This window comes from Cryptomeria japonica, chromosome 4, assembly GCF_030272615.1.
Source record: "Cryptomeria japonica chromosome 4, Sugi_1.0, whole genome shotgun sequence".
In the NCBI taxonomy this organism is placed as follows: domain Eukaryota; kingdom Viridiplantae; phylum Streptophyta; class Pinopsida; order Cupressales; family Cupressaceae; genus Cryptomeria; species Cryptomeria japonica.
In genome coordinates this window covers 350,507,337-350,579,425 of record NC_081408.1, presented here as the reverse complement: position 1 = coordinate 350,579,425, position 72,089 = coordinate 350,507,337, and positions in this window count along the sequence as shown.

Below are 72,089 nucleotides of genomic sequence, written 5' to 3'. Positions count from 1 at the left end.
GTGGATCAGGAGCATACAAGTTATCTACCCTTGAAGGTGATTGGTTTGATGAACCTATCAATTCTATCCACCTCAATAAATTCTATGCTTGAGATATAAACTCCTAAAAATCAATCGATAAAAAACATATAAAGTGCTGAAGAAATCAGTAAAAATCAGAAAAAATAGAAAACCCCCGAAAAAGCATAAAACAATTAAAAGAGAGAAAAGGAAAGAAAAACAAGAGAGGGAAATTCAATAAATTTAGATGGAGAAAACTTGGTAAACAGGCGCTATCTACAAAGTAAGTTCCTCCATCTATGAGATCACTTTGTGCACCTATCCACTCCATCCTATCGCATCTATCACTTCCATCAATCTTAGCTGATCCATTCCATCTTTCACATCTATTGCTTTCAACCATTTCGCAGGAAATATGCAGCTTACCAACAGTTAACAATCTTTGACATACTTGTCATAGTCACTATCTTAGATTTTATCAGAATCAATCAATCTGCATTTGTATCCCTCCATGGTTTGGATCTTGATCAATTCATACATCCATAATAAATTTTTGTTTCCATTGGGGGAAAAATCCTAATTCCTTTTGCTAATGTGATCTTCCGAAATCTTTGAAAAATCCAAAACATTTTAAAAAATTAGAAAAACCAAAAACACCTAGGATTTTGAAACGGATAACGAGCAACAAAGAAACAAAAATCAAGGGATTTCATCAACAACTGAATCATGAAACTCAGAAATTGAAGAATCGATCAACAAGTAATAAAGGATTATCAAAGATCATTCATCAAGATGATTATATCGGTTAATGACCATAAGAACATGTGAATGTCATGCAAGATTCAGTGTTTATATCTTGATTTTATTGCTAATCATGTACTCTATGCGACTCAGGGATGTCCACGACTAGAGAAGCTATGATGGGGCATGATTATTTTTCTTTGATTGTTGTTTGTGGTTTATCTCTTACTATGGTATGAACTTGTCTCAGGATATGATCAACAAAAGATCAAGGAGGACATTCCAAGTCATGCATGAAAGGAGATACTCCTTGTCTGTTCTGCAAGCAATACTCAGGTCAACTTGATCCATTATATCAAGTTGCTTGTATTAACTTGCTATATCAAAATCCATGTAAGAAATACTTAGGTCATCTTGAATCATTATGTCAAGTTGCTTGTATTTTCTTACAACATTTTAAAGCTCAATGATGAAATCAAGCACTGTTACAAGATAGCATATGAAGAATGGCAGTACAATTTTTAGTTAGATGATTTTGGATTAGCTCATTATTCATCTGCATTATAAGCATTCATGGTCAGTTACATTATAAGCATTTCATTTCATTAATAGATCAACGGTCATAAATAAAGATTGAGTATACTTGGACAAACAAAAACAATTTGCATTTATCATTATAGGTGCATTCATTTTTTTAAAGAAACATTTTAATCATCATCCATTTCATTTAGTTGCATTTTATCATTGCATTAATTTGCATTCAATTAAGTGCATTTCATTCATCATGTAGTGCATCATCATTATTATTTGCATTATCATTCCATTAACTATCATTTAGTTGCATCTTTGCACTTTAGATTCATAATCATTATAAACATTACATATAAAAATAAAAAATATTTCATGTAGATCATTTGTATTTACATCATCATAAGCATTAAAGCAATCGTTCATTTACATTTCCATATAGATAATTGCATTTGCATCATTTACATATCATTTGACTTAGTAATCATTTTTCATTTTGCATCCAAGATCATCAAAATAAAAAATCAACAAAAGCATTTATCATTGCATCATCATATAAAGCATCATCATCAAATAGAATAACATGCATAAATATCACTACATCCATATAATCGAAGTATAAAGCATCATCATCATATAAAGATCATCATCATATAGAGTCCATGTCTGCATATAGAGTCATCATAAAACAATAAAAAGTCCAAGTATACAATGATATCAAATAAACAATACAAGTGCCTCCAAATCAAATCATGATTGTTCTGTACCACTACCACCTGACTTTGTCCATCTCTATGGCTATGGATGGGAAGATCCTCCAGATGCCTATCTCCCATGATCATCACTCCTCTGAGGAGGTCCCATGACCCCACCACTGCTAGTATCCATCAACACAGTGGTATGATAACTACCTGCTCTCTGGCTCTCTGCAACTACCTCCTCATATCATCATCACCAGTGGGAAGTCTCCTTCTTGACCCAAACTAATTCTCTAACAGTGTCGGTTGACAAAGTACCTGATCCAACTTGCTGAATATGATCAAGAAGGCCCCGAGTATCCTGTTGTCTCGTAATAGCTCTATCCCTCTTAGCCATAAGAGTCTGCACCTATGCTCAAAGCTGATCAATTTGTACTCTAAGACTATCAATGGTCTCCTGCTTTGGCATATCATGCTTTGGTGCATCCTGCTCTGGCATACCATGCTCTAGTGCATCCTGCTCTGGGAAATCATGATGTGGTGTATGAACCCCAATCCCCTCCTCACCACCACTCTTTCTAACTACTAGAATCTCCATCTGAGTAGCTCTCACAATCCATCATATAATAAGGGGAACATGATCCTCTGGATCCTCATCATCTCCACCATGAGCTGCAATAACCCTAGGGTCTAGCTGAATCTGACCAAAATCAATGCCTCTCCTGCAACCCCCATCCAGTCCAGTCACCCTGCCTCCTCTTGTCAATGGAAACCCTCTCAATGATCTCATACATGCCCTACCATGCTCCCTCCCAATCCATCCAGCATCCCTCCCACCCATAGGATGTGGTCTCCCAATCTTGCCAACCAGTCCAAACGGTCATCCACAGACTCTCAATCAACCTCCCCTCCATCCAGGTCTCCTACCACCACCACCTCCATCCCCACCCTCATCTACACCTCCCCTAGCCTCCTGAGCAGCTCTAAGCTCTCATCTCCTTCTACCTCTCCTCACACTTGGATCATTTGAATCATCATCCTCATCTCCTGAGCTAGGAGGATGATCTGTTGGATCAATAATACGAGGAAATGGATGAGCTAGTATATACTGAGCATAATTTGTAGTAACCCTAGGATCAAGAATGTGCAATCTCATATCATAACCCACTCTCAGAGTAGCAAGAAACTCTGCATGATCAATCTCAAATGACAAAGGTCCCCAATCTCATCTATCTTTGTATCACCGAGCATATATCATCAATAGGTTAGATGATACCAAACTGTCTATGAATGCGACTAATCAACTGTCGCTCAACAATATAAGGAGTCTAACCAATGAGATATCTACTCTACATGATAAATGGTAATGTCCATGCATCATCCATCCATGGCTCACAATCAACATATGGTCTCCAAGTAATGCTATCCAATGAATCAAGCACCCAACGCCAATACTCCATCTTACCCAGCTTATGCTGAGTAAGGATACCTGCATAAAAATGCACATATGGCTGCCTCTCTCCACAAACTCTGTGATGGATAGGTCAAGTAATAGCAATGTGCTCCTAGCACCAGATCTGCAATAAAGTGCATCCTCTAGACAAACTAGCACTCTCATCATACACCACGTGATGAAGATCATGGTATAAATGTGTAAGCATTCAAACACCCCAAGCATATCGAGTACGATGCTACATCATACTCAAGTGAATCTCACCCCATCCAACAACAAAACCTCATGATTGCCTATCAGGACAAATAAATCCTCCAATCAAACTAGCAAGAATCATAGGGAGACTCTCGGAATACATCACCATATCCTCCCATCGGATCTCTCCTCTAGCGATGCTATCATCAGCAAACACGACTCTACAAGCCTTTGTCCCAACACGATCTTGAAAATCATATTGCACTAACTCACCAGTCATGGGGATGTGGAGAATCCTATAGACATCCTCAAGCGTCACACTAATCTCACTCGTGGGAAAGTGGAAAGTGTTATGCTCACTATGCCATCTCTCGGCTAACGCCATCAACAATCCTCTATTATGCATAATCTCAGGCATATACAACAGATGGCATAAACCATAAGCATCTATATGTCTAACCTCAACCTGCATCAGCTCTGGCACTAAATGATGTACTGCCGGTAATTTCTCCCGACACTAGAGAACATCAAGTTTCTCCTATTTATTAAAAGAATTCTATCAATCATCAACTATATATCTATCAAATAAAACTAAAGCAACCTATGCTATCTATCTATCAAATCAAACTGAAGCAACCTACGGTATTTATCTATCAAATCAAATTGAAGCAAATTAAGCTATCAAATCATTTTTAAAACCTATCAATCATGGTTTTCTATCAATCACTAAGTTCCATCAAAACTGCTAAGCTCTTGCATCAGAAACTAAATTGGTTTCTTAGAGCTACTCAATCAAATCAATCAAATCAATCAAATCAAACAACTTAATCAAATCAATCAATCAAATCAATCAATCAATCAATCAAGTCCCTATTCATCATACATGCACATCAAACACGTTAAATCTAATCATCAAAGTGATTTTTAACATTTTGCACTTATCAAAATCATCAATTTTGAGCATATGCGCTATCCTATTGAGCATATGTGCTATCCTATGCAAAAGCATTATCATCCTTAGCATATGCAATAACCCTAAGAACATATGCGCAAAACAAAGCAAACACGTTAACCTATGCAAAAGCACTAACATCACTGGCATATGTGCTACCAAAAAGAGCATAAGCGCTAATCTATGCATATGCGCTAAACCTAATTTCATATGCGCTAAATCAAAGCACAAAAGCGCTAACCTAATACCGAAAATCATAAAAAAAATTCAAAAAATGTACCTAAAACATGAAAAGTTGCATCACAAGTTGAAAACAAAGCTCGGGATAAGATACATACCAGATACCCATACTCGGGAGGTCGCTGATATCATCGCACACGTTCAAATTGATGGTTCTCCATAGGAATCACCATTTCACCACCTCACCAAGAAAATTTCTTCACAAAGCTGACAAGGATAACAATGAAGTTAAAATTAGCCTTGGTTAATTTTATATTTACTATTTGAAGAGTAATTCATGCTATTCAATGGGACAATTTAAATTTTTTTTATAAATGAATTTAATTGATGAAACCTTTTATCAATTATCATGAGATCAATCATTCCAACCAAAGTTTTCAACAATTTCATGACTAATCTCCTGAGGGGGCACACAATCAGGATTTTTAATCTTCGCCGGGAGCATTATCAAGATAGGATTTAATCTTTGAAATAATGTTGTCTCGACATCATTTCAAAGGGGCAAAATGTATACACATAAAAATGGCTATGAGCAATTAAATAAATATTTTATATTTATTTAATAATTATTCTTCTATTAAATAGTTAATTTGAAAAGATTAATTTATTTAATTCATTTTCGTGTCTTTCTATTAATTAATATTTTATTAATTAATTCATGTATCATATTCTTCTAATTAATTAAATATCTAATATTTAATTATTCCTCTAACCAAGTTAATTGAATATCTAAATATTTAATTATCTCCTCCAATTAATTAAATATCCAATATTTAGTAGTTATTCTCCTATCCTATAGTCTCAAATATTAAATAATTTCCTAAATTATTTAATCTTTCTTTTCCAACTCACCCTCCATCTCCACTTCATCTTCCCTTTGCCAACTCATCCAACATGTGGCTAAAGAAATTAATATTTCTTAAATATTAATTCATCATTTATCTTTGACTTCCAAACTTAATGAATATTGTGTACGTACACATATTTCATAACCATCTCCTATATTTTCTCCAACACCCCTACATCTTAGGAAGGACTTGAGTCCACTTGTCCTATCATGCCTAAATATTCTCCAACCATCCCTAGATTCTCTCAGTCAGCAACCCAATCAAGGTGAGATGAATGACACGTGTCTTCTCCTTCCCCCTTTCTGTCAACCTTCACCTTTGCTCACAGCCATCCAAATCTACAGATCTGATCATGACCGTTGATCTAAGCCACATCATCTCATCCTCTCAAGGTCTATAAAATCAAGAGCTTTAGTTGAGAGATTTAATTTTCAAGAATCTTCAAGTTAGACTTCAAGAGACTTCAAGTGCATTTTCAAGCAAATCATTTGTAAAAACTTATGCCTCCGTGAGTTTTAATCTTGAAGCAAAATAGCATTATCATTCAGCATAATTATTTTAGCATAATTATGTAGTATTGCATATCATAGCATTTGTTAACTATCAATTATCAATCCATTCTTCATATGCCATCTTGGAAGCTATCAGTACATTGTCTGAGAGCACACCATCTACAACTAGGAACAATGGAGTTAAGACACAATGAGACATAAACCATGAAGGTAATATTGATGTTTTTATTTCAAATGTATTTCATGTAGTTTCATTGGTTGAGTTTAGATTTCCTGTAGCATTTCTATTGGTATTTTGTGAAACTAACTTGTTACAGGTAGCATTCTGAGGATGAAATTCAAGTCGACATAGTAACCATATGCATTATTTCATTTCATTGTTGTGAGTTCTTCCAACATCAAACCATTTGATTCCCTAGTGTCTTTGTGTTTTTGCTGATGTTGTAGGTATCATGTGTCATCTGTTGTAAGGTGGTATTCTATGGAAACATCTTGTTATTCTCAGAGTGGCACAACATCTCTTCTCCTTAGAATGACATTTTTTTTCATTTGTATCATGCATACCATTCTAAGGGTCTTATCATGTCTATATTTTTGTATATTTGCATTCATATTTATCTCACTATCTATCTCATGATATTTTATTGTACATATTATGTTGGCCATTTGGTGGAATTGATTAAGTGTTGCATTGATGTTTTGTCATTGATGCCAACACTAGTTGTTTGGATGTTTTACCGACACCCTTTTGGTCCTGGTAGGTTAAGTGGTTTCTGGTTAACTTGGATCCGGCATGATCCGTTAGGCTCTCATATAGTTTGGTGATGGAATTGGCTTGTTCATGATACTTATACTCATAATTGGTCAGTTGGTTTTGGTCTAGTGATTAGGTACTATCCTACTTGCTTAGAAGATTGGTTTTTTGGATTTGGCGAGGGTTTCACCGACAGAGCTTTTGGTGAAGATCTTTCATGAATTGCATAAGTGGTGTTGCTGCAGCTTCTGGTGGCATTTCGGGATGTTGTTGGTGATCATGTTTGAGAGTTGGCAGATGGAGATCATTGTTGTGGCATGTGGACCTATGCTTGGTCCGAGTTGATCTAGGTTATGGACTAGCTTTAATGTAACATGTGGATAGGACCTATTAATCTATTTTTGGGATGTCTTATATGTTGATATTATTTTTTTGGTCTAAGGCTGACATGGTTTGTAATTATGTAATCGGTTTATTGTCTGGTGGCCGAAGTAATTGTTTATGATTGAGGGTTTTTATATATAGATGTAAGATCTCATTGTAGATCATCATGGTTATTGTTAGTGTTAGGATTCCCAAAGATACTGAGAGGGGGGAGGGGTGAATCAGTATCTAACCGGTTTATTTATTTACTTGAATTAAAACATGTAAAGCATGTCAATACAGTGCACTGATAAATCAAAAGTAATGCAGTAAATAAGAAAAACAATAACCACAAAAAGAGCACACCATAACACAGTAGTTTAATGAGGAAAACCGGTGTGGGAAAAACCTCGGTGGGATTTGTGACCCACAATATTCACTTACTGGCCAATAAGGGAATATTATTGCTACAATAGGGGCTTGCACATGCAGGAAGGCCAAGTGCCTAGAGCTCATTGCTCAATTACAAAAGGAAGTCACACTGACTTACAAAAATGGATTATAATAATCCAATGTCTTGTTCTGCTTCAAAATAGCATCTGCTATGCCAGATGCAGTACTGGTTTTAGCTCTGCTGCATACATAAACCCTTAACCTAAAATTTGCATATTAGGTTTGCATTATTTCACCTATACTTCATTACCAAATGTTCTATAATGATCTCATACATATATGAGCCATCTTACAACTCGCCATGTCAGCTTACAATGATTTTACAATTGATTACAAAATATATTACAAATAAAATTCATGTCAGCCTGGGTGTCGGTATCCTTTCTTTCACTATCGGTGTTCTGTGTGCCAGTGTAGAGTTTGTCGTTGCTAGTGCCGATATAATTGTCTTCCTGGTATCATATGATTGGAAGGTTGCCATCAATGACAAAAACTTCAATCACCTACAATTTCTCATTGGAGTGTGCATTTTCCAACAATCTCCCCCCATGGCATTGATGGCAACACTCATGAGAAAAATCCAAAAAGTATCATCCAAAAAGAATCTACCAAAATTGTCTTACCAAAAACTGTGTGCCAAACATATGTGCTCCCCCTGAGCTGATGGTGTCTTCTGCTAATCATTTTTCTCATTACCACTACTCCCCCTTTGGCATCAATGACAAAGGTTGTCAAAGTGTCAACTGAGTGTGGTTTCTAGCTTCATCCCTATAACCAGTAAGATTTTCTTGAAGTGCTTCAATAATGTTCTGAGCAGCCTTCAGATCATCTTCAAGTTTGATATTCTTCAACTTTTCTGCATCATAGTCTAAAAGAGATATTTCCAATTGTTTCTTCAAGTTTTCCATCTCTACCGGTGTCAAGATCTTCCTCAAGCTGTTAGACTTCTGAAAATAGAGGACCAAGCTCTGATACCAACTGTTAGGATTCCCAAACATACTAAGAGGGGGGCGTGGTGAATCAGTATCTAACTGGTTTCTTTATTTACTTGAATTAAAACATGTAAAGCATGTCAATACAGTGTACTAGTAAATCAAAAGTAATGCAATAAATAAGAAAAACAATAACTACAAGAAGAGCACACCATAACACAGTAGTTTAATGAGAAAACCCAATGTGGGAAAAACCTCAATGGGATTTGTGACCCACAATATTCACTTATTGGCCAATAAGGGAATATTACTACTACAATAGGGGCCTGCACATGCAGGAAGGCCAAGTGCCTAGAGCTCACTGCTCAATTACAAAAGGAAGTCACACCGACTTACAAAAATGGATTATAATAATCCAATGTCTTGTACTGATTCAAAATAGCATCTGCTATGCCAGATCCAGTACCGGTTTTAGCTCTGCTGCATACATAAACCCTTAACCTAAAATTTGCATATTAGGTCTACATTATTTTGCCTATACTTGATTACCAAATGTTCTATAATGATCTCATACATATATGAGTTGTCTTACAACTCACCATGTCGGCTTACAATGATTTTACAATTAATTACAAAATATATTGCAAATAAATTTCATGTCGGCCTGGGTGCCGGTATCCTTTCTTTCACTGTCGGTGTTCTGTGTGCTTGTGTAGAGTTTGTTGTTGCTAGTGCCAATATAATTGTCTTCCCGGTATCATATGATTGTAAGGTTGCCATCAATGACAAAAACTTCAATCACCTACAATTTCTCATTGGAGTGTGCATTTTCCAACAATCTCCCCCTTTGGCATTGATGGCAACACTCATGAGAAAAATCCAAAAAGTGTCATCCAAAAAGAATTTGCCAAAATTGTCTTACCAAAACCAGTCTTACCAAAAACTATGTGCCAAATCATATGTGCTCCCCTTGAGCTAATGGTGTCTTCTGCTAGTCATTTTTCTCTGCTAATCATTTTTCTCATTACCACTACTCCCCCTTTGGCATCAATGACAAAGGTTGTCAAAGTGTCAACTGAGTGTGGTTTCCAGCTTCATCCTTGTAACTGGTTGGTTACAATCTGAAAAAGGTCTACCAATACCAGAATCAGGCTCTCAGTGAACCATTCACTGTCCTTTAATGTGGCCTATGTCCTCTGAATTGTACCGGTGAGTTTTTGCATTTGATGCTCTGGTGTCTTCTATCCTTGAACCAATGCCTCAGATATATCTTTTCACAATGAGGCGAGGTAGTCCAATTTTGGACTAAGTCTCCATTTTAGATCTTTTACCTTTCCTTTTATTGTTTCCTTCTCTGTTTCAAATTTCTGAAGTTCCTCCTCAAAACGTGTTATTTTCTGCTCAAAAACTGATAATGGTTCAGATGAATTAATGAAATTGTCAACTAATTTATTTATTTCTTCCTGTACCATACTGATCTTCTTGTCTATATCTACTGTCAAAAAGTTTGTTTTACATGTATCTTTGTACAACTTTTTAAATTCTTTTAGTGTTTTACATAGTGCCGGTAAAAGAGTGTCAAATTGTCTCATGCACTTCTTTATTTCCTCTTCAAAGAATTTATGTTTTTCTTTCTCAATTTTCTCTTTGAATGCTTCCTCATTTATTTGTTCAACTGTCACAATGTTGTTAATGAAATACTTAGACAATGGGTCAAGTTGATTTAAAGAATCTTTATTATCCACATTACACTTAGGTGCTATCATTTTCAAAATTCGGATTGTATCATCAATAGTTTTGTATGCTTGTGCACTGCACTCTGTTATTTTCTTGATTGAATCCAATAGAACTTCTATCACATTTGTTGGTCTGAATTCTGCAATGGAAAAACCAACAATCTGTATCCTGCCAGTGTGAGTAACTTCTTTGCTTGTAGTGACCTCTTGTAGGTCAGTTTGTGTTTGCATTTCTCTAAGAAAAGGTTTGGGTTTCTTGGCTACTGTCGGTGGCACTGTCTCTGCCTGAACCTATTCCTATGAGGGAGCCTGTTGCTTTGCCTGTTTCTCAGTGTTTTCCATTGCCAATTTTTCTTCTATACTGCCTGTTGCCGGTAGCTCAGTAGATGGATCATTATGTACATCTGTGGTCTTTGTCTTTCCAATGTCTGTGGTCACTGTAATATTTTCTACCTGTGGCTCTATTGCCACATCTGATTTCCCAGTTGATTCTTTATCCACCATATTGTTGACTTTCTGAGGGTCAATTTTCATTGTATATAACACCTTAGAATTAGGATTTGTATCCTCATGTGGTGTGTCCATACTCTTAGTAGCCAGTTGATTGTCAGTAGTAACTATCAGTGGAGTATCTAGAGGCGGTGGGGATAAGTTGTTTGTTATTTTTATACTGGGTGGTCCACCAACCTTACCTTTTCCCTTATCCTTTTGATATACCTTGAAGGTTTTAGGTTTTTGATACTCTTCCTGGTTCTCTTTTTCTACCAAGAATATGTCCCATGCATCTTTTGTTTCATCTGTTACCTCATTCAATCTACCTACCATTAGTGCTACATGTCGGTGAGCAGTTGAAAATACTAATCGGTTAGCCTCAGAGATCAATTGATATATCTCATCAGGTGAGTTGACAGGATGTACAACAAGTAGTTTTTCAATCTTTATTTTCTTATCAAGCTCAACAATAGCTAGCCTTCTAGCTTCTAGTCTATTATACAAATCTTCCGGTATTTGATCAACAACTTGCATCAAAAATTTCTTGTAAATATCTAAGTGTAAGATTACATTGTTCTCTACTTTCTCCTTGTCATCAGCTGATAGTGTGTCATATAATTTGTTAATGTTTTTTAGCTTTCCATACTCTGTTATTTCATTGAGAATTTTATCAATGGGAGCAATAGTTTGTTGAGTCTTCTTCTTAGGGGCCATCTTCTTTTTCTTTGGAGTCAGTTTCTTTGCTGGGGGCCTCACTACTTATTGCTTATGTCTTGTTTTTCTAGGAGAAGGTGAGGGTACTGGTGAAGTTTTTTTCTTTCTTTCAACTCTTTTGAATTTAGCTGGTATGCCACTCTCAGAGGAAGTTGCAACTGGTGACAGATGAACTTTCAATTGAAGTTCTTCCAGTTCACTCTCCTTAATACCAGTTTGTCTTAATACATCTTCCTTGATAGCTTTTGCCTACCGGGTTCCTTTTCTAACAGTTGCCTCAACCTTCTTAACCCTTTTTCTTGATTGAATTTGGCTTTCTATTGTTTCAGCACTACCAAAAACTTTTTCTTTAGGTTCCTTTGGAGCTTCTAGGAGGGCTTTTGCATAAGTTTCTATTATATTGTCATCAGTTTCATACCCCATTTTAGTTACCCAGATGGTTCTAGGAATAACTGCCTCCATCCAAATTTCATCCTTATATTTCTCCACAATTGCTAGTGACAATCTAACTCTAGTTTTCATTCGGGCCTTCAATGCCTAAAAATACTCATTTATGTTCTTTTCCCTATTCTCTCCCATGTTGTTCAATAAATCTAACAATTGTTTGCCTACTGGTATATCAAAACCAAAATTTCTAATACCAATACAGGGTACTTGTTTGGTTATGTACAACATCAGACAAACAAGTAGGTTTCCAAATCTGAATGTTCCCTTTTTGTCTTTCTTTATCTTTCCCAAATTATCAATCAGTTCATCTTTAAGCCATTCACACACATCTATTATTGCATTATCTTTTACCATATCATAGACACTTTTAATGCATAGGCTAGATACTGAGTTTAACCTATTTGCATGTGTAGTTTTGTAGCCTAAGATCATACTGATAAATTTGACATTGATATCCATTACATCATTTACCCTTAGTGATCTCTTGTCAATTGTTGCACTAGTTAGGTCTATCACTGTGTCATTTGAGACTCTCTTGGTTTTCTCAGGTCTGTTACTAGTGGAAGGTAACCCCATTACAGCTTTGACAACTTCCTTAGTAATCTTGTGAATAGAGTCCAACCAAAAGAATTCACCATGAACCCTGCTTAGCACAATTCTTATGATATCCTTGGGAAAATCTGGGATACTAAGAATTTATGTAAAACCTAGGGTTTCTATTATCTTGTGTTCAGTTTTGACATTTCCAGATTCATCACAAATTATAGATTTATACATGTTTTTTATTTCATCATCACCCAATTCCTCTATATGACAATGTATATACATTCTAGGGTCTTCAACATAAACTACTCCTTTAGGGATTTGGGAAAATGCACCTATGTCATCATCTTTCTTAGCAATTTTGGGAACCAATTTGAAGATGGGTCTAGGGTGCTTAACTACCTTAACAATAGTAGGGTTTGCAATGAATTTAGGAGTAGATGAAGAAGCCATGGTTATAAATACCTTTATCTACCTTAAGGAATGATTGCTTGATGAATTGCTTTGCTAAGGGTCCCTTCACTCGGAAATTTTTGCACTCTTGAAAGTTTGAATGCTCAGTGAATGAAAATGAAGCCAAAACACTTGCTTTATAATGTAATTATCTCCAACTACCACATTTAATGCTTGCCAGTTAAGTAATGACTTAACTTATCTGTCGATATAGAAGTAATTTCAACTTCTTACCATCAACTGAGGGAATAATAGCATGTTTCTCATTTAGTTGCTAAACCCTCAAAGGATTTTCCTTCAGTTAGATGAAGAATCTCCTGATGGTGGAGTGTTACTTAGTTCTGCTAGTGGAGGAGTATTCACATCAACATTCTGATCTGACTTTCTAATCCATTGTTTTGAGAATTCTTGCTTTACCTCTTCAACCTTTTTTTTACCTTTCAAACTAGGACATTTGTTATTTGCCGATGAGGTCTTGGTTCTACAAAATTTAGCAATGTGTCCAATCTTGTTACAGGCATAACAAGTCACATTGTTTTTCTGAATAACTTTCCCATATCCTACGTCGGTATGTGTTCTGTATTGATTAGATAAATGTCCAAATCTTCCACAAACATAACATCTTACATTCATTCAGCAATTTTTTGAATTATGACCAACTTTGTTGCATTTAGAACATTGACCGGTGGGTGTATTAGTGTTCTGATAATTTCTAGATCTACACTGATTTTCTCTATGACCATACTTGTTACAGTTAAAGCATTTGCCATTAAATTTGTAAGCAGTAGGTTGTCTTACTAGTTTTCTATGATCATGATTGTTTGCAGTACCGGAGATTTCACAAACTTCAAAGCCAAGCCCATTTGTATCACCATTAGGTTTCTGATTCTTCAGCATGTCACCAAGTTCTTCTGAACTTTTCTTGAAATTTTCTTTGTGATGATTTGCAGCAGTTAGTTCACTTTCCAAGATTCCTTTTTGTCTTATGAGTTCAGTTCTGTCATTTTGTGTGTGCATTGAATCTATCTTCAACATATCATTTTCATGACTAAGTCTTGTGTTCTCATTTCTAGCATCATTTAGTCTTCTGGCCAAGTCTTCTTCATTCTTCTTCCTATCTTCAATTTCTTTACAAAATCTCATAGTCATATCCTGCATCTCATTCTGTGTTGTACTGATCTATTGTCTTAGCTTGTTTACCAGATCATTAAGATTTTCCCTTTCATCATTCTCATTCTGCATCTTTTCACAAAGTTCTCTTCTCTTATTTCTTGCAATGGTAAGATTTTCTTGAAGCGCTTGAATAATGTCTTGAGTAGCCTTTAGATCATCTTCAAGTTTGATATTCTTCAACTTTTCTACATCATAGTCTGAAAGAGCCATTTCCAATTGTTTCTTCAAGGTTTCCATCTCTACCAGTGTCAAGATATTTCTCAAGCTATTAGACTTCTGAAAATAGAGGACCAAGCTCTGATACCAATTGTTAGGATTCCCAAAGATACTGAGAGGGGGGGGGGGGTGAATCAGTATCTAATTAGTTTCTTTATTTACTTGAATTAAAACATGTAAAGCATGTCAATAAAGTGTACCGGTAAATCAAAAGTAATGCAGTAAACAAGAAAAACGATAACCACAAGAAAAGCACACCATAACACAGTAGTTTAACAAGGAAACCCAGTGTGGGAAAAACCTCGATGGGATTTGTGACCCACAATATTCACTTACCAGCCAATAAGGGAATATTACTGCTACAATAGGGGCCTGCACATGCAGGAAGGCCAAGTGCCTAGAGCTCACTACTCAATTACAAAAGGAAGTCACACTGACTTACAAAAATGGATTATAATAATCCAATGTCTTGTATTGCTTCAAAATAACATTTGCTATGCCAGATCCAGTACCGGTTTTATCTCTACTGCGTACATAAACCCTCAACCTAAAATTCGCATATTAGGTCTACATTATTTTGCCTATAATTCATTAGCAAATGTTCTATAATGATCTCATACATATATGAGTCATCTTACAACTCACCATGTCGGCTTACAATGATTTTACAATTAATTACAAAATATATTACAAATAAAACTCTTGTCGGCCTGGGTGCCGGTATCCTTTCTTTCACTGTCGGTGTTCTGTGTGCCGGTGTAGAGTTTGTCATTGCCAGTGCTAGTATAATTGTCTTTCCGGTATCATATGATTGCAAGGTTGCCATCAATGAAAAAACCTTCAATCACATACAATTTCTCATTGGAGTGTGCATTTGCCAACAGTTAGAGGTCGTGGTCAAGGAATGTAATGTGCGAATAATATAAGATCATTCAAGCAGAGGAGTTGGTCAATCATTGGAGATCAAATTGGGTTTATGTAAGAGGATTTAGTCCTCTGTTATTAAACTTAACCGAACTATACTCAGGCATAGGAGATGTTATCTTTTGCAGTTCAACACTTCTTTGGATTGTAGTCTGGATTTATATGTAGTCAGCAAGGCTCCTTTTGTGATGAGCAGTACGCTCTAGGCTATTGGTCATCCTGCTATTAGGAACCGGAAGGACAACTGAGAGGGGTTGTGAATTAGTTGTGAACCAATTATATATAAATTGTAATCCAAATACAAATTATTCCAACTTAAACTTAATGTTGGTAAACAAAAATTAAGTGCCGGTAAAATAGATTAACAGTTATAGCAGTACCAGTTTAATTTAATGCATAAAAAAAAAAGAGAAACAACATCCACAACACATGACATAGAGATTTTTTACGTGGAAACTCGGTAAGGGAAAAACCATGGTGGGAAACCTTACCCACAATCAAATGATACTATTGCAAATAGTATGTGTATACAAATGGGGTCTACACATGCAGAAAGGCCAACCACTTAGATCTCACTGCTCAATCACAAAATAGGAGTCACAGTGACTACACAATTGGATGGTTAAATCCAATGATAATGTACTACACAAAATAGCTTCTGCAATGTTGGATTCAGTACCCATTTAAGCTCTGAACATCTTCATAACCTTTCCTTTAACCTTTAAATAATGTCTACGTGATTTTCATAAGGATCTTCTTATATTCCCTCTTCAATATTTGCTCATACCATTTCCATACCCATGTACATATCTGATCTTCAATAAGATCTTACATTTATACAAAACCTAAGACCAAATGTATAGGTTAGCTCACTAAAGATATTATAATTAAAATCAATTACAAGCAAGTCTTGATGCGATACAACATGTTAGCTCAATACATTTACCATATTATCCAATCAATAAACAATCTCCATAACGTGTCGTGCTGATTTGGAATATGCAACATGTACCGGTCCATAACCTAGACCTATCTACCGGTAAAGGCAAATCTATCAACCCGATTAGACCAATAAGCAAAACACCAAATCCAAGCTTCCAATCAATATCCTCAACATAACCAAATGATCTCTAGATGATAACAAGTCATCATCATTGCTACTGGTAAATAATATAACTTGTCGGTGAACACATATACTGGTGACTGTGCATAAGCCACTAACCATAATATGTCGGTTCAAGAATAAACCAATATGACCATAGTGCCAAATCAACAATGTAGAACTCCAAGAAGATAAGTGTTGACATTAATGACAAAACCAATGCAACACATGATGAAGTCATCCATAATACCAACAATCTCCCCCTTTGGCATTGATCGCAACACTAGATAGAAAAACATATAAGTGTAAAAAAATAGAATGCCAAAAATAAATAGATCAACAATCTCCCAAGGGTAGATCAATACAAAGTTCTGTAATAGAAATAGAAACCAAAATCCAAAATACATCTCTCCCAAAGTACAATGTTTTTCCATAGATATCTCTCCCCCTTTGACATCAAATGCCAGAGCAGTTTAAGTTTCCAAAAACATAACATTCATCCAACTACTCCCCCTGAGAAGTGGCTCTCCTCCATCAAAGCTGGAAAAAGATTTTTCTATTAGTCCATGCTGGTTTGATGCCAATCTTCATCATCTAAGTCTTTGTTGGTGGGTAAATTACTACAAGCTTCTCTCTAAGATATTCAAATGTTTCCTTAGGCAAAGGTTTTGTAAAGATATCTGCAATTTTCTCTTTAGTATTCATATAAACCAATTTTACTTCATTTGCTTCAACATTCACTTTAAGAAAATTATACTTAATAGAAACATGCTTTGACTTAGAGTAAAATACCGGATTCATTGATATATCAATTGTTATTGAATTATCACAATAGATAATTATTGGTTCTTTACATTTTATCTTTATATCCTTCAACATTTACTTGATCCATAATACCTGAGTACAATTAGTTGTTGCTGCAACATATTCTCATTCTGCTATAGATAATGATGTACAAGTCTACTTTTTTCTTATCCATGAAATTAACCTTTTGCCAAGAAAGAATGCACTGCTAGTGGTACTCTTTATGTCATATACATCACCTACCCAATTTGCATCAGTGTGCACATAAATCAAAATTTGCATCCTTAGGATACCATAAACCAAGATTTGTTGTGCCTTGTAAGTACTAGAAAATCCTTTTAATTGTTGATTCATAATATTCTTTAGGATTGCTTTGAAATCTAGATATAATACATACTGCATTGATTAGATCGAGACTTGTTTGAGTTAAATACAGTAATCCTCCAATCATAGATTTGTACCTTGTCAGATTAATAGGAGTTGAATCATCCTTCAATGTCAATTTATCAGTTGTAGTCATAGGAGTGCTTATCAGTTCCAAATTTCTTCAAGAGGTCCTTCAAGTACTTTGTATGACATATGAATATACCTTTATTTGTTTGTGAAATCTACAAGCCAAGAAAAAAAATTATCTCTCCAATCATAGACATTTCAAATTCTTCCTGCATCTTGTTAGCAAAGTCCTTACATAACCCATCTTCACCTCCAAAAATGATATCATCTACAAATACTTCAATAACCAAAATATCATCATTGGTAACTTTTTAATACAAATTGATGTTAGCATTACCTTTTGTGTAACCAAGCTTCAAAAGATATTTATCCAATCTAGTACTAAGCTCTGGGAGCTTGCTTCAAACCATATAAAGCTTTCCTTAACCTGCAAAGCATATCCTTGTTATCTGTCAAAGAAAATCCATCAAGTTGTTCAATGTAAACTTCCTCCTCAAGATCTCCATTCAAAAATGCATATTTTGCATCCATTTGATAAACTTTATAGTTCTTATAAGCTGCAAATGCTAGAACTAGTCTAACTACCTCAATTCTGGCTACCTCTGCAAAGGTTTCATTATAATCAATTCCTTCATTTTTATGAATAACCTTTACAAACTAATCTTGCTTTGTTTCTTATTACTTCACCATCTTCATTAAGTTTATTCCTATATACCCATTTAGTTCCAATTACATTTTTGTCTTTGGGTTGGGGAACCAATGTCCAAGTGTTATTCTTTTCAATTTATTCTAATTCATCTTCCATTGCTTTTATCCAATGTTCATCCTGACATGCTTCAATAGTAGATGCTTGTTCAACTTGAGAAATTAAACATACCTCTTCATTTTCCAGTCTTCCTCTAGTCATAACACCTTGATTCTTGTTTTCAATTATCTGATTCTCTGAATGATTCAATCTTACATACCTGGGTTTGTTCTGATTTCCACTTACATGTTGTTCTTCAGTCACAGTTGATTTTTCTGATGATGCCGGTGTGATTGGATCTACATTTTGTACCAGTGCAATTTGTGTCGGTTCATTTATAATCATTTCAATTGTCAGTTCTACAGATCTTGAATCTCCTCTAAAATTTTCATCTATCTTCACATTAGTACTCTCAATGATTTTCTGTAACCTTTTATTATAACATCTATATGCCTTGCTTTTAGATGAATAACCAAGAAATATTTCTTCATCACTTCTAGGATCAAATTTGTCAATATACTCATCTCTTCTAATATAACATTTGCTTCCAAATATTTTGAAATACTTAAGAGTAGGAATATGACCAAACCATAGTTCATATGGGGTCTTACCAGTTTCACTTTTGATGTGAACTTTGTTAAAAGTATAAACCGATGTATTCACTACTTCTCTCCAGTACAAATGAGGTAGATTTGCTTCCATTAACATGGTTCTTGCTGCATCCAGAATAGTTATCTTCTTCCTTTCCAGAACTCCATTCTGTTGGGGTGTCTGGGGTGCTGATAGTTGTCTTTTGATTCCATTCACTTCACAGAATGCATTAAATTCTCTAGATGTAAATTCTCCTCCTTGATCTAATCTTAAACATTTAATTTTCTTGTCGGTTTCATTCTCTACCATTGCCTTGTATATCTTAAATCTTCCAAAAGCTTCTAATTTTTTCTTGAGAAAATTAACCCAGCACATTCTAGAATAATCATCAATTATTAGCATAAAGTATCTATCTCCCTATAGACTTCTTGTTCTTGCTGGACGACATAAATTAGTATGAATTAAATTAGGAATATTATTGGATTTCTCAGTAATTCTCTTAAATATTGTTCTAACTTGCTTTCCCATTTGACATTCCTTACATACCGGATTATGAGGTTTCACAATCTTAGGTAAATCCCTTATTGCCTTAGTTGAACTGATCTTTACTATGAAATCAAAATTTACATGACAAAGTCTCTTATGCCATAACCAACTTTCATCAATGTGTGCAATCAAACATGTCTTATTACTAGTATTCAAGTGAAAGATATTACCTTTAGTCTGATTATCAGTTGCAATATCCAATCCAGTTCTGTTTGTGATTTTGCATTTCCCATTCTTTAATTGTAATTGAAATCCTTTTTCAACTAACTAACCAACACTCAAAATATTATGCTTTAAACCTTCTACATAGTAAACATTGTCAGCATTATGCTTACCATCCAAAGATATAGTGCCTTTTCCTTTGATCAAACAAGATTTATCATCTTCAAACCTTACTTGACCTCCATGAATTTCCTAAAAAGATAATAATTTGCTTTTATCACAAGTCATATGATGTGAGCAACCAAAATCTATTATCCATTCATCCTTTTCTTCAATTTTTGCTGCCAGTGCCTGCTCTACTGGTTTGACAATAAGTGCTAGATGATCTTCTTTTATTGCAACAAAAACCCATCCACTATCTACTGGATCTTCATCTGAATCATCTATAACACCTTAATCTACATAGTAACATGAATTATCTCTATTTTTCTTAAATTTGTATCTCAGATAATCAGGGTTAGGCTTATATGATCTTTTTGCTTCTTCCCTTAGTCTAGCATGTCTATCGGGACATCTAGAAGCTATATGACCAACTTTATTGGAATTAAAATATTTGAAAGGTGATTTTCCTTCATAGTTACTTCCTATTGGACCTTTAGGCATTTTCCTTGCAAATAGTCCTTCAAGTTTGTTCAAGTTCTTCATTTTCTCTCCTCATATCTTCAAGTTCTCTTGCATAAAGTGCTTTCCAATCAGTTTTGTCTGATGATGATGATGATGCTTTAAAAGCTAAATCAGTCTTTACAATAGCAATAGGACCAAACTCTTCAAGTTCAAATGTTGAAAGTTTTCCAACCAAAGTATCTCTAGAAACTGAAGTATTAGGCATGGTTCTCAATTTATTAATAGCAGTCACTTTCATTTTGTATGCCGGTGGCAATGCTCTTAAAACTTTAGACACAATTTCATCTTCACTTAAGAATCCTCCACAACATTGTATTCCTAAAACAATTTCATTAACTCTTTCCATAAAAGCAAAAATTCTTTCATCTTCTTCCATTTTTAGATTTTCATACCTGACCCAATAACATTCCAATTTTGCAATTCTGACAGTGGTATCTCCTTCATTCAGTATTTCTAGTCTATCCCAAATAGCTTTAGCAGTAGATCAGCCTGATAATCTCATGATTTGCTGATCTGATAATGCGCTCAAAAGTGCTTCTCTTGCTTTGCAATCATTTTCCAAGTCCTTAGACAATGTTGGTGGATGAGGCTGATTTGGAATAGGAGCAACATAGCCATTCTTTGTAACTTCCCATATATCTCTTCCAATGCAGTTCAGATGTGTTTCCATTCTCATCTTCCATATACCATAGTTAGTTCCATAAAGTTTCAGACTATCCTTCCTGAAAATATTTGTTGTCATGGGATCTCTTTTGTTAAGCTTCTGCAAAAAGAGGACTTAGCTCTTATACCAATTGTTAGGAACTAGAAGGACAACTAAGACGGGGAGGTGAATCAGTTGTGAACCAGTTATATATAAATTGTAATCCAAATACAAATCATTCCAAGTTAAACTTAATGCCAGTAAACCAAACTTAAGTATCGGTAAAATAGATTAATAGTTATAGCAGTACCAATTTAACTTAATGCATAAAACAGAATGAGAAACGACATCCACAACACATGACATAGAGATCTTTGACATGGAAACCTGGTAATGAAAAAACCATGGTGGGAAACCTTACCCATAATCAGATGATACTACTATAGATAGTACGTGTATACAAATGGGGTCTGCACACGGAGAAAGGCCAACTGCTTAGAGCTCACTGCTCAATCACATAATAGGAGTCACACTAACTACACAATTGGATAGCTAAATCCAATGATAATGTACTATACAAAATAGCATCTGCAATGCTGGATTTAGTACTAGTTTAACCTCTGAACATCTTCATAACCTTTCCTTTAACCTTCAAATAATGTCTGCATGATTTGCACAAGGATCTTCTTATATTCACTCTTCAATATTCGCTCATACCATTTCCATATCCATGTACATATCCAATCTTCAATAAGATCTTACATTTATAAAACACCTAAGACCAAATGTATAGGTCAAATCACTAAAGATATTATAATTAAAATCAATTACTAACAAGTCTTGATGCGATACAACATATCATCTCATTGCATTTACCATATTATCCAATCAATAAACAATCTCCATAACATGTCGTACTGATCTAGAATATGCAACATGTACCGGTCCATAACCTAGACCTATCTGCCAGTAAAGGCAAATCTGTCAACCCAATTAGACCAATAAGCAAAACACCAAATCCAAGCTTCCAATAAATATCTTTGACATATCCAAATGATCTCCAGATAATAACAAGCCATCATCACTGCTGCCAGTGAACAATATAACTAGCCGGTGAACACATATACCAGTGACTGTGCATAAACCACTAACCATAATATGTCAGTTCAACAATAAACCAATATGACCATAGTGCCAAATCAACAATGTAGAACTCCAAGAAAACAAGTGTTGACATTAATGACAAAACCAATGCAACACATGATGAAGTCATCCATAATACCAACACCTGCAAGTGCAGGCCCCTCAATTGTAATTCACATACTTACTACAGAAGTATTATTTGACTGTGGGTAGGATTCCCACCATGGTTTTTCCCTTTACCGGGTTTTCAATGTACAAATATTGGTGTTATGTGGATGGTATTTATTTTGTGATTATTGTTTATGCTTAAATGGATTAACTTCTATTCCGGTATTAATGTTTTGGATTCCAGTATTAAAGTTTAAATTGCTAATTATTCTGATAATCTACAACAATTGATTCACCCCCGTCTCAGTTGTCTTATGGTTATTTGAACTGTCTAACAATTGGTATTAGAGCTTTGGTCCTCTATAGAAAGATTTACTATTTGAGGAAGATCCTATGGTGACTAACAGTTCAAGTTCATCCAGTTCTTCTAGAGCTATCTTTTGAAGGGATATTCTAAGGATTGATGGAACAAATTACACAGTATGGAAGATTCAAATGGAGACTCGTCTGAGATGTCTTGGCAAGGAGATTTGGGAGATCACACAGAATGGTGTCACACCCTATAATCTAGGATCTGACAATCCTCCTCTGACAAACATGGACAAGGAGATTGAGAATGATTGTAGAGCAAGAGAAGCCCTCTTGTGTGCACTATATGATCAGCAAATAATGGGATTAATAGACAAATCATCTGGAAAAGGCTATATGGGATAATTTGGAGACTCTTAATGAAGGTGACCCTACAGTGAAGATTACTAAACTTGATTGTTACTGGGTTAGATATGAAAACCTGAAGATGGAAGAAGATGAAAGAATTACTACATTCATGGAAAGAGTAAATGAGATAGTTATGGGAATTCAATGTTATGGTAGAAATCTGAGCGAAGATGAAATTGTTTCTAAAGTCCTGAGAGCCCTACCACTGGCTTACAAAATGAAGGCTACTGGTATTAATGAGCTTAGAACAATGGTGAATACATCTATTGGCATAGATACTTTGGTTGGGAAACTATCTGCCTTTGAGATTGAGGAATTTGGAGCTTCTGGAGCTGTGAAGACTGAACCTTCTTTTCATGCATCTACATCTACAACCAATAAGCAAGACTGGAAAGCTTTATATGCAAAGGATTTGGAAGATATGAAAAGAGAAGATGATGAGTTTGAGAAACTTGAAGCACTATTTGCTAGAAGAGTACCGAAAGGACCAGTAGGAAGTATGAAGGAAAACTACATTTTAAATGTTTTGCATGTAATAAGATTGGTCATTTTGCATCTAGATGTCCTGAAAAGAATTCAAGATTTGAAGAAAGAGTTAGAAGATCATTTAAGCCTAACCCTAGATATCAGAACAAGTATAAATACAAAAAAAATAGAGACAAATCATGTTACATAGCAGATGAGGAAGGCATTACTGATTCAGATGATGAACCAGAATAAGACTCTACTAGTGGATCCAACAACGAGAAGGAATGGGTGTTGCTAGCTATCAAAGAAGATGATCTGGCATTGGAAGAGAATGTACCTGAAGAGAAGGCACTTTCTGCAAAAATTGAAGACAAGGATGAATGGGTAATTGATAGTGGTTGTTCACATCATATGACTAGAAATAAAGGGAAGTTTATGATAACTCAATGATGAAAGAATAGTACCAAATAGATACTGAGAGGGGGGGGTGAATCGGTATAGACAAAAATACACTCTTAAACCAGTTTGTCAGCAGACACTATGCATTGACAGACAAACAGTAACACCGGTCCTAAAACAGAGTACAACCAGTAAAAAACCCATAATAGCTAAGACAAGCATAAATCGGTTAATACCTATCTTCTCATATACTCTAACACTTCATTTCCATTTCACCCTAATACATGAACAAGTAATCTACCATCAAAGATATACATATGAGAAACTAGATCAACATGATTCACTGCTTAATAGAAAACAACAAAGCATCACATGAAGAAGACATCACACATGACACACATATTTTTCACGTGGAAACCCAATAGGGAAAAACCACGGTGGGGATGAATACCCACAAGCTTGTTTTTGAACTCTTTAGAAGTCCGCTCTGTTAGGAGCCTTGTCTGATTAAAGACTGATACAACAAGTTCTGTTAGGAACCGATCCTGTTAGGGATCACCTATTTAAGGGATGGCAAGAATACCCGGTTAAGGGTTAAACCCTGTTAAAGGTTACCTTGTTAGAGGATTTCAAGAACTCAATTGTTTTGAGTCAACCTGTTAAAGGATTTATAGCAAGCCGGTTAAAGCTACCCTGTTAAGGGATTTTCCAACTATTGAGGTGGTTAGAGATCAACAAGTATTACAATGATCTGGTAACAACACTCAATGCCAATGCAGATCCGCTTAAGCTCCTCTTCACCTTCTGCACTTACACTCTATAGGTATCACTTCTCTCCTTTTGGTCTGGCAAGAATCACATAGCCCTTCTCTTGGATACACACACACAAATTTTGCCAACAACCTCAGAAAGAGACACAACATCAACCTTATAGGAAAACAGATAGGTCAATAGCATAAACCCTAAACCTGTTAGGTTAAGGAATTCAAACAGTTCAATCCTGACCATTGAGCACACAGCATTAAATGCAATAGTTCTTGATCCAATCTCAAGGCATTCTCCATCGTCCATTTCCATCGATTTCATGGTGGCTGATAAGCCATCACACATTATCACCATTTTACAGACTTCGCACATTCCCGAGGTAGATAGGAACAATATCCTTCATGCAAGATCCTTCACGCGCACAAGGCTTACGTGGCAACATAATCTGTTCTTCATTACCATGCTAACTCATCACACAAAGTCATCGGTTGAGCCACACAGGCTTGAAGCACTTCAACCGGAAACCCTGAAGTTGAGACTACCAACCGGTAGTCATACAATGCTTCCATGTGCTAGTTCTCATAACCATATGCCAGTTCGCCTTGAACAAACATACCACTTCACTTTGGCACAAATACTGGTTCACAGTGTTATACCGGTTCTCACATATGTCGGTTCTCACATATGCCAGTTCTCACCTCTTCAACATATTGACATCAATGACAATCATACAATGTTATTATGTCCTCATACTTGTTCACATAATGCCAATAATCTCGCCCTTTGGCATTGATGGCAATATACAAAGATATCTCTTCGCTTCACATCTTCTTCCCCTTTGACAACAATGCCAAAATGGAGGCACAAGTTGCCCTATTCCATTATGCTGCCCCCCCTAAGGAGTAGCATCCTTCAACACATCAATCCTGAAGAAAAATTTGACTATGCAATACTTGACTGATGTGGAGCATATACCTTTAGTTTACCTCCGGAAGGGGCAACACCCCTAATTCACCTCTTAAGTACATAAATGTAGCCTTTGGGAGAGGCTTGGTGAATATGTCTGCTAATTGCTCCTGACTGGAAACATGTTCCAATGCAATCTCTTTGTTCTGAACCTTTTCCCTCAAGAAATGATACTTAAGCTCAAAGTGCTTGGTTCTAGAATGTAAAACCAGATTCTTGGAGATATTAATTGCACTAGTATTGTCACAAAGTATACTTACCGGTTCAAATACAAGAACATTGAAGCCATTTAATACATGCTTCATCCAAATTGTCTGAGTGCAGTTCATGAAAGATGCAACATACTCTGCTTTCACTGTAGACTGAGAGATACAACTCTGCTTCTTACTCATCCATGAGACTAGTCTACCACCAAGAAAGAATGCACTACCGGTTGTGCTTTTCTGGTCATCTATATTGCCTACCCAATCAGCATCTGTGTATACTTTCAAGTTGAAATCCTTGCTATATGGATACCACAATCAATAGTCAATAGTTCCCTTCAGATACCTAAGAATCTGCTTGACTGCAACCAAGTGGGATTCTCTTGGGATTTTTTGGAATCTTGCAGTAATGCCAACTACATGTGCAACATCCGGTCTGCTATACACTACATAATGCAACTTACCAATCATTGATCAGTATTCCTTCTCATCGACTAATGCTGAGTCATCTTCTTTGGATAGTTTACAACCGGTCACCATCGGAGTACCAACTGGTTTGCTATCTTCCATGCCAAAGGTCTTCAACACCTCTTTGATATACTTGGGTTGAGTGATAAAGATTTCATCTTTCATCTGCTGGCTCTGCAATCCAATGAAGAATTTAATCTCCCCTATGAGTGACATCTCAAACTCTTTCTTCATCTCATTAGCAAACTCATGACTCATCTTGTCATCTCCACCAAAGATAATGTCATCAACAAATACCTCACAAATCAGGATCTGATCTCCTTCAGACTTCAAGTAGATATAGCTATCTTCACTTGTTCTCTCAAATCCAATCTTCACAAGATGGGAATGCAGACACTCATAGCATGCTCTAGGTTCCTGCTTTAGACCATATAAGGCTTTATGTAGCCTACATACCATGTCACTATCTTCAGATAGGGTAAACCCATCTAGTTTCTCAATATACACCTCCTCTTCAAGTACACCATTTAGGAATGCAGATTTTACATCCTTTTGATATACTTTGAAACCTTTAAAAGCTGCATATGCAAGAAGCATATAGACTCCTTCCAATCTAGCTAAAGGAGCAAAGGTTTCTCCATAGTTTTCTCCTTCTTCTTGAGCATATCCTTTGCACACCAAAATAGCTTTGTTCCTAATCACTATGCCATCCTCATTCAGCTTATTTCTGAAAACCCATTTGGTACCAATGACATTTTTATGCTTCGGTCTGGGTACCAAAGACCATGTACCATTTTTCTCTATCTAGTCAAGTTCTTCTTCCATTGCCTTGATCCAGTCTTCATCTTTATGAGCCTCTTTGAATGATTTAGGCTCAAATTCAGAGATCATACATGATTTTTCTTTGACCTTTCTTCTTGTAAGGATTCTTGCATCCTTATCTCCTATGATCTGCTTAGGATCATGATTCAACTTGACATACTGAGGAATGGTCTTAATGGATTCCTCTTGTTTTAATTCTTCATCCTCATCTCCATCAGTATCAGCATCTACATCTACCGGTGTAGAAACACTATTACTGGTACTTGGTTGACTGACAACCGGTTCATTTACCACTTGCTCACTATCAATTTCCTCAGTTTTCTTAGAGGTTTCATCAACTCTTACATTGATGCTTTCCTTAATTCTTTGAGTCCTATTGTTGAAACACTTGAGAGCATTGCTCTTGGTGGAATATCCTAGGAATATTCCCTCATCACATTTCACATCAAATTTTCTCTAGTGTTCACTCCTCTTGATGTAACATTTGCTACCAAACACTCTAAAGTAGCTAACCATAGGTGTCTTACCGGTCTAATACTCATAAGGAGTTTTATCCTTACCTTTCTTGATGAGTACCTGGTTCATTGTGTAGACTGCAGTGCTTAGCACTTCTCTCCAAAAGGTGTGAGCTACCTTTCCTTGAATTAACATGGTTCTAGTTGCTTCAACCACAGTCCAATTATTCCTTTCTGCTAGGCCATTTTTCTATGGAGTCCGGGGGGCAGACAGTTGCCATGTTCTTCACAGTACTTATTGAATTCACCAGAAGTGAATTCCCCTCCTTTATCAGTTCTCAGGCACTTGATCCTTTTACCTCTTTCCTTCTCCACTAATGCTTTGAAAGCTTTGAACTTTACAAAGGCTTTAGACTTGTCTTTCAAGAATGTGACCCACATCATTCTTGAGTAGTCATCAGTGAGAATCATGAAGTACCTATCACCCTACACACTTCTAGTTTTCATAGGACCATACAAATCAGTATGCACAAGATCAAGCAAGTTGTCAGCAATGAAAGATTTACCTTTAAAGGTTGAGGAAGACATTTTCCTCAATTGACACTCTTTGCACAAGGAATTATCCGGTTTGCTTAGCACCAGCAACCCTCTAACTTCCTTGATCTTACTAGCCTTCACAATGTTATCAAAGTTTACATGGAAGAGTCTCCTATGCCATATCCAGCTATCGTCAAATTTAGCCATAAGACATGTACTTATATTTGCATTTAGTTGAAATAGGTCACCTTTGGTCTGCATGCCGGTGGCCACCAATTCACCATTCTTTCCTTTGATTCTGCAAACTCCATTCTTGAATTCTAGAATGAGGCCACTGTCATTCAACTGGGCAACACTCAGAAGGTCATGTCTGAGACTATCAACCCAATACACATTGTCAGCACTACTCTTTCCATTCAGAGAGATGGACCCTCTGCCTTTGACCATGCATGGTGCATCATTTCCAAAGTGAACCACACCACCAGCATACTCTTCCAAGGATAGAAACTTGCTCCGGTCACCAGTCATATGGTGAGAACGGCCATTGTCAATGATCCACTCATTGGAATTATCAAACCGGGAGACACATCTTCCTTGACAGCAACAAACACAATATCTTCATTTTCTTCATCCTCTAATTCCTCATCTGTGACACCTTCATCAACTGCCACAAAATAGTTTCTCTAGTTTCCTCCTTTGAATTTCTTGAACCTTTCCGGTTTGTCTTTGTTGTCGCCATTAGGATAGTTTATAGCAATATGTCCTATCCAGTTGCAAGAAAAGCATTTCAAAGGTAGCTTACCTCTGTATTTGTCGGTTCCTTTAGGAAGTTTCCTGGCAAGGAGAGCTTCAAATGCCATCAGAATCTCCTCATCATCCATTTCTCTTCTCTATCTTGGTTCACCACTAGTGCTAGTTTCTTTTCCTTTTCTGGATGGTACAATAGAAGCTTTAAAAGCTGATTCCATCTTTTGAACACTGCCATCAAAACTATTTAGCTCATAGGTTGTCAACTTTGCAATGATGGAGTCTAGGGATACCTTAGTCTTATCTATTGATCTCAGCTCCTGAATAGTAGCAACCCTTATTGCATAGACCGGCAATAGGGATCTCAGGACTTTGCTTACCATAGTGGAATCTTCTATTTTACCACCTGCACTCTTGATATCTCCAACAAAGGTTTTGATTCTTATTCCATACTATTGAATGGTCTCACCTTCAACCATCCACATATCTTCAAACTTCCCTCTAAGGCTTTCTTCCTTAGCCTGTTTTACTTCTTTGGGATTTTCCTTATCTTGGACATCAATAAACTCAATGTTAGATAAACTACTAATTAGGGCTTCCATGACTTGCCCATTCTCCTGTATCTCTCTCTTTTGGTCATCGGTGAGAGTACTAATAGGGGCAACATAGGCATTCTCAACATAGCTCCAGTGTTGAGCACCCATGCTTCTAATGTATATCTTCATTCTGTCTTTCCATTTACTAAAATTTTCTCTATTAAACTTTGAACCTTCCCTTAGACTGGGATCTTTACCTCGAGCAGTTAAGCTTATAACATAGAGGAACTAGAGGATACTCTGATACCAATTGGTAACTCAATGATGAAAAAATAGTACCAAACAGGTACTGAGAGAGGGGGGGGTGAATCAATACAAACAAAAATACACTCTTAAACTAGTTTGTCAGCAGACACTGTGCATTGACAGACAAACAGTAACACCGGTCCTAAAACAGAGTACAACCGGTAAAAAACCCATAATAGCTAAGACAAGCATAAATTGGTTAATACCTATCTTCTCATATACTCTAACACTTCATTTCCATTTCACCCTAATACATGAACAAGTAATCTACCATCAAAGATATACATATGAGCAACTAGATCAACATGATTCACCGCTTGACAAAAAACAACAAAGCATCACATGAAGAAGACATCACACATGACACACATATTTTTCACATGGAAACCCAATAGGGAAAAACCACGGTGGGGATGAATACCCACAAGCTTGTTTTTGAACTCTTTAGAAGTCTGCTCTATTAGGAGCCTTGTTTGGTTAAAGACTGATACAATAGGTTATGTTAGGAACTGATCCTGTTAGGGATCACCCGGTTAAGGGATGGCAAGAATACCTGGTTAAGGGTTAAACCCTGTTAAAGGTTACCTTGTTAGAGGATTTCAAGAACTCAATTGTTTTGAGTCATGCTATTAAAGGATTTCCAGCAAGCTAGTTAAAGCTACCCTGTTAAGGGATTTTCCAACTGTTGATGTGGTTAGAGATCAACAGGTATTACAATGATCTGGTAACAACACTCAATACCAATGCAGATCCGCTTAAGCTCCTCTTCACCTTCTGAACTTACACTCTGCAGGCATCACTTCTCTCCTTTTGGTCTGGCAAGAATCACGTATCCCTTCTCTTGGATACACACACACAACTTTTGCCAATAACCTTAGAAAGAGACACAACATTGACCTTATAGGAAAATAGATAGGTCGGTAGCATAAACCCTAAACCCTAAACCTGTTAGGTTAAGGAATTCAAACGGTTCAATCTTGACCATTGAGCACATTGCATTAAATGCAATAGTTATTGATCCAATCTCAAGGCATTCTCCATCGTCCATTTCTACCGATTTCATGGCGGCTGATAACCCATCACACATTATCACCATTTTACAAACTTCGCACATTCCCGAGGTAGATAGGAACAATCTCCTTCATGCAAGATCCTTCACGCGTATAAGGCTTATGTAGCAACACAATTTGTTCTTCGTTACCATGCTAACTCATCACACAAAGTCACTGGTTGAGCCACATAGACTTGAAGCACTTCAACTGGAAACCTTGAAGTTGAGACTACCAACTGATAGTCATACAATGCTTCCATGTGCCAATTCCCATAACCATATGCCAGTTCACCTTGAACAAACATACCGCTTCACTTTGGCACAAATGCTGGTTCATAGTGTTATACCAATTCTCACATATGTCGGTTCTCACCTCTTTAGCATATTGACATCAATGAAAATCATACAATGTTATTATGTCCTCATACCGGTTCACATAATGCCAACAGTTTATGTCTTTGCAAGAATTTGATGGTGGTCTAGTTAGATTTGGAGATGACAAGGCATGTATGATCAAAGGAAAAGGAACTATATGATTGGATGGTAATTAGAACAATACTAACAATGTTTATTATGTTAAAGGTTTGAGGCATAATCTTTTGAGTGTAGGAAAATTAGTAGACAAGGGATTTCAATTATAGATCAAGGATGGAAAATGCAAAATCATTAATAGATCTAGCTTGGAGATTGCAACTGGTACACAAACAAAAGGTAATATATTTCATTTGAACTTTGGTGAGATGACATGTTTGATTACACAGATTGATGATAGTTGGCTATGGCATAAAAGGTTGTCATGTGAATTTTGATTGCACTGTGAAGATCAGTTCAACTAAGGTAGTTAGGGGTATACCTAAGATTATGAAGCCCTATAATCTGGTATGTAAAGACTGTCAAATGGGTAAACAGGTTAGAATCTCTTTTAAAAGTATTCAAGATAAATCAAATGATTTTATTGATCTTATTCGTACTGATTTGTGTGGCCCTGCTAGAGTTAAAAGTTTTCAAGGTGATAGATATTTCATGCTAATAATTGATGATTATTCTAGAATGACGTGGGTTACTTTTCTGAGAGAAAAATTTGAAGCATTTGAAAATTTCAAAATCTTTAAGGCTAAAGTGGAAACTAAGATATGATTGAAGATTAAATGTTTGAGATCAGATCATGGTGGAGAATTCACGTCTGCTAAGTTTAATAACTTTTGTGACAAGCATGGTATAAGAAGACAATTTTCTACTCCCTGGACACCTCAGCAGAATGGAATTGTAGAAAGGAAGAACATAACTATCCTGGATGTTGCTAGAACAATGATGATAGAAGCTACTCTACCTTATATCTATTGGAGTGAAGTAGTGAGTACAACAGTTTATACATTCAACAAAGTACATATCAAAGGAGAAACCAGTAAGACACCTTATGAATTGTGGTTTGGAAATACACCTACAGTTAAGTATTTCAGAATTTTTGGTAGTAAATGTTATATCAGGAGAGATGATATTAATGGGAAATTTGATCCTAGATGTGATGAAGGCATATTTCTTGGTTATTCTAATGAAATCAAAGCATATAGATGTTATAACAAGAGATTGCAGAGAATTGGGGAGAGTGCTAATGTCAAAGTAGAGGAGTTGAACAGAAGTCAAATTAGAGTTTATGAGAAGGAACCGGCAGTGGAAATTATTATATCTGAACTGGTAGCACCTTTACCAGAACAGAGAGTTGAACTAGTTACTTCGGCAACATCAAAGAATTCTACAGTAACTGAAGAACAAGGAAGAGGAATAGAAAGTCAGAAGACTCCTAGGCATGTGAGATTGAATCATTCTGAAGATCAAATCATTGGGGATCAGAGAAATGGATTGATGACAAGAAGAAGACTGGCAACTAATGAGGTATGTTTAATTTTACAAGTTGAACCGATATCAGTAATTGAGGCATGTAAAGATGAACATTGGTTGAAAGCTATGGGAGAAGAATTAGATCAGACTGAGAAAAATAACACATAGACCTTGGTTCCCGGCCTAAAAATAAAAATGTTATTGGAACTAAATGTGTTTTTAGGAATAAATTGAGTGAGGATGGTCAAGTTATAATGAATAAGGCTAGATTGGTTTCTAAAGGATATTCTCAAAAGGAAGGAATTGATTATGGAGAGACTTTTTCACTTGTAGCTAGGATTGAAGCTATAAGATTATTTCTTGCCTATATTGCTTATAAAAACTACAAGGTTTATCAGATGGATGTTAAATGTGCATTTTGAATGGGGATCTTGATGAGGAATTTTATATTGAGCAACCTGATGGTTTTTCACTATTAGAAGATACAGATGTGGTTTGCAAGTTAAGGAAACCTTTATATGGATTGAAACAAGAACCTAGAGCTTGGTATGCAAGGTTGGATAAATATATTTTGAAGCTTGGTTTTACTAAGGGAAGTGTTGATAGTAATTTATATTATAAGATCACTAATGATGATATAATTATTATTGAAGTATTTGTTGATGATATTATTTTTGGAGGTAAAGATAAGTTATGCATAGAATTTTCTAAGAATATGGAGAAATAATTTTAGATGTCTATGATTGGCTAGATGAAATTATTCTTAGGTTTGCAGATTACTCAGACTGACAAAGCTATTTTTATCTATCAAACTAAATATGCTAAGGAATTGTTGAAGAAATTTGGTATAGGAGATTCTAAACCGGTAAGCACTCCTATGGTTACAAGTGAGAAATTGATAAGAAAAGATATTTTTGCACCGATAAATCCTACAAGATACAAATCTATGATTGGAGGTCTGCTTTATTTGACTCAGACTAGGCCTGACATTATGAATTTTGTTTGTATTGTTTCAAGATTTTAGAGTGATCCTATAGAAAATCATGAGATGGCGGTGAAAAGGATTTTAGATACTTGCAAGGTACATCAGAATATGGCTTGCAGTACCCTAAGGATGATAACTTTACTTTATGTACATATACACATGTTGATTGGGCTGTAGATGTTGATGACTGGAAAAGTACTTTTGGTGGAGCTTTCTTTCTAGAAAGAAGTTGGTTTCATGGATCAACAAGAAATAGTCATGTACTTCTTTATCTACTATTGAAGCTGAGTATGTTATTGCTGCTACTAAATGTACACAAGTTTTATGGATGAAGCAAATGTTGAAGGATATAAAGGTGGATTGTGATGCACCAGCAGTTACTCACTGTGATAACTCTACTGCTATTGATATATCAAAGAATCCAGCATTTAATTCTAAAACAAAGCACATATTTGTCAAGTATAAATTTTTGAAGGAGAAGGTGGAATCAAGTGAAGTTGGATTGGTTTATGTGAAAACTAAAGAGCATATTACAGATATTTTCACTAAACCTTTGTCCAAAGGATCATTTGAGCACCTGAGAGATAGATTGGGAGTCTCTGCCCCTTTGTTAGAGACTTGATTGATACGGTTTGGCATCAATCCAACATGCATTATTAGAGATACTATTCATTCTAACACTGATGTGGGATGCTACTGCTCAGGGGGAGTAGTCAACTTTATGATTCAAAGGATTATGTTTTTGCTTTGATATTTCTGTCAGATTTGTAGCATTGAAGTCAAAGGGAGAGTGATATTGATGTGAAAAAGAAAAAGAAAGGGGGAGAGATTTTGATAAGGAAAAGAAATTTAGAGCTTTACAAAGATATTATTCTCAAGGGGAGATATTGATATTCAGAGCTATTTGTGGGAGTTTGTTAGTTGTCTTCCATTAGGGGAGACTTGTTTGGCATTTCATGGTACATGGATTTTTTTCACATCTAGTGTTGCCATCAATGCCAAAGGGGGAGATGGTTGGCCGTTTGGTGGAATTAATTATGTGTTGCATTGATTTTTTGTCATTGATTCCAATACTAGCTATTTGGATGCTTTACCGACACCCTTCTGGTCCTGGTAGGTTAAGTAGTTTCTGGTTAACTTGGATCCAGCATGATCCAGTAGACTTCGATATAGTCTGGTGATGGAATTGGCTATCCTGCTTGCTTAGAAGATTGGTTTTTTGGTTTTGGCGAGGGTTTCATCGGTAGAGATTTTGGTGGAGATCTTTCATGAATTGCATAAGTGGTGTTGGTACAGCTTCTGGTGGAGTTTCAGGATGTTGTTGGTGATCATGTTAGAGACTTGGTAGATGGAGACCATTGTTGTGGCATGTGGACATATACTTGGTCCCGATTGATCTAGGTTATGGAGCGACTTTAATGTAACATGTGGATAGGACCTATTGATGTATTTTTGGGATGTCTTATGCATTGATATTATTTGTTTGGTCTAAGGCTGACATGGTTTGTAATTATGTAATCAGTTTATTGTCTAGTGGCCGACCTAATTGTTTATGGTTGAGGGTTTGTATATATAGATGCAAGATCTCATTGTAGATGATCATGGTTATTGTTAGAGGTCATGGTCAAGGAATTTAATGTGTGAATAATGTAATATCATTCAGGTAGAGCAGTTGATTGATCATTGGAGATTGAATTGGGTTTATGTAAAAGGATTTAGTCCTTCGGTATTGAGATTAACCAGAATTGTACTCAGGCATATGAGAACTGTCTAACATATTATCTTATTGTCTATGTGGTTTATTTGAACTATCTAACATATTATCTTGTTGTCTATGTGGGGGTCAAATCACTATCTCAAATGATCTTTATTATCCTATTCCCTTTGTGGGGTAAAACCACTATCTAATTAATCATCCATCACCCTATTATATGGATATCTAGCATAACACAAATTGCTACCCATACCAATGCAATATTTTTATCTCAATGTTCACTATCTTGTTATATCCATGTTTGATCATATTATTTTTATATTGGTAGCATTGTAAATTGTCATAGGGCCAGTTTATACGTCATGTTGGTGCCCCTACTTTAATGTGTCTTATCCTCATCATCTATCTAGGTTTTTTTGGTGTCCATTCTCTCGTTCTGATGCCATTAACACCCTTTAATGGATTCACTAGTGAGGTACTCTTTCCCCTAAGGATTCATTTTTGTCCCATCTACAAAAGGACCATGGTGCTTAGTGCTCTGGTCCCTCTCAATGGGGCCCAAATTTGAAATAGGGCAAGGGTCGTACTCTTTGTTGGGAATTCATCACCATGCCTCTGCATGATCATTTGAGGTTGGCCTAATCAATAATTTACCTAGAGACCCCTACATAAAGGAATTTGATCAGCCTAATTTCATCTAAGCATTTAAAGACTCCAAGAAATCAATTCCAAGCATTTTTGCATCCATGAAGCATTCATTATCGAGCATTTTTCAGAGATATTCAAGACTGCATATTCTTCATTCAATCATTGTGGAGAAAAATTACGTCATTCTTATGAAAGCATGTGTGTGTGATTAGTTTTTTTTCATGTTCATGCCATTTCATACAACATATGTGATTACATTCAGAGAATAAAGCATCATCACCAGCAATAGTAGATCTGAGGTATATCTTTCCAATATTTTTTTCAGTATTTGCATTTATTCATTAAAGTTTAATTCCTAAATTGAAGTTTGACTTAGGTAAACCTCCATTCCCAAAAAAATTTCTCATTTTCACTATGTGCAAGAAGAAGTACGGGGTTGTGTTTTAAAGGAATGACAAGATTCACATAGATGAATAGGTTCCCTTTTGGATAGTGAAAAGTTAGGAGGACCAAAGAGACAATTTAGACCAAATTTTGGGGAGAATATCTAAATCATATTACTTTGCTCAAATCTAGCTTTTTGGCTCCATACAGTGACTATAGCTCATTGTTTATGCTCGATCTCTTCAAAATCTACACATTTACCCCAATTTTAACATTTTCAACAATTCAATCTAAGGAGGAAAGATCCCTATTAGAAGAGCCTAGAATCAAATCAGAATTTTGGTCTTGCAAGGATAGATCTATTAGATTTCTCTCCTCTTTAATGTAATGGTTAATTAAGCAAAATTAGTGGTTTCATTACATCTTATGGTGAAACCCTATTTTTCACCATTACATTCTGGTGACCCTGACTTCTTACACCTTAATTTCAGATTTGTGATTTCAAATCTAATTGTTTATGCATTTTAAAATTCAAATTTAAATTTGCAAGTTTAATTTTCAATTGAATTACATAAATTTAGAGGTTAAATTCACACAAACCCTAATTTATAATTCTAAAATTGAACTTGTGGGTAACCTAATTTGGATTAATTGTCTCAGAACTTATTTGTGAGCATTTTAATTGTCAATTTTGCATCCATAGATCTTGTTTTAATCAAATTACATAAATTTAGAGGTTAAATTCATAAAAACTCTAATTTATTTGGGTTAATTTGGTGTGTGGGTTGCATAGTTTTTAACTTTTATTCTCAAATATGATTTTACATGTTCATAATGGCACTTAATAGGTCTGATCTATTTGTCATTTCACATATGATTACATTATTTTTAACTTATATTTATCATAATCATTTTTTGGATGATGATTTCTTTCACTTCACATTGCTTCTTTTCATTCATAGCATTTTTCCACACTGTATCAAATTACTTCCTATCAATCAATTATATCTCAAAGCATTTATCCATAATATATGTTGTTTTATGGTGAGATTTTTAGGAAAATACATTACATATATAGATCACACAAAAGATTTCATACATATTAATTCTAGAGATGCTCATTACTTGTACCTCTCCTAGGGTATGTAAGGAAAGCATAGTGTGGAAAAATGCTTCCCTAATGTCAACTTATAGGGGAAATAAGACTAGTATGTTTTAAAACTATAGAATACTAAGACTGGCATATATGAAACAAAAACAATATTAGAATTCAAACACACACAGAGATAAACACCATGAATTTACGTGGGAAACCCTTTCAGGAAAAAACCCACCACCGACAACAAGAGAACTTTATTCACAACAAAGAAAATTTTTCAATAAAGTGTTATCATAGCACAAAAGTTCACTCTGATCACTTGGGTTACACACCACAGTATATGGCTTATCAACAGAACAACTTTGTATTCGAGTTTTCTCTTGGCTTCATATACATTTTCCATGTCGACCGTTCAACTATCAGTTTGCACCAATCAGTTAGACATCTAACTGTCTGCGTCGGTCTGCATTCGTGAGAAAACAATTATCCCACATGCACCCAGGAATCACACCGATTCGTATTCAAATACATTGGCAGGAACTTCTAATGTGACCATGAGTTCATCTTTTGGACTTTGGTTCGAAGCGAGTATCTGCGGTCGGTCGCACCTTATCAGTCATCGAAAGACCCTCAACGAGGTTACCCCGATCCCCGATGAACAAGTATGTAGTTCCTAAACACATGACTCAAGACAAGTCGACTCCATCGAGTATTGGCGTAACTCCAAAACCACATCTTTGATGGCCGATGATAGACCTGATCGCCAAAGGCGAATCCATTGGATATCGGTGTAGATTCTCACAGACTCCTCCGATAGCCGATAGCACTTGAATGACCCAAGGAGGATCCATCGGAACTCGGCGTAGCTTCCATCATGTTCCTCTCAATAGCCAATGTCAACCTAAGGCAACTCCATCGGGTATTAGTGTAATGCCAAACAGGTCCACCCAATAGCCAATGCTACCCCGATGACCGAAGATTACTTCGTCGGGTCATCAGGATGACTTCAAACCTGCTTTTTTGAGCTCCATTACACTTCAAGACATAGGAAGACAAACTCATTGGGTATCAATATAGCAGACTGAGACCACTCCTGATGACTGATACATACTCTGATATGTTGAGTTCATCGACAAAGGTTATATCGATAGAGCTCAGATTTTATTCACATTATTTAATCGGCTAGAGTTAACCCGGTCAGTATGAACAAAGGTCAAGTGAATTAGAGGCACATTTCCAACAAACTCCCACTTGATGAGGAATTTCACTAGACTACTTGAGCTCTTTCCAAACATTATAGAGAGGGATGGGTACTGAGACCCATCGAGTTAGAACACCACTTGAACTTGTGAGTGCTCACTAGTTTTGTTAATGCGTTCGCAACATTTTTTTGAGTGTCTACCTTGTTCAGAGTAACGTTTCCATCTTCTACCATGTCATGCACAAAATGGAACTACACATCTATGTGTTTATTCCTGGCATGGAATGTAGGATTCTTCACTAAACATATAGCACTCTGACTGTCACATTGTACTTCAATCTGCCTTGCATCAAAACCAACATCTGTACTCAAACGTCTGAGCCAAACAACTTCTTTACAACCATGTGTGGTTGCCATGTATTCTGCCTCTATAGTGGACAAAATGACTACAGACTGTCACTTGCACATCCAACTTATTGCTCCACCATTCAGAACAAAAATATATCCACTGGTGGATCTTCTGTTGTCAATGTCCCCTGCCCAATTAGAGTCCACATAACCACAAATGCTGAGAGTTCTCTTTGAATCATTCAGATTACCATGATAACACAATGCAAAGTCTGAAGTACCCTTCAGATATCTGAAAACTCTCTTTACAACATCCCAATGCGGTCTTCCTAGATTTGACATAAATCTTCTTAATACTCCCACTGTTTGGCCAATGTCTGGCCTTGTACAAACCATTGCATACATCAAACTACCAATAGAACTTGCATAAGGTATACTCTTGATGTCATCTATCTCTTTTGGAGATTTCAGACTGTCATGCATAGATAATTTGGTTCCCTACAAAATAGGAACAACCTATTGTTTACAGTCAGACATATTAAACTTATCAAGAACACTGGTGATGTATTTTCTCTGGCTGAGCCAAAGTTTTATCTTAGATCTGTCCCTCTTGATTTCCATTCCCAAAATGTAGTTTGCTGACCCTAAATCTTTCATTTCAAACTTCAAGGATGATTGGGACTTCAATTCTGAGATCATGCCTTTGTTATTTCCAAATAACAACATGTTGTCAACATACAAAGCAATAATAAGTATCTTATCATCTTCAACCTTGTAGTACACATGATGATCAACTTTTGATCTCACAAATCCCAAAGACAATAAAAACGTATCATATTTTTGATACCACATTCTGGGAGACTGTTTCAAACCATAAAGAGACTTCTTTAGTTTGCATACCAAATGTTCTTTACCTTTTTTCACAAAATGCTCAGGCTGGGACATATAGATTTCTTCTTCAAGGTCCCCATGAAGAAATATTGTTTTCACATCCATTTGCTCAATTTTCCAATCATGTGTAGCTGCAAGTGACAAAAGAAATCTAATAGATGTCACTTAGCTATAGGACAGAAGATTTATCCATAGTCAATACCTTCCTCTTGAGAATACCCCTTCGCAACCAATCTGGCCTTGTACTTGTCAATAATGCCATCTGGACCATACTTCCTTTTGAAAACCCATTTACAACCCACAGGCTTTCTGCCTTTAGGCAAGGATACCAGATCCCAAGTTCCATTCTTGTCCAATGATTTCATTTCATGATTCATGGCTTCCAACCAAGAATCTGGAACATACACATCCATGGCTTCTTTTAAAGTCCTAGGCTCATCAGTATCAGCTAGTAAAGCACAGGCACAATTTAAATTCAACATTGAAAAAGTATACCTTTGTGGAGTAAACCTATCAGGTTGTCGCCTCTCTTGTATGGATCTTCTTAACACTTGGAATGCAGCTTCATTTTGTTCTTCTTCAGAACTTTCAGAGCTACTTGAAATCTCTTCATTCTCATCTTTAGGTACATCTATAGTTTTCATTTCTTCTCCTAGTGGAATTTCAAACACATCCTTCTCTTTTTCCTTCTCTTTTGGTTTATCTATAGACATAGGTTTCAGCTCACAGAAGATGACACTTCTGTTGTACACAACCTTTCTAGTCTCAGGATTCCAAAGCTTGTATCCTTTAACTCCAACTCCATAGCCAATGAAAATACATTTGACTGCTTTGTTATCCAATTTAGATCTTTTAACATTAGGCACATGTGCATATGCCACTGAACCAAAAACACGAATGTGTCTTAGAGAAGGTTTCTTACCAGACCATGCTTCCATAGGTGTCTTATCTACTAATGTTGTGGTGGGAGACCAGTTCATTAGATAACATGTTGTAGCAACTGCTTCTACCCAAAACTTTTGTTCCAGCCCAACACTACTCAACATGATTCTTGCTTTTTCCATCAGAGACCGATTCAACCTTTCAATAACTCCATTTTACTATGGAGTATAAGGTGTAGTCCTATGCCTTTTGATTCCATGGTCTACATAGTACTTGTCAAAATCTGTATTTCAGTACTCACCACCATTATCAATTCTTAAACATTTAATTCTTCTTCCAGTCTGATTTTCAACCAAGTTTTTAAATTTCTTAAACCGATTGACCACTTCTGACTTACTATTCATAAAATAAACAAATGTCCTTCTCGAATAATCATCAACAAAGGATACATAGTACTTTGATTTAGCCAAAGAAGGCACATCCATTGGACCAAACGCATCAGAATGCACATAGTCTGGAATGTTAGATGATTTATGAGAACTTGAATAAAATTGAACATGGTTTTGTTTTCCATATATGCAATGTTCACCGAAATCAAACTCAAGGTTACAATCAATAAGTCCATCTACCAGATTTTTCCTCTTTAAAGTTTTCAAACCTTTTTCACCAATGTGACCAAGCCTATAATCCCAGAGCATTGTCTTTTCTGTAGGAAGTTTAGCTTCCATAGAATTTACATCATATGTCAACTCAGTAGTTCTATCAAATTTATTAGTGACTATATTACAACACATAGGTTCAGCATCTAACTTGTACAATGTACCAATACACTCACCCTTAGCCAAAATAATAGACTCTCTAGTCATCTTACAACCACCAGACACAAATGTTACCTGGACTCTAGCATCATTCAGCTTACTTACAGAAAGTAGATTTCTAGCCAAACTTGGTATGTGCAAACCTCCATTGATTCCCTTTATTCTCCCATTAGGAAATTGGATTTTAATTCTTCCTCTCCCAACAATCTCCAATGTTGAGTCACTTTCTAAGTACACCTTCCCACTAGCATATGGTTCATACTTTAAGAACCACTCCTTGTGAGATGTCATATGGAAAGATGCCCCTGAGTCAATCAACCACACATTGTCAGAAGCAAGCACTGCCAAAGCTGCTACAAAGGCATCTGCATCACTGTGAGAAGATTCATTATCAGAAGAGTTCTTTCTCTTCTTCTCCTCTTTGCAGTCCTTTCAAATATGACCCTTTTGTCCATAGTTCCAGCATTTCACCTTAGACTTCTTTCCAAGAGACTTGGACCTCTCTTGAGACTTGGACTTAGACTTCTTGTCCTTCTTCTTGCCTTTGTCGTTTGGTCTTCCTCAAACAAAGAGTGCCTCTTTAGTTGTCTTAGAAGATTTCTTTTTCATTTCTTCTGACAACAAAGAAGAAACTACCGTATCCATCTTGAATTGGGTAGTAGTGCTTCCAATGGCCATCACCAAATGTTCCCATGAATCTGGCAATGAGCATAGCATCAATATGTAACATTCTTCTTCATGAATAGCCACACCAACTGATATCAATTGAGTGAGAACCATGTTGAATGCATTCAAATGATCTTCGAAGAGCATTCCTACATCCATTTTCAGAGAATATAACTTCTTCCCGAGGAAAAGTTTATTCACCAAGGATTTGCCCTGATAAATGTCTCTTAACTTCTTCCACAAAGCATTTGTAGTCTTCTCCTCATGTATGTTCAATAGAATTGTGTCTGCAAGGCTTAGTCTTATGAGTCCTCTCGCTTTCTGGTTTGCTAATTCCCAATTTTCTTGCTTCATGCCTGAAGGTTTATGTCCAATCACTGCAATCCAAAAATCTCGGTCAATCAGTAGATCCTCAACTTTCAGTTTCCACAACTCAAAATTGGAGCCATTGAATTTCTTAATATCCATTCTTCTAGAAGTGATTGTCATCTTAATCTGTAAACAAATAGACACACTAACAGACTCCCACTAAAACAAATTAACGCAAAAAACCAACTCTACCCAACAAGGATAACACAACTAGCCTTGCTCTGATACCACTTGTAAGGAAAGCACAGTGCGGAAAAATGCTTCCCTAATGTCAACTTGTAGGGGAAATAAGACTAGTATGTTTTAAAACTTTACAAAATACTAAGACTAGCATATATGAAATAGAAACAATATTAGAGTTCAAACACACATAGAGATAAACACCATGAATTTATGTGGGAAACCCTTTCGGGAAAAAAACCACCACTGACAACAAGAGCAATTTATTCATAGAAAATAAAATTTTACAATAAAGTCTGTTATCACATCATAGACATTCACTGCGATCACTTCAGCTACACACCACAACATATGGCTTATCAACTGAATAACTTCATATTCGAGTTTTCTCTTGGCTTCATAAACATTTTCCATGTCGACCATTCAACTATCAGTTTGCACCAATTGGTTAGACATCTAACTGTCTGTGTCGGTCTACATTTGTGAGAAAACAATTATCCCACATGCACCTAGGAATCACACTGGTTTGTATTCAAATATACTAGCACAAACTTCTAATGTGACCACGAGCTCATCTTTTGGACTTCGGTTCAAAGTGAGCATCCGCAGTCGGTCGCACCTTATCGATCATTAGAAGACCTTCAACGAGGTTACCCCGATCCCTAATGAACAAGTATGCAGTCCCTAAACATGTGACTCTAGACAAGTTGACTCCATTGAGTATCAGCGTAGCTCCAAAACTACATCTTTGATGGCCGATGACAGACCCGATCATCGAAGGCGAATCCATCGGATATCAGCGTAGCTTCTCACCGACTCCTCTGATAGCCGATAGCACTCTGATGACCCAAGGAGGATCCATCGGGACTCAACATAGCTTCCATCCTATTCATCTTGATAGTTGATGTTAACCTAAGGCAACTCCATCAGGTATCAACATAATGCTGAATAGGTCCACCCAATAGCCGATGCTACCCTGATGATCGAAGATGACTTTGTCTGGTCATTGGGATGACTTCAAACCTGCTTCTCTGAGCTCCATTACAATTCAAGACATAGGAAAAAGGACTCATCAGGTATCGGTATAGTAGACCAAGACCACTCTCGATGACCAATACCTACTCCGATATATCGAGTTCATCGGCAAAGGTTATACCGATAGAGCTCACAGATTTTCTTCACATTGTTTCATCGCCCAGAGTTAACCCGATCAGTATGAACAAAGGTCAAGTGAATTAGAGACACATTTCCAACATGGTATCTAATGTGAATGAAAAAAGAGCTAATACTCATATCAATAATCTCTCTAATGGAGAGAAATCATTGAAGAGAAATATGGCACCATCTTATTCTCATACACATACCCTAGTGCAAGGGGGTTAAAGATCAAAATAGTGGTGTTTCAATCTCTCTAGATCCCTCTTATTCTCCTAGCTCTTATCTTAAGCATCAAAACATTTGTAGAGAAGATGATGTTATGCATTTCATTCATGATCTATCTCCCCACATAATATTAAGTAAATATGAGGCCTTAGATGATAAGGATATTCCTTCCCAACCTGTCAAAGAGGATATTCATGATGATAGAAAGGAGAATCTCCCTCCACAAGATATTCCTTCATCTACATTTCCCTTTGCTCCTTCTAGATACACTTACACTATTTTTTTTAAAGAGATTCACTATAATACTCCTCCTCATTCTCAATTAAAAAATTCTTATAGAAATGGCTATAACATAATATCAAAACAAGGTTTTAGAGGATAACGACTCAAAAAAAATTGAACAAGGAATTAGAGTCCCTATAAAACCTCCTATACAAACTAGTACCGAAGGTCTAGGACATTATCATGATTCACTTGAGGATGATCTCCTTAGAATTCAAAACTTTAAGGATTATATTTCAAAACATAGAACTTATCATCCATCTAAAGATACTTCTTCTTTGTATACTCCTTTTTGTTCATATCATCAAACTCATGACTATGATGCTAATGATTGTCTAGATTTTCAATATGCAAGAACTAGTTGATAATGGATCTATTAAAATCATAGATGACAGTCCATCTTTTTGTAACAACCCTTGTCCTACATCTCAATATTCAAGACCTAATCTCATTGTTGGCCAAGAGAAATTGTCTGCTAGACTCTTTTGGAGATTGAAGTATGATAAGACTGTTGTCTTTCCTTTCATTAAAAATAATCACAATTCTAAGCATAAGGAAGGTGATGCACATTGTCTTTTTCATCATAGTTATTCTAATTCTCTTGGAAAATGTAAAGAATATAAAATGTTTATTCAAGACCAATATGATAGAACTTGCATATCTCTTACAACCAATATTGCACACTTCCTTGGTGAAGAGGTAGTGCCTTAGCACTTCATTTACCCTTTATGTTGCTCCTCACCATATGGCACTAGTAGTTAGCTTAATTGGGGGCTCTTTGTCATTAGTGGTGATTCTTTTTCACTTACAATCATCTTAGGGAAGAAACATAATTCATTCTTACCTCTATGTGTGGGGAGCAAGAATATTATCGTATTTCTTCTCTCTATCTAAGGTTTCACTATTCCCTTTAGGGATTGCATTTTTCATATATTGATATATTTTATTCCATGGAATGGTATGCCACTTGTGACTAATCTCTCCTTAGGGGAGTTTGTGATCCTTCATCTAATTCTTTCCTTCTCTCATTCAAGATTACCTCTTCTTTAGAGTTACATTTTACATATTGTCGGGTGAAAATTTTGTAAACTGATGAAGGTTTATAAAATGTGTATTTCACGACAACACTTGAGATGATATCTTTCAGAAGGAAATATATAATCTCTCCTAATTGTAAGGGAAGGCTCCCCCTTTCTACTATAATTACTTTCTATTCTATTTAATTTCTAACTTTAAACTATTCTAGGATGAAGATCAACTTAGTTCTATTTTTTTAGAACCAATTATATCTAATTCTCTTTTAAGAACAAATTCCCTTAACTAAGAATGACTCTAATTTTGCAGTCATCTTAAAAACTAAGTTAATTAGGAAGTAAAGTGCCCATGAAAGAACAAAGTATTCAATTAATTCTTTTTTTCTACCCTGGGATGAAAATTATGTACACTAAGAACTCAAAGATTCTTTTGAATACTCAACTCCTATCAACTGTTGTAACCCAAATATATTGTCAACTCAAAGACTTACAAATGTATTTAAAAGTTCTTCAACTCTAACTAGATAATTTGTAGAACACAAATAATTTACTTTTTATATTTCCAATACAAATTCCTGAGATAACTTGTAAAAGCTCAAAGACTTCAAGCAACCTTCTCTCAACCAATTTTCAATTCTTGAGTTTTCAAAGTAACTTAAAGATTATTTGTAAATACTCAAAAATATTTTCAATAACTAACACCAAAAACTATACTCAATTTTAATCATCCAAGAAAATATGATATCAATTACATAAAAACATTCATACCATACATAAGTTTGTTCTTAAAACAAAGTTTGAATTCCAAGCTTATCTCCTTTTTTATTAAATTGTAGATTTTAGAAAATGAATACCAAGTCTTAATTTTTTCTTCACTTTGATAGATTTTTGTTGCATAAAAAATGATAGAAAAAATATCCTTATTATAATAATAACCCTCATATATATGGAAGAGGGGTGTAGCATGAAAATAGGAAATTATAATTAATCTATGACTAATTCAAAGAGAGAGTTTGATTTGACTTAGGATTTGTGCACTCAACACATGCATATGATTATATACAAAATGACACCTAAGGTGTCCATTGACATATCAAAATGCTATTGGTAAAAACATGAAAATAACTAAGTATCATTTTCCTCAAATTGAATCTCACTTTTGGAATTCTTCAAACTTCTACAAGGCAATCTTCATTTGAACTCCATCAGGTACTTGGGTATTATCAGTGATGACCTTGAACCTGGTGATGGAATCCTCCAAATCAGTGCAACACTTCCTATGTTTCTTCAAAAGTGAATCCAAAAATCCAAGATGAATTGTAGATCAAGTGATTTATCAATTAAAGACAGAGAATTCCTCCCTATCAATCTTAGCAGTTATAAGCAATCTAAATTCCTTAATGATTTCATTCACGCCAAGCACTTTTTCATTCTCATCGAGAAAGCACATGGAATTTTAGAGATTGTAGGAACAATCTCTTTCTTCTTATCTGCACATTATTTTTGGGCTTTCCTCATATCCTTGACTAGGTGCTCTAGGATATTCATCCGATGCTCCATTTCCTCTTAGTGCTCAATATAAATTCTCTACCAAGGGATAACACCATTTTGAATGAGATCATTTGAATCATGATCTTCAAATTTCAACCAAGCTTCAAAATATTTCTCTTGTGTTTCAAGTGCCTAAGAGAAGGTTTCTATGGTGCTATCCACCTCTATTCTCACAACATCAAGATTACTAACAATGGTGCAAGTTGAGCTTATGAGTCATGTACCTTGACTCAGAATTATATCCATCCATTCTCCTATAGTTCTGCTTTATGATGTTGCCTACTCAGCTCTTTTCACAACTAGTTCATCCAAAGATGAGGCTACCAGTTCAATAGATTTCAAGGACTTGGCTACTTTGATAAGAATTGAGGTGAGCTTCTCAATTTGTGCCTTGATTTTATCCTTTTTTACTTTATCTTCATCATATCATGCTACTAGGGCCTCCAAAGCTGATTGAGCTTCCTATGAAACATAATCATGAGTCTACTTCCCTAGTTCAATCATGTGGATCACATAGTCTGACTCTTGGATCTTATCAATATTTGTGTCCAGTGGAGGAATAGAAAATTAAACATACTTGTCCCTTGCTTTGTTAACCTTCACCCTTGATATATTTTTAGCCTTCTTGGTAGTCTTAGGTTTGATGGGAACAAGTTGACTAAAATCAAAATCTTTAGGAGAAATTGTTTGCTTCTTTCACTTTGGTGCATTAGAAGATAACCATGGTGGAAAAGTCAAATTATCATCCTCACCTACTACTACATCTTGAGAGGGATTGATAGAATCCTAAATGATGGTGGTTACATTAGGATATGCCATTATGACAAAATTGGTAGGATTTTCAAGAGATGATTAGTTTGACCTAGAAGCAAACTCAATTATAAGCCTGTCAAAATCATCAAGCATGGTGGTAGAAACTTTAGACAACATGGGAAAAGTAGAGAAAACATTCTCGATGTTGTCATGAGGAGTATCTAGGGTGGATTCACTAGCACTAGTAGAAGATATGTGAATAACACTGGTGGGAGAAATACAAGTGACCACTGAAGGCTCTAACTCAGAAGTAGAAATATGAAACTATATTGTAGATGAAGAAAGAAGTACCTAGGGTAAGGACTCATCTACTTGTGGTAATTATAATTCATCAAATCACCTTGTTCTTGATCACCTTCTTGACCCTCTTTTATTTGGTCAACATCAATTGGTTTTGCATCAAAATATTCATCTTCCAATTGTTCATTTGGTAATTCAGACTCTTGTATCTCATGAACATTAGAGGTTGATGTCTCTCCTTGAGCTTTCCTTTTCTTGGTTCCAACAATGAATTTCAATTTTGGATCCTTTGCTGGAGTAGAAGGATCATGCTTATTCTTGGTTATGATTTCTGAACTTCTTCCCATTGGCCAAGCAGTGTCATCATCAAAACCAAAGGAGAAGGGTTTCAATGGAATACCTTTGCTTGAAAGCTATACATTTTTATTGGTAAGGATACTTTGAAATCTATCCCAGATAGAAGTGCACTCCTTTTGCGACCATTGAATGAGAGGAAAAGGGGTAGAAGAAACTTTCTTATCAACATAGGTAAGGTCTAAGACATTACCATCTTCCTCTAAGTCATCTGGAATGTTAGCAAGGTCAAACTCCCTAATTTGATCAATTGTCAATATGCAATAGTCAAGCTTTATAATATCATGCTCAAAATTGGAATTGGCCCAAACATCTTCAATACGATGCACATGAACATATGACTTCTTCAGCTTATTTCTCATCCCTCTATAATCAAAGTCCTTTCTAGCTTTAAAGAAATTCATAGTCATTCTTCCCATCTTCTCTTCCATTTCTCTAGCCTTGAAGATTGAATTGATAGAATATCTATCAATGGTAAGAATGAATTTCAAACCTGTTGAGGCTAGATTGGGCCTCATGAACTACCACATATTTGAGGAGATATCTCCATCAACATAATTTGCTTGAGGGATAGCTAGGGAGCATGAAAGGCTTGCCATTGAAACACCAAACCCTAAGATATGTATGTTGGCATGATAATTGTAATGTATTCATCATATGTTGTCATTGATGAAATACTCACACACACACATATGATTATATTGACTACTGGTGTAACTTTGATTGTTTACACTGTCAACCGGTATACTTAGTGGTTAATCTCTAACCGGTACTTTGTGATAACCGGTATGTACATTAGAGACAACTTGTGGTTATAATAAGTCAGCATCAAGATGAAGATCAAGATGGAGATCATGACAAGAGATTCAAGGATAACAGTTTATATATTTAACTCAAACTGGTATTTGATCGTTCCAACTGGTATTTGTTGATTTTGTGATGAGTTACTATAGATCGTGATGAGTTATCCCACTGAAAAACTTTTGGTGGTAATTTTTGTGATGAGTTATGATCATTTGACTAGATACACTGCACCTAGGAAATTGTTTTATGATTTCCTTAGGCCGACATGAAATCTGAATGTCTATATATCGACATCTTAGTAAATCTTTTTGATATGATGGTATGCATGAAGACCAAAATATTTTAATGTTTAAGAGCGATAAGTGTTAAGATGAAGAGTGTGTTGTATACCAGTATTGAGAATGTTTAGAAGGATCTTATCAAGCAAGTATCATGCTACTCAGAATAGATCAAACCATTCATGTTGTTTTCTAACAATCACAGTAGAAATCAAATCCCCTAACCAGGTAAGCTCTAAAACAATTCAATGTATAATTCCTCTAACAAAGTGACCCATTATTTTGGATTCAAAAATCCTCCACCGAGGTTACTCCTAGTAGGGTACTACCTTTAACAGGGTATAAGCTTCTAATCAAGCTTTGGGATCTCTAACAAGATTCGCTCCTAGAAGAGAACTTTGTAGACCTTAACCGGTCAGTTATCTAATATTGTAGATAGTTAACATGTGAGTTCCATCTCACCGTGGTTTCTACCTATTTGGGTTTTCCACATATAATCACTTGTGTTATGGTGGATGTTTTACTTATTGTGGGTATTGTTATATCATTTTGGATTGCATGCATTGTGTTTAAAAGTTTTGTTAAGTTCATCTACTGGTTAGTGTTTGAAGTAATTTCATTTTTGGTGTCACTGATTCATCCCCCCCCCCTCTCAGTGCTTTTCAAGTCTATCAATTGGTATCAGAGACTAACTTCTTTGAAGCCTAATCACTTAGAAGGGAATCTTCAAACCACCATGGGGGATATGAGTTACCTTGAGATGGCTAGAGAGCTAGAAGCTAGCAAAAATGAGATAGAAACCCTAAGGGTCAAACTGAAAGATTCCCAAGTCAAAAGGAGAGAGCTAACTGAACAACTATTAGAGATATCTAATAATAGTTCTTCAGATGAGGCCAATATTGATGCTTTAGCAAAGGAAGTTGAAAAGTTAAAATGTGAGAAACTGAACCTGAGGAGAGAGCTGGAAAGTCTTACTAGCCACATGAGTCAGGAACTGGAAGCCAAAAGAGTTGTTGAAGATCTTATCAAGGAGAGAGATCGTGACATTGTCAAGATCAAGCGAGAAAATGCTACCTTTCATGAGCATTTTAATGATGAAAGAGAAAAGAGGGAAAACCTGTAGTTAGATCTTGATTTCCCATCATCTCTGAGAGAGAACCTCTCAAAGCATAATGAAGATCTCACAAGAAAACTTACCAAAGTCAATGAGAAGCTAGAAAAGTTCAACAAAGGTTCTACCTTGCTTAAAGAACAAATTCAATCACAAATGATGAAAGGTGATACCTATGGATTTAGTTTTCACACATCTGAGAAAGGTGAATCCTCTGGTACAAAGAGCAACACTCTTAAGAACAAATCTACTCCTAAGATAAAGAATCCTATTGGTAAGAAGGCCTTGTTTTGTTTGCCATAAACCTAGTCACACTGCAAATGTTTGTAGAGACAAAACTAACAGAAATGCAAGTCATGGTGAAAGGGTTAGCCTTCCCTATTACCTAGCCTGTTCAATGGATCATACTATAAAGGAGATCCAGAAGGACCCTAAAGGTGATCATGCCCTGCACCAGGGGCTCATGGTCCTGGTTTACAAAATGCTAAAGGGGAAATGCATTGAAAAGCCTATTAAAGGCAAAAATGCCAGAGATGAGACTACAAAAAGTAAGGATAGTGGTTTCAACTTTGATTCTGAGACCGAGGGAGAGTTGGAAGAAACTAGCAAAAAAGGGAGAATTAGGGCTAAGAAGAGGAGGATTATTGTGGAATCTCAAATGTCAGACTCTGAAACTGATTCCCTTGAGGAAAAACCTGTTAAAACGAGGAAAGGGAAAGCCTCTGGAAAGAAGGCTTAGAAAAAGAACACTAAAAAGGGTAGCAATTCTGATCTCAATTATGTTCTAGTTGAGTCTGAGGAGGAGGATGATGATAATAAGAGGGTCGATAGTCAGGACAAAGAAGGGAGGGTAACCCAGTTAAGGATAATCTGGAAATCGTGGAGACCGTGAAAACCACTAGATTGCATAACGAGGAAAAAGGGGGTCAAAGTGATAGTGGTAACAAAGATACCATTAAGGCTTTCTGTGAGACCATCAGTACTCTGGTGAAGGATATTAATAGTTTGAAAATAGATACATAGGCCATGGCAAGAATTACAGTTGGTGACTGTAGACACCTAAAATTGTCCAGTCTAATTAAATAAATATTTTATTTATTTAATTATCTAAGCTTAATTCTTCTATTAATTAAATAAATCTTTATTTATTTAATTAATTCATTTATCCTCTTCTAGCCTTATTTCTCATTTAAATAAATACATTTATTTATTTAAATTATCATTTTCCTAAATTAAATAAATATCTTATTTATTTAATTGATCCCACTTCTTCTATTAATTAAATAAATCTTTATTTATTTAATTAATTCATTATCCTTTTCTACCCATGACACATGTCATTCATCTCTTAATTCATACACTACCTACCCCTCTCATTATTTTATTATTTCTTTTACCTACCCTCTAATCATAGCCGACCTCCTTTTACACATCTCAATCTTATCCCTCCATTTCATATAGTGTCTTCTATATAAGGAGATGCTTCCTTCATTATAAAACCCTAATCATGCATTCTAATCAATCATCCTAATCATTCATGCTAATCATCTTTTATGCAATTGACTACACTACGATCCTACTTGCAACCACATTCCATTCTTTGTTGAGCTCTTGTGCATATAAAATCTGAGAGCAAATATATCAAGCAAGATCAATGGAGATAGGAAGAATGGAGATCAAAACCCTATTGGACATGTGATGGTATAATCTTTGTGATTTCATGTGATTTGCATTGTCTTAGGTAATCTTCATATGTTATGGTGGATCTTTGTTGATTGTTAGGCTAGGGTTTTGTGGTTGAATTCATTTAGCCTTTCAATGTTATTATTGTTATCCATTTTCACCATATATAGTGATAAGCCCTTGGTAGAGCATGTTAAAGAGTTAGTGGCCGTTCTGCATAATGCGCAAGCTATTGAATGTATGGTTGGAAAAATCTTAGCCACAGAGAAAAAGGTCAATGAGATGGGAGATATAAAGGAAATGGACAACAAACTGAAAGATTTTGGCAATAGAATTGACAAGATGGAGCACAATGTCAAGCAGCTTGCTGATCAAAATTTCCAAATTCTTAAATCTTCGGTGGACAACATGAACATCTTTATCAACAGGTATGAGAACAATGCAGAGAAGGAAGGTGATAAAGAGCAGGTGAACAAGAAGGGTCATGAAAGGAGGACCAGAGCCAACACAAAGAATAAGGTCAACATTGAAGGTCGTGAGCTGGAGGATATGAAGACCTCAACAAACAACATGAAACAAATGGTTGTTCACACTGAGGAGATCCTGAATAGTATTTAGTTCCAGTTGCTATCCTTGGTTCTATCTCTTTGCTGTCTTTTGCTTTCCTGTTGTTATCTGTTCTAAGTTTTATGTAATTATGTAATGACGTTTTAAGTTGTGCCCACCCAATGGGTTCATTTCGACTTTTTGAAGTGATCAGACACTTTTTTATGCTTTTCTGTTCTCCTGGCTTGTAAAAGGTTCGGGTACCTTTCAAATACCTATTTTTACTTAATCAAAACAGAAATGCAAGTTACAATACTAATGCCAGGCATGTGTCTAAGAAATTTGAAGGTCATTGCTTCACATGTGGAATGTATGGACATAGATCTGTTGAGTGTGGATATGGAGCAAATAATCTTGTACCACATATGCATCCAAGACCAAATGGCAACCGGATAAGGAATTTTGACAATTAGGTAAACCTGAACTAATAAAGACCCTACGGCAACCAGTTTAGTCCATTTGAGATGGAAAAGGTAACAAATGTTCTTTGCAACATCTCTAATAACTTTGGTCATGTGGCTATGAACCAAAGAAGAAGAATGGGAAGAGGAAATGCAAGACCTTGGAGATCATCTAGTATGGCCTGTTATCACTGCAATAAACCTGGGCACTTAGCAAACTTCTGCAGATCCAGAAATAGCAAACTGGTCAATTCTTCAAAAGATCAGAAAGGTAAACAGAAAGTTAATGTTGAAGAAACAATAGAGGAAATGAACCACATTTGGAAGAAAAAGAGTGATGATTCACTGACAGAGGAAACCATTCCTTCACCTAGTGAAGAGAACCCTACACTAGTGAACTAAGCCTTGTCATATGGCTAAGGGGAACTTAAATGACAAATCCACCTACGGACCCCTTGAGATGAATGAGTGGTAAGAAAATTTTGGGAGTTTGAAATTTTGGTAACTTTTGTTAATATGTTATCAACCGATTTACTCCTTGAGCGGTGAAATTAGGGTTTGCAACCCTAACGGGCGAGCATTTAATGCAGTAGGCAAAAATGATAAAAGCGAATTTTTACGTTGTCATTTTTACCCTAATGCATTTGAGAAAGAAATTTGGAGCGCTTGTTGAGAATAGAAATATTGTTGGCTATCAATTGGATAATTACTTTGTGATTTGCGTAATCAAGCCGAATTGAAGGTTGTAGAAAGTCGAACTGGTGTGCACTTGGGCATTCAACCGATGAATGGGGCAACATGCATGAGAATAAGGTATTTCTTTGAATATTCTTGCTTCGAAGTCTTGTTCATCTACAATGGTGTCATCTTCAAATCTGTAGAGAGGTTAATGATTATTCTGAGCCTATAGAAGTTGTAGTTGCTGAACAAATTGTGGCATACAATGCACTGTCACAAGTTCCGAGTGGAGTTTTGGTCAAAGGTGATTTAGCTAGTTACATTGACTACAAGATACAAGATCTAGGATCTCTATACATTTATACATAGTGGAAATCACTTTGTGATGAAAATGGAGAGATTGAAACAAAGTATGCTAAGGTTTTTGAAAAGGGTTTTCATAATGTCGCTTACTTTCTTGAAGAATTCAAGGAAGGACATATCAAAATCATTTTGAGTCGAGTTCATGGAGAGAACATGTATTTAGAGAGAACTCACACAATAACCAAGGAAGCTATTCAGGTTGTTGTTGGCAAATGCACACTCCAATGAGAAATTGTAGGTGATTGAAGGTATTGTCATTGATGGCAACCTTACAATCATATGATATCGGCATGCATCGACACTGACAGACTCTACATTGGCATACAGTTCACTGACACTGAAAAGAAAGATTACCGACACCATGGCCGATAGGAATTTTGTTTAATTGTATTTTGTATTTAATTGTAAAATCTTTTTCTAAGCCGACATGGTGAATTGTAATATGACTCATATAAGTATGAGATCCTGTAGATCATTTAGAAAGCAGTGAATATGGAAGGATTATTGCACACCTAATATGCGAATTTTAAGGTAGATTTTGGAGAAGGGTTTATGAATATTGTAGAGCTTAAACTGGTACTGAACCTGGCATAGTAGATGCTGATCTGAAGCAGTACATGACATTGGATTTGTATAATCCATTTTTATAAGCTAGTGTGACTTCTTTTGTAACTGAGTAGTGAGCTCTAGGCACTTGGCCTTCCTGCATGTGCAGGCCCCTATTGTATCAGTAATATTCTCTTATTGTCTAGTAAGAGAATATTGTAGGTCACAAATCTCATCGAGGTTTTTCCCACACCGAGTTTCCTTATTAAAACATTGTGTTATGGTGTGTCTTTCATGTTTTGGTTGTTGTTCTCATTTACTACATTATTTTTGGTTTACCGATACACAGTTTTGAAATGCTTTTCATTTTATAATTCAAGAAAATTCATATACCGGTCAGATACTGATTCACCCCCCCCTCTTAGTATCTTTGGGAATCCTAACAGCTATAACTGGTTATTTCTCAACCGATGAAGTACCTGCTCTAAGATGAATTTTAAAAGATATGGTATACTCTTTAATTGGTTCTACTTCTGATAAGCATGCCTTTTCTATTAACAATATTAGAGACCTTGTAGTGAAACTAGAAACAATGGTGATAGGCTACCAAGTATTTTACTCTAGTAGACTAAATAGTGTTCCATCTGCAACAATTCATACAACGTACAAGATGATAGTTGAAAATGAAGATTATGATCTTTGTGAGGCAATTAGAAGACAATTGTTTCTAAATTTACAATCTATTAAAAAAGACAATAGTCAAAAGTTCAAATATGGTCAGCTATTAGCTGGGTTATTCTTCTATTTCCAGAACTTTCTATCGAGAATTAGAGACATTGAATGGTCAAAAGACCTACTGGTCACTGCACAAATCAAGAACAACATTAAGGATGTAAGAAATACTTTCCCTACAGCTATGAATAAGTATTTTAATGAATTTCAGAAAAAGATGAGCATGAGAATGAGATTACCAGAAGATGTGGTAAGGCACTTTGCAAAAGATATAGTCTTTACTGTTACCACTGACTTTTTCTTGATGCAAGCAATTGAGCCTAGAAAATAAGAAATGGAAGACATGAGTTATGAGGTGAACTATGATCTATTGGTTGGATATGCTAACAACCTATTAGCATCGCCTAAAGACAAAAAGAAGGAAAAATTGGAGATTGTGGCAGTCCAGGATGCATCAGCAGAAACCAGTACGGCTCTTGTTACTAATGTGAAAGGAAAGAAAAAGAAGTCTAAAGAAGCACCTCTAGTGATAAAGAATACAAGGGTGACTTGGAGTATCCAAAACAAGAAGGAACCGACACCTAAGGTATATGAAAAGAAGGAGAAACTTACAAGGAAGAGAGGCAGAAAGTTAATTTTGCAAGCAGAGTCTGAGGGTACTGATACTGAAGAAGAACCAAAGAAGATGAAAGATACTGGTAGAGTAGAAAAGATAAAGGGAGTGCCAAATGCAACTGTACCTATTGATATAGCTACTTACAAGCCTGATACCCATTTTGAACGAATAATGAAGACACTAGGGAGGAATAGGTTTGACAATGTCAAAGAAACTTTTGATTCCTTCACTAAAGATGTGATGGAAAGCCCTCCTTGTATCCTACCAAACACTCCAAGATGTATGAAACTGGCCCCTCAAAACAATAGTAGGATCCTATCAAGGCAAGGCTCTAAAGCATTAGTTCAACATCTCACAATCTCCAAGACTCACACTTACTCAAATTGGGTAATTTGCTCCATCATGCACCATGAAGCCTCCAAGGGTTCCTAACCATTACCACACCTTTTTTGGGTTAGACATGACTTACATGGACTAGATCAAACACTAGTTTTAAGGATTCAACACCATATCCTATAGCACCTTCACAATTAAGCCTATTTGCTAGTAGCCCTTTGAAACGGGTAAAGGGACCTTAAGTCCAAACTTTCCCAAACACCCTGACAAACAAATAATAGATTCAAATACCCTTTTAGGTCTTACACAATTCCCCATGTTGGGACTATTTAAAATTGAGTCAAAGTTTTGAGGCCCAATTTAAATTTCGCTTTGCATTTCTAAATAAGTCAGTTTGAATGGCCTAGTTAGTAAGGGGGTAAAATGGAGCCGGTTGATTTTCAGAGGGTAAGGCTCAGGATTCATGTCCCACACCTTTCATTTGGCCTATGGGGTGATGTGCAACTTTCATAATTCATTTTGGATGAGTTTATGAGGTACTCATTTCGAGGGGTGAGTTGAAAGTGCATTTTAGGCATAAATGTAGATTTTATTGAGTAGCCTACTTTGAGCGATTACATCTTTTTCCCTATTGATCGTCATGAAGAAATTAAAAGTGGATTAAATTGTATCATAAATTTGAGTCATCCTGCAAAATTTCAAGTCTTGACGAATCCATTTGCTCAGTTTTCGAAGCCAAATCCGTTTGCAGTTTGTGTGATTTGACTAGTCCCTGTTTCGACAGCTAGTCGGAGCCCTGTTCCACACAAGTGTAAAAGTTGCCTCAGTAAGCATCATGCCAAAATGTTTGTTCCAAGATAATGCTGATATAAATGACGAGCTATGTTTCATATTTCAAGCCTCTGTCAATCCGTTTGATCAGTTTTCAAAAGAGTTCATTTAGCCATCGTTTTCAGTTATCCGTACTTTCAGTGCTATACAGTTAATGTAGCCATTATTGTGAGTGTGCCATTTGCATCCTGTCAGTCTTGTGATCGAACTGATATTTCCAAGTTTTAATATGTACTTTAAGGTACCTATGTTCCGAATTTGAGGGCCTACGGAGGTCGTTTGATATTTTTGAGAAAGGTGCCATGTATTGCCAAGAAATTGACTTCATCAGGTCTGCAGTGTCGACAAAGCCAGTTGGCCATTTTTGCCGATTAATATCTCTTCACTCGGGACTCATCTTGAGAAACCATTTGGTAGATTTCATCCTTGTATATCAGAGTACACGCCTGTCAGATGGCGAGCTCCAAAAAGGTGTTTTGACAGGTTTGAAAAATACGTCTTCGCGATTAAATGTGAAAACGTGGCGCAAGTGCCTGAAAGTCATAAAATGCGGATTAATGATCTAAAACTGATGCCGATCATTTCTAGAGGTATGTTTGAGGTCCGTAAAGCATTTTAGAGGTCAGTTGTTTGAAAACGAAATTTTTTTTAGTCGGACCCACTTTGGGGCCCGACCTGGCTTATGCCTATGCTGTATTATTTTATTGGCGACTTTGTTCGCTGAGAGATTTTTAGACTATTATGAATGATGGATTGTAATCACAAAACATGTCATGAGAGTTGAAAAGACTATAGACCTCCAAGAAAATTCCGATTGGTGATTTTAATACCAAATCCTCCTTCAGCGACAAAGAAGAGACATTTTCAAAAAATCCTCCTGGCAAATCGTGTGGGATGGACAAGAATTTAGAAGTCTCAGCAAATTAATTTGCTAGTTCACTTTAGCAATTTGATGTTAATAATGGGTATAATTAAAATGTGCAACTCTTATTGACATTGGTATAAATGCAAATTTTGTAATTCCATCCTAGCAGATGGCATCTAATCTTTAGCAAATGCTATTTGGGGATTTTCAATGTAGTGTATTGGCAAGCATGCTCACATGGAGTTGAAGAAGGCTGCCAGAAACAAACCAAATGCAATTGGTGAGTGTTTAAACCAAATTCAGCAACAAATAATGAAGTTTTAAAACAAATAAAATTTGTTGGGCTTGCATAGTGTTTGGTGAAGGCCATTAAATATTTTAAAATCAAATTGGTGAGCAGCAGGCAACGTGGTCTTGAAAGGGGCTTTTTTAAATTTTGAATTAAATGCAATGGGCATGCATAATGCCAATCTCCTTCCTGTGAATGTTGCAGAGGTTGCAGACACTTTTAAATAAATTGCTATGTAACAATAGATGTATTGCCAACAAAGTTCTCCATGTGCTAAGGAGTATAAAAAGTAGAATTTTCTGCAAGTCATTCAGAAAACCAGACAAATGCAATTGGCTAGTGTAATTCCAGTATAGTCCTCAATGTGGTGGGTGATGGCTGAAAGGAGAGACATTATATGAGCTATTAACCAAATGTTATTAGAAAATGGAATTAAAACCAGTCCTCTTCCCACGTAGCAACTGGAGGCAACAAAATTAACTTTCAACAAATGCACATTGGCATGGTCTCCCCAATCCTCCTTGTTGTGAGTGGTTTGTAAAAAAATAGCAGCAACTTCATTGCCAAGTATAAATGGCAACCCAACGTGGAACATGGTAAGTGATTGGGCTGCAGAAGTTTCAGAGAATGCAATGGGATGATGAAAAAGACCAGTAAAACATTCCAAACAAATTCAACGTTTGCCAGCATCCTTCTATCCCACATGGAAAGCAATGGAGTTTGAAAGGTATTGATCACTCTCCTCAGGTCACATGAGCCCTCTATGAGGCGTTGAAGTTGCAGAAGCCTCCAAGCAAATTAAATGGTAAGTGTTCTCAGCCACGGTGTTTGGAGTGAAGGTTAAAATATCAAGTTAATTTAAATAGCCAATGCCTCCTCTCAGCCATGGTGTGGTTGAAAGGGCCATTGAATTCTAGTTAAATGAAAAAGACTTCCATTAAAGTGCAGAGAAAACCTTCAAAATGCAGTTTCTGGGCATAAGCATTATCCCACATTCACTATGGAAGGGACCTTTTTGGTATTTACTAGTAATATGTCTAAGCCATAAAGGCTTTTGACGAATGGTGCTTATGGGCACCCAAGGTGGGCCCACGCACGGACACAGATCCTGAGGTGATGGAAGAGGTGACTGAGAAATGACTAATTGGACCCCATGCATGCACGCTTCCTGAGGCAACCAGGCAAATTTTGCAGAGAAAGATCGACTTAACCAGTGAGCGGGTCCGAGATGATCTGACGAAGCGTGTGATTTCATAGGCCGAAGATGCACGCGAGTTACACCTTGCAAAATTGTGAAAAAGGTAAAGATCATGCAGGTTTCAACCAATCAGATGGTCTGCATGGTTTTGCAGGCCGAAGTTGTCACCAGTTAAGCCCTTCGAAATGGCAAAACACGAAATGGCGAAAAGCGTGAAAATGCAGCATGGTAAAGGTCGAGCAAGTTCGATGGAGATCAACGGCTCGCGCTGCTTTGCGAAGGAAAGATGCACAAAAGTTAGAGCCTGTGAAGTGGCGAAAGCCAAGTGGTGCACAAGTGGCAAGTACAGTCAGATGTCCAGCAGGCGGGTCTCGGTGAGGTGGTGATGACGTGGACGACTAGTAAGCTGACACGTGGCAGAGTGATGAGGTGTCATCCGAGGTGGCGCCCAGTGGACCCCATCGACCAATCAGGTCCCACCATGTGACAAAGCATCAGGACACAATCAGAGCCAAAAATCAAATTTAAAACCTGTTAATTACATAGTGCAAACTATGTCGAAAATTCAAAAATTTAAATGAGGTGCACAAATGGGGAATTAATTCGCCTAGAGCTCATTTTTTGGGCAAAGTATGAAGTGTTATATGTTTTCGGAAAGCTTTCATAATGAGGAATCTGACTATGGAGTTAATTTTGGCAAAGATCAGATATTTTGGAAGAAGCTTTGCCAGGAGTAAAATTCAGTTAGAGAGAAGATATTTGATAATTTCAATTGCCGATTTGATTTTCTTCCCTCCTCTTTTTATTCGCAATTCTTCTCATTTGTAAGGGTTCCAAAAATTTGGAAAATGCTCCAGATTTGATGGCTTCCACTTTTTGAATGTCATGACCCAAATTTGTAAATGCTTTTGGTTTGTTTCAGGGTACAGAGGATTGCAGTGCATTGTTGTAAATGTGATTTTAGTTGCAGGTCTTGCTTGTGCCAGACATGAGTAAATTCCTCATAGTATTGTCTCTAGGCATGTATTTCATTATCATGAATTGAATCCTCAAGGAGGATAAGATTTGTCAATTTCAAGGAAATTGTGTGATCGTTTATGGGTATCCTTCAAGGAAGGTTTTAAACTCTATAGTCAGTCATAAATGATGAAATATGTTTCCAAATCTGATAAATTTGTGAATGAATCAAATAGTGCATTAATATAAGGTATTAGTGCATGAATATCTTGTTTAAGGAAAACAAACTTGCATCTATGATTCATATTTGTAGTTTTGTGTGTGACCCTGTTGCCTAATGAACAAGGCACTGGTCTTGCAGGTTTGGGGATGGTTTCAGATATATATTTTAAAAGACAAATCTATTTCCCTTTATGTTTAGGGGTGTGTTCTTCTCATTCTAAGCTCTATTTTCATTTATGATTTATATAGATCTAGCCAATTTGTAGTGTGTTTCTAGATTTGGTGAGCTTGTGAAATGATCCATCTGCTTTTGATTGATGTAGTCTTGTGTGTAATAGATCTGATTAAATGCATCAAAGGTATACCTGCCTAGGTTTTGCAGAGCCTGAAGAGTAGAAGGATTCATATCCTTCTCATGTTGTCCAAGCCCTGAGGTTCTTCACAGATTGAGTTGGCTACTTCATAGATTAATTGCAGGTATACTTGGGTTATCACTTTTGGTGAACAACACCCCAAAAGGAAAGTTCAAGGTCTAACAAAAAAAAGGTTTGAACTCGGTGAAGGTCAACTGTCCTAAAGGGCTAATTAGGCCTCCATTTGTGAAGCAACTATATCCAAATGAACAAACCATACAAGCAAAAACCCATGAGCATGTGGGGATCCATAAACCATCATGGATTCCAAGGTTACACACTTGGAATCACTGCCATTTGCCTTCTAGGGTAGGTTTGCTTTTTAAGGGCTAGGTAGCCACATAGAGATGTCTACCTATGGCCTAATCAAATACAAACCTCCTTTGCTCCTCCTGCAAAATTCTTTGGTAATATTAGAATACATAGGGCATACTTGAATTTCACCCAATCCCATGAGTTTGAGATAGATAAATTGCAAGTTATGGCAATGGAGAAGCAAAACCCTAGGTAAACCCTAGTTTTCTGGGTACCTACAACAAAATTGTAATAACAAGAGAAAAAAACACAATCTGAGCTTCAAACCAAATCCAAATTAAAGGTGATTCACTACTATGACAAAATCACATCATTGGGGATTGACCCCAATCCGTACAATGCCATACCCCATGTCAAAACTCCAGAATTGCAGGAAAAAATCAGAATTTCATTAGTTTGTAGTCATCAAAACCTTCCTCCATATATTATAACCTTAGGAATTGGATCCTCAAGGTGTATATACCTCTCCACAACTTTTCTCAACCTAAAATAAGAGGTTAGAGCCATTGGAGGAGTTCAAACAAACAAAAATTCATAAATTGCATAAAAGTTGTCAAAATGTCATTCCTCGCCTCCTAATACCTTGGGTTAAGACTAACCCATTCTAAAACACCCTAGAAACACTAAAACCACTAGGATAACTATTTCCTACACACACTTTATCCCCTCTTGTCCAAAATTTCTAATTGGCTTATCAAGATGCCAAAATAGGAGTTTGGCTCACAAGATGGGGTCTTTTATTACAAACACACAATGCATGATTGAAACACATGTAAGACATCCTAAGAAATGTTTGAATCCTTATCCTTCCTCCTTTGAGTTTGATTGATCAACCTGAAGGGTTTCTCCTACACCATACTCCCCAAAAGAAGAAATCTCAAGTCCACTTGAGATGAGAGCCTGCAGGTCTGCACCATGGTCTTTGATATGTTGTTTTGTCATCTAGACTGCTTCAGAATTAGGTTGTCCCTTCCAAGGCACCAAATACTCCATATAAAGTTTGTTCCTTGTTCTCTTTGGAACCTTGGTATTTAAGACCTTATGCAACTTTGGTGGTTCATGTTTGGGAATGTCATCATCTGCCATAACCTGAATTGTTTCTTCTCCTGCATCAACACTACATTTGTAAAGAGTTAAGTCACATACATTGAAGATAGGTGACAAACCAAGATCAGGTGGGAGTTGAAGTCCATAAGCATTTTGGCCACATTTTTCAAAGATTTGATAGGGTCCAATCTTTCTTTGCATAAGCTTTGTATATCTGCCTTTTGGAAGTCTTTCCTTCTTCAAGTGAACCCACACCAAGTCTCCAACATCAAACTAGACATCTCTCTTCTTCTTGTCAGCATGAGATTTATATCTTTTTGCAGATTGTTGAAGGTGAGATTAAACTTGGTCATGGATCTCCTTTATGGCAGTAGCAAAGGTTTCCCCATCAACACTAATGACTCTTCCTTGAGGTAGTTCTCTTAACTCCAACACACCACTTCGGTGGATACCATATACAACCTAAAAGGGAGACTTACCAATACTTCTATTCATTGTATCATTATAGGATAATTATTCCTAAGACAATATGCTATCCCATCTCTCACCATGTTGTCCAGTCAAACACCTTAGCAGATTTACCAACGACCTATTTACAACTTCAGTGTGGACATCTATTTGGCGATGGTAGGCAGAGGAGAAGACTAGATTTGTACCAAGCTTCTTCCAAAGGGTCCTCTAGAAGTGTCCAATAAATTTCACATCCCTATCAAAGCTATGGTCAAAGGCAAACCATGTATCTAAACAAGCTCCTTGAAGAACAAATCTACAACATAGGAAGCATCACAAGTAGTTTTACATAGCAAGAAATGTGTCATTTTACTAAACCTATCCACCACTACAAAAACACTATCATATCCTTTCCTTGTCCTAGGCAATCCTAAAACAAAATCCATACTAATGCTTTCCCATGGTATTGAAGGAATGGGTAAACGCTGGTATAGGCCCGCATTTGTGAACTTCCCCTTTGCCTTTTGGCATATCACACATGTCTCCACAAATCTCCTGACATTTGTCTATAGTTTGGGGGAAAATTAGTGCCTCTTCACCAAATCTAGTGTCTTGTCAAGGCCAAAGTGGCCTGCAATTGCTCAATAATGTATTATATTTAGTCTCATAGAGCATTTGGGTATTCATAATTTTGCACCCTTAAACAACAATCCATTTTGAATCAAAATTTAGAGAAATCAACATCAAACCACTCATCAAATGAAGCACATACCTTATAGATCTCTATAATGTCTTCATCATCCTCATACATGGCTTTCAAGGAGTCTATTCCAACATTCCCCAACTAGATCTGATTTGTAGTTAGGACTCTTCTGCTCAAAGCATATGCCACCTTATTCTTGACCTCTTTCTTATGCTTAAGAGTGAAATTGAAGGCTTGTAGGGTCTCCACCCACTTCATATGCCTATGATTCAACTTTTCTTGGTTATTTATAAAACTAAGGGCCTTACTATCTGTGAATACTATGAATTCTTTTGAGAGCAAGTAGTGTCTCCACTTTTTCAAGGATTGTACTGAAGCATACATCTCTAGGTAATAGGATGAATACCTCCTCTTTGCCTCATTTAACTTCTCACTGAAGAAGGAAATAGGCCTTCCTTCCTGACTGAGCATAGCCCCAATAGCCATGTGACTAGCATCACACTCCACTTGGAATATCTTATTGAAATTAGGTAGGGCAAGGACCGGCTGCTCTACAACTTTTCTCTTCAATGTTTCAAAGGGGTTATCTGCCTCTTCTATCCAACTGAACCTACACTTTTGTCCTCCTTTTATGGTATCAATCATAGCAACACAAATATGGCTAAAGCCTCTAATAAAATTCCTATAGAATGTGGCTGAGCCATGGAAGCTTCTAACATCATTCATTGTTCTAGGCATAGGCCAAGACAATATGGCACTCACCTTTTTTTGATCCATTTTCAACTCACCATATGAGATTACAAATCCCAAGTAGATGATCTCTTCTAGCATAAACAAACACTTTTCCAAATTGATCATTAATTCCTCTTCATGCAATCTCCTTAGGAACAGGTCTACATGTTTTAGGTGCACTTCTTTGGTTTGACTAAAAATCAGAATGTCATCTAGGTAGACTATGACAAAATTTCCTATGAAATACATCAAAACTTCATTCATTAACCTCATAAAGGTACTTGGTGCATTAGATAAGCCAAAGGGCGTGAATTTACACTCATACAACCCCTCATTTGTTTTAAATACATTCTTCCACTCATCTCTCGGCCTAATCCTAATCTAATGATAGCCACTTTTCAAGTCATTTTTTGTAAAATATCTAGCACCCCCAAGCAATCTAACAAATTCTCAATCCTAGGAATTGGAAATCTATACCTAATAGTAATTTTCTTGATGGCCCTTGAGTAGGTGCAAAGTTTCCAAGTGCCTTCCCTTTTTGGTGCCAAGACTGCAGGGATTGCACATGCACTCAAACTTTTGCCAATCAGTCGGACTCCAACAATTCTTCAATCTATTTTGCCATCTCAACATTTTGATTAGGTGTGAGTTTGTATGTTGCTTTATTAGGCAAGGTGGATCTAGGTATAAGATCTATGCAATGGTTTATATCCCTCATGGGAGGTAGTGACCTTGGCATGCCATCAGAGATGACACCCTTGTATTTGTTTAGTAGTTGCTGCACTGCAGGGTCAACAAACCTCAATCTGTCTTCTTTCTTGTCTTCAAAATTCTCCACCTTTTTCACTATTGGACTAGGTATAAGGGTATAACAAACAATGCCTCCATCTGCTATGTTCTTCATGAATTTCTTTCCTCCTAACACCAACACCTTGGCCTCCTTTGGTTTGGTTTCCTCCTCACTCTGCATCAAAGGTAACAACTCAATCACTTTAACATCTTTGGTGATGGAATATGTGTTCCTAGCACCATCATGTTGTGCCTTCAAATCAAATTTCCATGGTCTCCCAAATAGGAGATGTCAAGCATAGATCTTTGCAATGTCAAACCACAATCTATCCTTATAGGTTCCAATCTAGAATTCTACCCAAGCCTTCTCTTCCACAACAACTTGCTGACCTTGGGTGAGCCATGAGACCTTGTAGGGGCAAGGGTGAGGTAGTCTCCTCAACTTTATCTTCTCCACCATTTCTAGAGACACAAAGTTTTCAGTTTAATCGGAATCTATTAGAACCTTGCATACCTTTCCACCCACTTTGCAAGTGGTCTTGAATAGACACTTTCCCTATGGGGGCTCTTTGTCATCCATCTTCATGGTAGTTACTACTCTTTTGATCATCAAAGCTTGACCTCTTTTAGGGTAGCCATAACTATCAGGGGTATTGACACTTTGGTATGTATTTACACTTGTCACACTTTGGCAATCAACTTCTATAACCAAGTTACTTCTCCTTTCCCCCATGGAACAAGTAGGCTTGTCGGGACATCTATTGGCCATGTGCCTTTCTTGATTGCAGTTATAACATCTGATTGGACCTCTACCTTGAGACCTTCCCCTAAATGGTGGTCTTCTTCTTTTGAAGTTACCTCTCTGATTATATCCTCCATTGTTATTGGAACTACACTCTCCTTTAGTGCCTTCTTGATTGGTTTCACCTTGGTTTCCAAAACCATTTCCTTTACCTCTGAAAAAACTGCTCCCCCTTTTCTATTGTCTTCCTCTTCCTTTATTATTCTACTCTTGTCTCCTTTTGATCTTCTCTTCCACCTTGATGGCAAGTTGATGGCATTTACCAATGGTATCCAGGCTAAGGAGGTTTAGTTCTTCTTGAATGTTGTACCTTAATCCATTTAGGTACCGGGCAACTTTTTCACTCTCTTCCTCCTTTGACTTAGATTTCATACATAGCCTTTGGAACTCCTTAGTGTAAAATTTCACATCCATCTCCTTCTGCTTGAGATTTTTTCTCCTCTTACGATGTTGAATTTCATAATCTTTAGGTACATATGCCTCCTTTACTAAGGCAGCCATCTTCTTCCAAGAAACAATCTTGGGTTTTTTGTCCTTCTCTCTTTCCTTTTGGACAAAGTTCCACCAACTTAGGATGAATCCCTTCAACTTAGACTTAGCAATCTTCACCTTCTGGTGTCCTGGAATGTCTTCACATTCAAAGAAACTAGATAGGGAGTATATCCAATCTACCACTACATCTGGTTCCATCTTCCTAATGAAAGTTGGCAAATCAATCTTCTGCTCCATGGTTATCCTCTCCATGGATTTGAGAGCATTAAGGAAGTGCCTCTGGTTAAGAGGAATCGCCTCTTCCTCCAGTATAGTGATCTCATCTTCATTCCCTTCTTCACCACTACTAGTGCCTCCATCTTCCTTTCAATCTACTCTGCCCCTCAACCTCTCTAACTCCCTTTGCATTTCCTTGCAAGTAGTGTCCTTCTCTCTCACAATCTTTGCCAATTCCATGTTGGTGATCGGTCCTCTAGGGACTTCTTCTCCCTCTACCATTTCTCAAATCTCTATCTCTTTACCAAAGCCGTTACTAGCTCTAATACAACTTGATGTAGAGCCCTCCTTGTATCATGCCAAACACTCCAATATGTATGACACTGACCCCTCAAACCAACAGTGGGATCCTATCAAGGCAAGGCTCTACAACATTAGTTCAACATCTCACAATCTCCAAGACTCACACTTACTCAAATTGGGTAATTTGCTCCATCATGCACCATGAAGCCTCCAAGGGTTCCTGACCATTACCACATATGTTTGTGGTTAGACATGACTCACATGGACCAAATCAAACATTGGTTTTAAGGAATCAACACGATATCCTATAGCACCTTCACAATTAAGCCTATTTGCTAGTAGCCCTTTGAAATGGGCAAAGGGACCATAAGTCAAAACTTTCCCATACACCCTGACACAAAAATCATAGATTCAAATACCCTTTTAGGTCTTACACAATTCCCCAAAAGTAAAGGTCAAGTTCTGACAAAAAAAAGGTTTGAACCTGGTGAAGGTCAACTATCCTAAAGGGATAATTAGGCCTCCATTTGTGAAGCAACTATATCCAAATGAAAAAACCATACAAGCACAAACCCATGAGCATGTTGGTATCCATAAAAAATTATGTATTATAGGGTTACACGTTTGAAATCATCTCCATTTGCCTTCTAGGGTAGCTTTGTTGTTTAAGGACTAGGTAGCCACATAGAGATGTCTACTTATGGCCTAATCAAATACACACCTCCTTTTCTCCTCCTGAAAAATGCTTTTGTAATATTAGAATAGATAGGCCATACTTTCATTTCACCCTATCCCATGAGTTTGAGATAGATAAATTCCAAGTTATGGCCATGGAGAAGAAAAACCCTAGGTAAACCCTGGTTTTCTGAGTACCTACAGCAAAATTGGAATAGCAAGAGAAAAACACATAGTATGAACCTCAAACAAAATCCAAATCAAAGGTGATTCACAAATCTAAAAAAATCACATCATTGTGGATTGACCCCAATCCGTACAATGCCATACCCTCTGTCAAAACTCTAGAATTGCAGGAAAAACTCAGAATTTCAGTAGTTTGTAGTCATCAAAACCTTCCTCCATACAATCTAACCTTGGGAATTGGATCCTCAAGGTGTATTTACCTCTCCATAACTTCTCTCAACCAAAAAAAGGATTTTAGAGCCATTGGAGAAGTTCAAACAAACAAAAATTCAAAAATTGCATAAAAGTTGCTTATGACAACTTTTGACAAGTTTTGATGAAGTTGTCAAAATGTCATTCCTCACCTCCTAATGCATTGGGTTAAGAATAATCCCTCCTAAAAAACCATAGAAACAATAAAACCATTAGGATAACTATGTCCTACACACACTTTTTCCCCTTTTGTCCAAAATTCCTAATTGGCTTATCAAGATGCCAAAATAGGAGTTTGGCTCACAAGATGGGGTCTTTTATTACAAACACACAATGCATGATTGAAACACATGTAAATAATCCTAAGATATGTTTTATGCCTTATCCTTCCTCCTCTGAGCTTGGTTGATCAAATTGAAGGGTTTCTCTTGTACCATACTTCCCGGAAGAAGAAATCTCAAGTCCACTTGAGATGAGAACCTATAGGTCTGCACCATGGGCTTTGATCTGTTGTTCTATCATCTAAATTGCTTCAGAATCAGGTTGTCCCTTCCAAGCCACCAAACAATCCATATAAACTTTGTTCCCTGTTCTCTTTGCAACCTTGTTTTCTAAGATCTTATGCAACTTTGGTGGTTCATGTTTGGGAATGTCATCATCTACCATAACCTTAATTGTTTCTTCTCCTGTATCAACACTAAATTTGCAACGAGTTAAGTCACATACATTAAAGATAGGTGACAAACCAAGATCACATGGGTGCTGAAGTTCATAAGCATTTTGGCCACATTTTTTCAAGATTTCACAGGGTCCAATCATTCTTTGCATAAGCTTTGTATATCTGCCTTTTGGAAGTCTTTCCTTCTTCAAGTGAACCCACACCAAGTCTCACACATCAAACTAGACATCTCTCTTCTTCTTGTTAGCATGAGCTTTATATCTTTCTGCAAATTGTTGAAGGTGAGATTTAACTTGGTCATGGATCTCTTTTATGGCGGTAGTAACGGTTTCCCCATCAACACTAATGACTTCTCCTTGAGGTAGTTCTCTTAACTCCAACACACCCCTTGGGTGGATGCCATATACAACCTAGAAGGGTGACTTACCAGTAATTCTATTCATTGTATCATTATAGGATAATTCCACCTGAGATAATATGTTATCCCGTATCTCTCCATGCTATCCAATCAAACACCTTAGCAGTTTTCCCAATGACCTGTTTACAAATTCAGTTTGGCCATCTATTTGGGGATAGTAGGGTGAGGAGAAGGCTATATTTGTACCAAGATTCTTCCAAAGGGTCCTCGAGAAGTGTCCAATAAATTTCACATCCCTATCAGAGACTATGGTCAAAGGCAAACCATGTATCTAGACAATCTCCTTGAAGAATAAATATGCAATATAGGAAGCATCACAATTGGTTTTACATGGCAAGAAATGAGCCATTTTACTAAACCTATTCAACACTACAAAACACTATCATATCCTTTCCTTGTCCTAGGCAATCCTAAAATAAAATCCATACTTATGCTTTCCCATGGTCTTGAAGGAATGGGTAAAGGATGGTATAGGCCTACATTTTTGGACTTCCCCTTTACCTTTTGGCATATGACACATGTCTCCAAAAATCTCCTAACATCTGTTTGTAATTTGGACCAAAATTAGTGCCTCTTCATCAAATCTATTATCTTGTCAAGGCCAAAGTGGCCTGCCATTTCTCCACAGTGTTTCTCCCTAATTATATTTAGTCTCATAGAGCATTTGGGTATGTATAACTATGCACCCTTAAACAACAATCCATTTTGAATAAAAAATTCAGAGAAATCAACATGAAACCACTCATCAAATGAAGCACATACCTTTTTTAGATCTCTCCAAAGTCTTCATCATCCTCATACATGGATTTCAAGGAGTCTATTCCAACACTCTCCAACTGGATCTGATTTTTAGTTAGGACTCTTCTGCTCAAAGCATCTGCCACCTTATTCTTGACCCCTTTCTTATGCTTAAGAGTGAAATTGAAGGCTTGTAGGGTCTCCACCCACTTCATATGCCCGTGATTCAAATTTTCTTGGCTATTTATAAAACCAAGGGCCTTATTGTCTCTGAAGACTATGAACTCTTTTGGCAGCAAGTAGTGTCTCCACTTTTTCAAGGATTGTACTAAAGCATACATCTCTAGGTCATAGGATGAATACCTCCTCTTTGCCTCATTTAACTTCTCACTGAAGAAGGCAATAGGCCTTCCTTCCCGACTAAGCACTGCCCCAATAGCCATGTGACTGGCATCACACTCCACTTGGAAGATCTTGTTAAAATCAGGAAGGACAAGGACCGGCTGCTCTGCAACTTTTCTCTTCAATGTTTCAAAGGAGTTATCTGCCTCTTTTGTCCAACTGAACTTGCACTTTTGTCCTCCTCTTATGGTATCAAGCATAGAAGCACAAACAGTGCTAAAGCCTCTAATAAAATTCTTATAGAATGTGGCTAAGCCATGGAAGCTTCTAAGATCATTCATTGTTCTAGGCGTAGGCCAAGACAATATGGCACTCACCTTTTCTTGATCCATTTTCAACTCACCATATGAGATTACAAATCCCAAGTAGATGATCTCTTCCAACATAAACAAACACTTTTCCAAATTGATCATTAATTGCTCTTCATGCAATCTCCTTAGGAACAGGTCTACATGTTTTAGGTGCTCTTCTTTGGTTTGACTAAGAATCAGAATGTCATCTAGGTAGACTACGACAAACTTTCCTATGAAATCCCGAAAAGCTTCATTCATTAACCTCATAAAGATACTTGGTGCATTAGATAAGCCAAAGGACATGAATTTCCACTCATACAACCCCTCATTTTTTTTAAATGCAGCCTTCCACTGATCTCTCGGCCTAATCCTAATATGATGATAGCCACTTTTCAAGTCATTTTTTGTAAAATATCTAGCACCCCCCAAGCAATCTAACAAATCCTCAATCCTAGGCATTGGAAATCTATACCTAATAGTAATTTTCTTGATAGCCCTTGAGTCATTTCAAATACTCCAAGTGCCTTCCTTTTTGGGTGCCAAGACTACAAGTACTGCACATGGGCTCAAACTTTTGCCAATCAGTCTGAACTCCAACAATTCTTCAATCTATTTTGCTATCTCAACATTCTGATCGGGTGTGAACTTGTATGCTTCTTTATTAGGCAAGGTGGATCCAGGTATAAGATCTATGCAATGGTTTATATCCCTCATGGGAGGTAGTGACCTTGGCATGCCATCAGAGATGACACCCTTCTATTTTTTTAGTAGTTGATGCACTACAGGGTCAACCAACCTCAATCTGTCTTCTTTCTTGTCTTTAGACTTATCCACCTTTTTCACTGTTGGACTAGGTATAAGGGCATAAAGAACAATGCCTTCATCTGTTATGTTTGGTTTGGTTTCCTCCTCACTCTCCATCATAGGTAACAAATCAATCACTTTACCATCTTTGGTGATGGAATATATGTTCCTAGCACCATCATGTTGTGCCCTCAAATCAAATTTTCATGGTCTCCCAAATAGGAGATGACAAGCATCCATCTTTGCAATGTCAAACAACAATCTATCCTTATAGGTTCCAATCTGGAATTCTACCCAAGCCTGCTCTTCCACAATAGCTTGCTGACCATGGGTGACCCAGGAGACCTTGTAGGGAAAGGGTGAGGTAGTCTCCTCAACTTTAGCTTCTCCACCAT